Here is a 70,843-nt window from a genome sequence, read left to right on the forward strand (position 1 = left end):
TATCCAATGACTTGGCCTCCACAGCCTTCTGTGGCAATGAATTCCACCCTCTGACTAACCTTTAAATTCAATTCAATTCAATTCAACTTTAATGTCATCGCACAAATACAAGTATCAGTACAACGAAATGCAGTTTTGCGTCAGTCCGTAGTAGTTGTACATAAAGAGAAAAAAAACAAGAAAAAAATAGAAAGAGAGAAGATACAGAATAATCAGGAAATACAGAATGATTAAACAAAGGGGGACGGAGGGACCAGAGAAATCTATCGTCGGGACTCCGAGTTCAGCAGTGTGATTGTGTTGTTATAGAAGCTTTTCCTCATCCTGCTGGTACGTGACCTGAGGCTCCTGTACCGCCTCCCTGATGGGAGGAGGGCAAACAGTCCATGGTTGGGGTGTGAGGGGTCTTTGATGATCTTCCCAGCCCGTCTCAGACACCGTTTTCGGTGGAGGGCATCCATGGCAGGGAGCGGGGCACCGCTGATGTGCTGCGCGGTTTTCACCACCCGTTGTAGTGCTTTCCTGTCCGCAGCAGTGCAGCTGCTGTACCATACCGTGAAGCAAGTGGTCAGGATACTCTCTATGGTACAGCGGTAAAAGTTGGTCCGTAAAACGGTAAATATTCATTCACAGGGTTCATGTACAAGGGATACACAGAAGAGCTAAATACCATATAGTTAGGAGCAGCAGGGGGGGCTGTATATTGGAAAAATACATGACCTTAGAGTCAGTCAGTCATGCTGGGATCCAATCAAAGGTTTATGTGCAGAATATGAAAGTTACAGACTAAAATCTAAGTGTCTAGGGAGAAGGTTCATACACAGACCGAGTACGTTAAAGATTAGAATGGAGGAAGGAGTTTTTAGAAATGGGTTAATAGATTATAATACCACTTTTAAGACATTTGGACAGATAAATGGATGGGTACAGTTTATGGGCCAAATGCAGGCAAATAGGATTTGGTGCATATGAATAATTACATTTGAATCTTGAAGACTAGCCCAGTATGCCACTTGGTTGACATGGATGGAGTGTCCCAGTCTCAGAGATGCAGCATGGAAACAGGCCCTTCAGCCCACACCGACCAGCAATCACCCATACAATAGTTCTATCCTACACACTAGGAACAATTTACAGAAGCCAATTAACCTAAAAAGCAGCACATCTTTGGAAAGTGAGAGGAAACCGGAGCACACGGAGACTGTGCAAACTCCGTACAGACAACACCGTGGTCAGGATCGAACCTGGGTCTCTGGCACTGTAAGGCAGCAACTCTACCATTGCGCCACCCTCAGAGCTCACCGACTCGATGATAGATACCGGGGAATGAGCATCTCATCAAGCGGTCGTATACAGAATGGCAGACACCCAAGAGAGTGCAACGAATTACAACCTAATTACGGAGTTTGGTGAGATAGAGAATTTAATAATAGGCTTTATTTCAGACTCAAGGTCCAGACAAGGGACAACATTACATAAAAGATATATTGCATATAAAAAACACCATAAAATACATATAAAATCTTGGTTTATTCACATGATACCATATAAAAGAAATAGCATTGGAAGACCTGAAACATCGCCCATTCCTTTTCTCCAGAGATGCTGTCTGACCCGCTGAGTAACTCGAGCTATTTGTGTCTATCTTCGGTTTAAACCAGCATCTGCAGTTCCTTCATACACATTTAGTACATGAGAGGTCCATTCAAGTCTGGTAACGGCGAGAAATAAGCTGTTCCTGAATCTGACCATACATGCTTTCAGGCTTCTTTATTTTCTACCGATGGGAGAGGGGATTAGAGGAAATTAGTTTTTTCCCCCCAAATCCCTTCTCGTCTCCCCACGCTTGCGAAGTGGGGCGGGTATCCACGCGTGCGGGCGGCAGTCGCACGTGCGTAGTTGGGGAAGGCTTACCGGCCCGGGAAATTTCCCCAAATTATTTAATTTTCCTAAAATTACCCAAAGACAACCAGAATTTCCCGAATTTCGGGTAATTTCCTTCAAAGTGGAAACGCCGCAGGTCGAGACCCTTCTTCAGACTGGTTAGGGATAAGGGAAACGAGAGATTTATAGACGGTGATGTGGAAAGATAAAGAACAATGAATGAAAGATATGCAAAAAAGTAACGATGATAAAGGAAACAGCCCATTGTTAGCTGTTTGTAGTTTAGATAGGACTAGTTTAAATGGGACTAGTTTAGATGGGACTAGTTTAAATGGGACTAGTTTAAATGGGATTAGTTTAGATGGGACTAGTTTAGATGGGACTAGTTTAAACTGAACTAGTTTAGATAGAACTTGGTTAAATTGAACTATTTTAGATGGGATTAGTTTAGATGTGACTAGTTTACATGGGGCTAGTTGAAATTGGACTAGTTTAGATGGGACTAGTTTAAATTGGACTAGTTTAGATGGGATTAGTTTAGATGTGACTAGTTTACATGGGGCTAATTTAAATGGGATTAGTTGAAATTGGACTAGTTTAGATGGGACTAGTTTAAATTAAACTAGTTTAGATGGGACTAGTTTAGATGGGATTGGTTAAATTGAACTAGTTTAGATGGCACTAGTTTAAATGGATCTAGTTTAGATGGGACTAGTTTAAATGGAACTAGTTTAAATGGGATTAGTTTAGATGGGACTAGTTTAAATTGAACTAGTTTAGATGGCACTAGTTTAAAAGGGATTAGTTTAGATGGGGGACTAGTTTAGATGGGATTGGTTAAATTGAACTAGTTTAGATGGCACTAGTTTAAATGGATCTAGTTTAGATAGGACTAGTTTAAATGGAACTAGTTTAGATGGAACTAGTTTAAATGGGACTAGTTTAGATGGGACTAGTTTAAACTGAACTAGTTTAGATGGAACTTGGTTAATTTGAACTATTTTAGATGGGATTAGTTTAGATGTGACTAGTTTACATGGGGCTAGTTGAAATTGGACTAGTTTAGATGGGCCTAGTTTAAATTGGACTAGTTTAGATGTGACTAGTTTACATGGGGCTAGTTTAAATGGGATTAGTTGAAATTGGACTAGTTTAGATGGGACTAGTTTAAATTAAACAAGTTTAGATGGGACTAGTTTAGATGGGATTGGTTAAATTGAACTAGTTTAGATGGCACTAGTTTAAATGGAACTAGTTTAGATGGAACTAGTTTAAATGGGATTAGTTTAGATGGGACTAGTTTAAATTAAAAACTAGTTTAGATGGGATTAGTTTTAATTGAACTAGTTTAGATGGGAGTAGTTTAGATGGGACTAGTTTAAATGGAACTAGTTTAGATGGCACTAGTTTAAATGGATCTAGTTTAGATGGGACTAGTTTAAATGGAACTAGTTTAAATGGGATTAGTTTAGATGGGGCTAGTTTAAATGGATCTAGTTTAGATGGGACTAGTTTAAATGGAACTAGTTTAAATGGGATTAGTTTAGATGGGACTAGTTTAAATGGATCTAGTTTAGATGGGACTAGTTTAAATTGAACTAGTTTAAATGGAACTAGTTTAGATGGGACTAGTTTAAATGGAACTAGTTTAGATGGAACTAGTTTAAATTAAACTAGTTTAGATGGGACTCGGTTAAATGGAACTAGTTTAGATGGGACTAGTTTAAATGGAACTAGTTTAGATGGAACTAGTTTAAATGGGATTAGTTTAGATGGAACTAGTTTAAATTAAACTAGTTTAGATGGGACTCGGTTAAATGGGATTAGTTTAGATGGGACTAATTTAAATTAAACTAGTTTAGATGGGACTCGGTTAAATGGGATTAGTTTAGATGGGACTAGTTTAAATGGAATTAGTTTAGACTGGACTAGTTTAAATGGGATTAGTTTAGATGGAACTAGTTTAAATTAAACTAGTTTAGATGGAACTAGTTTAAATGGGATTAGTTTAGATGGACTAGTTTAAATTAAACTAGTTTAGATGGGATTAGTTTTAATTGAACTAGTTTCGATGGAACTAGTTTAAATGGGATTAGTTTTAATTGAACTAGTTTAGATGGGATTAGTTTAGATGGGAGTAGCTTCGATGGGAGTAGTTTAGATGGGAGTAGTTTAGATGGAGTAGCTTCGATGGGAGTAGTTTAGATGGGGACAAGCTTAGATGGGGCATCTGGCCACCCTGCTGCATGATCTAAACCTGCAAGAGATTTGCTGACCTACACGTGTCCACTCCCAACGTCGAATGACATTGATTGAATGAACGAATGAATGAATGAACGACTGTCCACACCCGTTTGAAGTTGAATCCAACTTTTGTCAGCCATGGAAAGAAACAGTTAAACACGAGGAGAGAGGTCTCCACTGCGACAGTAACTTCCACTGAAAGGCAATAAGACTGGTTGAGGCCAGCAGCCGCCATGTTGTCCTCACCTCCACCTCCACCTCCGCCCTCCATCAGACCACGTGCTCCCGGCCGGAAGTCCCCCTCTGCCCCCTTATTATCACGTGACCGAGGTTAATCCATTTTCCCCTCTTCTCTCCGCTCTGACCGCTCTTCAGCGGCCGTGAGGCAGAAGGGAAGCAACATATTCAACCGGCAGGCCGTCGTGGGGTGGCGTTTGGCGTGTTAATCGGTTATTTAGGGCAGCTGGACGGTCACTTCCGCCCCGCAGTGTTGGCGAGAGGGGCGGATGGAGAGAGCAGCCCGGCCGCCATTTTGTGCATCGACGACCACTTCAGACAGAGGTAGCACCTTCCAACAACAAGGTAATTCAAAGTGCTTTACATCAAACATCAAAAGCATTGGAAAGAAACATATATAAAATGACATTTAGATGTAAAACGATTATTAGATTATTCAGATAAAATAATTACAAAATTAAAAGCAATCAAATAAAATATTTAAAATAGAATTAAACCAGGAATAGAAGTTACAGTGCAGTATAGGTAATTAATAAATTGTATGGTTTACTGAAAGACAGCAAACAGAAAATCAACACGGTTTTTTTTGCATTCTACATTTTCCCTGCAGATATATTAACCACAGTTACATAGAAACATAGACAATAGGTGCAGGAGTAGAGGCCATTCGGCCCTTCGAACCATGATCATGGCTGATCATCCAACTCAGTATCCTGTACCTGCCTTCTCTCCAAACCCCCTGATCCCTTTAGCCACACTGGGCCACATCTATGTCCCTCTTAAATATAGTGGATGAACTGTGGCCTCAACTACCTTGTTGTGGATGAGAATTCCACCGATTTCACCACTCTAAAAAACAAAAAACGGCGAGGTTGTGAGCTGCAATTTTTCTCATCGGGGTCCTAAAACAGCTACCTTCAGGGGAAAAAAAAGATAGCTAAGGTCCCCCTTATCCTGAAGGTAAACGGCGGAAATGAACAGCCCATTTGTTCTGGACTTACCCAAAACATCGGGAATTATCTGCTCGCTGCATCTAGCCTGTCATTATTAACCCCTTGTGAGAAATTCGAAAAATCACAAATCCCGCTCTTGAGAAAAATTCAGACAAAGAAGTGGCTTTTATTTAATTTCACCTATTCTGCAGAATTTACCTTACTTCCAAATCTTTCTTTTCCCCACACCAGGGAAGGAGCCCCCGACTGGGTCAGGCAGGAAAACAACCTCTCCAGTCATTAATAAACTGGGAAAATGCGTTTTTTTTCAGAAAGACCGAACACAGTGTCTTCACTTGAAAACCAGCATACACGCTCCAGTGAACTTTAACAACAACACACTAAAGGTAATTAAAAAAGGTGTTTGTGAAAAGCAGCAAAAAACAGAAAAAGGTCCGTTTTTTTGCCTATTTTCTCTGCAGTGGGTATTAACCACAGGGGCATAAAAATGAAAACAGGTGCAAACTAGATGTAAAATTGATCCGAATCTATTCAAAATCAGATTCAGATTCGGATTCAACTTTAATTGTCATTGTCAGTGTACAGTACAGAGACAACGAACAGCAGTTAGCATCTCCCTGGAAGAGCGACATAGAATATGAATTTAATAAATAAATCTATTTACATGTATACAGACATAGTGTTTTTCCTGTGGGAGGAGTGTCCGGGGGGGGGGTGGTGATTGGCAGTCACCGAGGTACATTGTTGAGTAGTGTGACACCCCGTGAGTTTACAAAATCCAGCTTTGAGACAGGGTCTGGCAACAGACAGTGTTTTTTGCAGTGTCATAGTCCATGAGTGTACAGATGGAATTATACAGGTATAGCCCCCAGGGTTTTTATTTTATAGTGAGTATATGATCCAAGAGTCCGATTGAAGCCCATCCGTCTCACAGGGGAAGAGGCAGCTACTGATAAAATGGAGTTGTTTTTTCCCCAACTGGTGCAGCTTAATTGGTCCTGAAGCACACACAGGGCAGCTGGCCGGGTTAACCATCCTCCTTGGGCGGGGTATACCAACCTGCGGGCACAAAGAAATCAAACGTCAATAATGTCTGCCTTGGTTCTTGGTTTCTTGGTCCTCCAAAATATTCCAAATGGAATTTAAACTGGAGGTGCAGAAGTTATTGTTAAACTGGAGGTGCAGAAGTATAGTGTTTTTCTCTGGAGGAGGAGCAGAAGGGGGGGGGGGGACTTGATAGAGGTCATTTTAAAATGATGAGAGCCGGATAGACAGAGTTGATGTGTACAAAGTGGATTTTCCCTTTGAGAATAGGGAAGATTCAAACAAGAGGACATGACTTCAGAATTAAGGGACAGAAGTTTAGGGGTAATATGAGGGGGAACCTCTTTACTCAGAGAGTGGTAGCGGTGTGGAATGAGCTTCCAGTGGAAGTGGTGGAGGCAGGTTCATTGGTATCATTTAAAAATAAATTGGATAGACATATGGATGAGAAGGGAATGGAGGGTTATGGTATGAGTGCAGGCAGGTGGGACTAAGGGAAAAAAAGTTGTTCGGCACGGACTTGTAGGGCCGAGATGGCCTGTTTCCGTGCTGTAATTGTTATCCAAATGGAATTTAAACTGGAGGTGGTGAAGGGAGGGCTTAAGCCAGAAAGGGTTATTGGGAAGAAAGAGCTACTTTAAATGTAGTTGCGTCTGGTTGGGTAACTATAGTAGGGTGAAGATTATTCCATGCTTTAATTGTGCGGGGGAAGAACGAATTGCTGTACCAACACATCTGTCTTTGTAGCTGGGATCACAAATTGCATCGAATGCCCTCGTCTGCTCCTAATTGGTTTGGGTTTGGTGTAGGTCTTGTAATCTATGTCGAGCTGACCCATTTAACATGTTGTAAAAACAGGTCAAACGGTGAGCTTCATGTGTGTCTGTCTTGGAGAGGGTTCCACCCCAGAGAATTCAGAAGTTTGGTGACACTCGCTTCTCTCTCATAGGTGTTAGTAACAAATCGAGCTGCCTGTCTTTGGACACGTTGGATGGAAGAAATGTTTTTATTTGTGTATGGGTCCCATGCTGCAACTGCGTAGTCCAAATGAGGTCTAACGAGGGTGAAGTATAGGGGGGTTGCACGTAAGGTCACTGGGTCATAGGGCTCGACGCACGGAGCTGCTAAATCCAACTGGAAGACATCCGTCACTTCCGGTATATGTTATTAATGCTGGAAACGCGTACTTTCCTACCTGTTAAAAACCGCCAAAATGTTGAATTTTTGCGCTGAAAAAAATTGTGGGAGTCGGGGTAAGTGTGAGAGACATGTACCCAACTTCAGAATTCCAAACGTGAAGCGAAATGAAGGTATAGAGAAGCGAGAGCTGAAGGGACAACAGCAGCTAAAGTGCTTGGTAAACATTGTCCGTGCAGATATCGGAATTGAAAATATTGGGAATTATCGCGTTTGCTCACTGCATTTCATCAAGTAAGGCATTATTTGTGTCTTTTCTTGATTCCTTTGGTATCTAAAAATTCTCAGAAGTGATAAAGTTTTCATCTTGTATGTAAATACCCACGAGAACCTTGTGCGATTTAAAAAAATTACAGCCAGATTTATCACTTCTGAAACTTTTTAGATGCCAAAGGAATCAAGAAAAAACACCCTACTTGATGAAATGCAGTGAGCAAACGGCCAATGTTCGCTAAGCATTCTGTCTGTTGTTGTCCCTTCAGCTCTCGCTTCTATCTGCCGTCATTTCTCCTCACATTTGGAATTCTGAAGTAGGCTAAATGTCTCACACGCTTATCCCGATTTCCATCATTATTTACAGCGCAAAAATTGACAATTTCAGCGGGTTTTAACGGGCCCGCTACGCTGGAAACATTGGTAAGTGCCTACCTGCAGTTCATCGCGTGTACTCCATTTGGAGTAGCCTAGCAACAGTACGGGTCATGGGTCGTGACCCAACTGCTGTGAAACCTCCCTATACAATCAGTTTTATTTCGTCACATTGCACATAAAGTGCAAGTGAAATTAATTTGTCAGCAGCGATACAATGATGAAGAACACGCAATACACAATAAAAATTTAACACAAACATCCACCACAGCATTCATCACTATGGTGGAAGGCACAAAATTTGGCCAGTCCTCCTCCGTTTCCCCCCGTGGTCAGGACCAGAGTCCAGAGTCAGTCCAGGATCGCCTCTTCCCCACCGGAGACCACGGCTTTAGGTTGGTGTAGGCCCAGTGGTGTAGGGTGGGTTTTGAGCGCCCGGGGCAGTTTAAAAGTTTTGCGCCTCCTCATTAGGGGGGGGGGGGGGGGGGGGGGGGGGGCGGGGCGGGCGGGAGGGGAGGCGGGGGGCAGGGGGGGGGGGCAGAGGCAGCGGCGGCTGGGACAGCGGCAGCGGCGACCAGAACTCGGAGCTGGGGCGGCGGCCTGGCCCGCGCTGTTTTTATACTCACAGCTCCAGGTAACCCCGCCTCGCTCCAACGGCTCCCCGGGCCTCTTAATTTTATTTTAAAAATGTATTCAACAATTTTTTTGCGCCCCTAAATATTTAGCGCCCGAGGCAACCGCCCCACTGGCCCCACCACGCTACGCCACTGTGTAGGCCGCAGGCTGGCGGTCGAAGATTTAAAGTTCCCGCCGCAGCCAGAAGCACCGCAGACCACAGGGCCGGCGGTCGAAGCTGCCCTCCAGGGGTGATGGTAAGTCCGGGTCCGCGGTAGAAGTTGGCCAGCGGTGGAAGCTCCTTCTTCTCCCGGGTCCCCCACGAGGGATCCCGGGCTGTGGAAGCCACGCCAGCTGGAGCTCTGCAGACCGCGGGCCAGTGAAACGGAGCGCTCCCCTCCGGCTAGCCCCAGCTAGGGCTCGCCCGATCCACGCTGAGAATCCGCGCTGCGCCCGCCGCTGCTAGCCCAGGCACGTCTCCGGTAAAGGCCGCCCGATTTTCCCGCTCCACCCCCCCCCCCCCCCCCCCCACCACCCCTGCACCGACGCGCAAAAAAACACAAAAAAACATACTATAAAACATACTAAAAAAACAAAAAAAGTTGGAAAAAACGGACACGCTGCTGACAGGGCGCCGGCTTGCAGGCTTCACGGCAGTCAGGTCACGACCCATGCCCGTACTGTTGCTAGGCTACTCCAAATGGAGTATACGCGATGAACTGCAGGTAGGCATTTACCATTGTTTCCAGCGTAGCGGGCCCATTAACCCGCTGAAATTGTCAATTTTTGCACTGCAAATAATGATGGAAATCGGGATAAGCGTGTGAGACATTTAGCCTACTTCAGAATTCCAAAAGTGAGGAGAAATGACGGTAGATAGAAACGAGAGCTGAAGAGACAACAACAGCCAGAGTGCTTGGCGAACATTGGCCGTTTGCTCACTGCATTTCATCAACAGTAAGGCATTATTTGCGTTTTTTCTTGATTCCTTTGGCATCTAAAAAATTTCAGAAGTGATAAATCTGGCTGTAATCGCCCATGGTTCTCGTGGGTTTTTACATACAAAATGAAAACGCATCTGAAGAAAAATTTACAGCCAGATTTATCACTTCTGAGAATTTTTAGATACCAAAAGGAACCAAGAAAAAACACAAATAATGCCTTACTTGATGAAATGCAGTGAGCAAACGCGATCATTCCCAATATTTTCAATGTTTACCAAGCACTTTAGCTGCTGTAGTCTCTTCAGTTCTCGCTTCTCTATACCTTCATTTCGCTTCACGTTTGGAATTCTAAAGTTGGGTACATGTCTCTCACACTTACCCCAACTCCCACAATTTTTTTCAGCGCAAGAAATCAACATTTTGGCGGTTTTTAACAGGTAGGAAAGTACGCGTTTCTAGCATTAATAACATATACCGGAAGTGACGGATGTCTTCCAGTTGGATTGAGTGGCTCCGTGCGTCGAGCCCTATGACCCAGTGACCTTTCGTGCAACCCCCCTATTCCATGCTTTAATTGTGCGGGGGAAGAACGAATTGCTGTACACATCTGTCTTTGTAGCTGGGATCACAAATTGCATCCGATGCCCTCATCTGCTCCTAATTGGTTTGGGTTTGGTGTAGGTCTTGTAATCTATGTCGAGCTGACCCATTTAACATGTTGAAAAAACAGGTCAAACGGTGAGCTTCACATCTGTCTTGGAGAGGGTTCCACCCCAGAGAATTCAGAAGTTTGGTGACACTCGCTTCTCTCTCATAGGTGTTAGTAACAAATCGAGCTGCCTGTCTTTGGACACGTTGGATGGAAGAAATGTTTTTATTTGTGTATGGGTCCCATGCTGCAACTGCGTAGTCCAAATGAGGTCTAACCAGGGTGAAGTATAGCTTCTCCTTCACAGAAGTTGAACAATGATGAAAGTTGCGCCTCAGAAAGTTTAGGACACCTGTTGCCTTCACCGTTGCATTATGTTTCTGACCATTCCAACGCAGATCATTCTGCAATTTGATGCCAAGATACTTGGTTTGTTTGGATTCTTCAAGGATGGCACCAAGTATATTGTAAGGTGTTGTAAGTATATTGTAAGACAAGGTGGTGGCAGCAACTCTGCTGCTGTTTGTGACTCCTTCGTCGACCCATCGGCACGTTCTTGGCACTCTGCACTTTACGAGGATGTTGCCAGGACTCGAGGGGTGGCGGCTGAGCGACAGGGAGAGGTTGAGCGGGGCCAGCGAGAGGAGAAGGCAGGCCGCCATTTTGTGCATCGACGACCTCAGGCAGAGGCAAGGGCTGTCGGGGAAAAGGTGCTGGTGATGAGTCTGCTTTTCTTCATCATCATCCCTTCATCAGCACGGTTTTTTTTGCATTCTACATTTTCTCTGCAGATATATTAACCACAGTTACATAGAAACATAAAAAATAGGTGCAGGAGTAGGCCATTCGGCCCTTCATGCCTGCACCGCTATTCGATATGATCATGGCTGATCATCCAACTCAGTATCCTGTACCTGCCTTCTCTCCATACCCCCTCATCCCTTTAGCCACAAGGGCCACATCTAACTCCCTCTTAAATATGGCCAATGAACTGTGGCCTCAACTACCTTCTGTGGCAGAGAATTCCACAGATTCACCACTCTCTGTGTAAAAAATGATTTTCTCATCTCGGTCCTAAAAGACTTCCCTCTTATCCTTAAACTGTGACCCCCAGTTCTGGACTTCCCCAACATCGGGAACAATCTAAGGGCCGAATGGCCTACTCCTGCACCTATTTTCTATGTTTCTAAAACATTTGTTTAAAAAGGAACTGCAGATGCTGGAAAATCGAAGGTAGACATAAATGCTGGAGAAACTCAGCCGGTGAGGCAGCATCTATGGAGCGAAGGAAATAGGCAACGTTTCAGGGCGAGACCCTTCTTCAGGACAATAAAACAGATGTTTTTTTGGCTAATAGCATTTTGTGGAAGTTACAAGGAACTGCAGATGAATAGAATAGAATAGAATAGTTTCTTTATTGTCATTGTAACATGAACCATGTACAACGAAATTTAAAAATGTCAGCCAGTCAGTGCACCATTCAAACATTTCTAAAAGCTAACGATACATACAAGGTAAAATATTAAAAGATAAACAACTAAATAAATATCACGAAAATAGCACGCATAAACACCCAACCCTCCATCCTTCTGTCGATTTCACAGTGTACCACAGTCCCTTAGTATGTATCGCCCCTGCGTTCCTTGGCGGCTACATTTAGTGCTTTTATAGCAGTGGGGTAAAAACTGTTTTTTAGTCTGTTCGTCCTTGTCCTTGTAGATCTGTACCGTCTGCCTGACGGCAACGGTTCAAACAGGGAGTGCTGGAATATTGAGGGAAGTGGTGAATCTCTGGAACTCTCTGCCACAGAGGGTAGTCGAGGCCAGTTCATTGGCTATATTTAAGAGGTAGTTAGATGTGGCCCTTGTGGCTAAGGGGATCAGAGGGTATGGAGAGAAGGCAGGTATGGGATACTGAGTTGGATGATCAGCCGTGATCATATTGAATGGCGGTGCAGACTCGAAGGGCCGAATGGCCTACACCTGCACCTAATTTCTATGTTTCTATGAAAACACTGGAGGTACTCAGCGGGTCAGTCAGCATCCCTAGAGGAAATGTGTGCAGGCGATCTTTTTCAGTCGGGACTCTACCCCAGTCGGGACACTTCTGCAGAGTGTTTTGAGAGCTTGTCCTGCATACCTTGGCTGACCCCACAGCAGTGACCATAAAAATGACCCCTTTGCATTCACTCATCACCTGATTAAGAAGTTATTTGTTGATAATTCGAAGGGAAGTGGGTTGCAGGTGTCAGTCAGGGACAATTGCTTTATGTTGATATATAGATCGTAAAATCAGGAGCAAAGTTCCCACAGCACAATGAGAACTACTGCACTTACAGTTAATTAAGGGAGGTGGCTGTAGAAAATGAGGGTCAGTTCACTCGTACCATAAATGCTCCTATTGGGACTGATTGTGTTACAGTTAAACAGGAATGAGTACAATGGCTGTGGATGGAAAATGTGTGTATTTATCTTTTCGGCTTTGGTGGAATTATCAGATGCCTGTGGAAGTGGAAGTTGCTGTGCTTTTCATCGCACGAGCTCACAATGGCAGGAAGGTGGAGTCTGAAGGCTAACGAGAGGAGCAGGCAGAGTGGAATAGCCCACGTCTTCAACAGGCGGGGGTCTAGGGAGGGAGGGCCCTTTTCTGACTGAAATCACAAAGTTAAAGGAAAATGTAACTGTTGGATTGCTGGCGTCTCTGCACCCTGGGCGTCCGCACAGATTGAGTTTTATTTTCCATTGGATGGTTGGCATTTTGTGAAGTTGAAGACCAGTAGTCGTCTCTGTGTTTGACTCGTGACCGGGCATCGCTGCGCTTGCATCGGAACACAAGCCTGTTGGGCGATCGCTCGCCATGGCAAAATGGTTCAAAGACTTCCAGCTGAGCTTGAAGACTCGACCGAAGCCAGAGGGCACTGGGGTAGCCCAGAGCGGGGCAGAGGGCGAGGGGGCGAACAGGAGTCGGCGAGCCACCCAGGGTGAGGTGACCCCGCGGGGAGTCGGCAGAGAGGTCAAAAGCGCAACGGAGAGAGGGCGCGGAGAATCGGGGCTGGGGAAGCTCGGCAAGGCGGTAAGTGCCGGCATACAGGGAAAATCTACCGGCCTTCAGGGAAAGACTGTTGGCACCGCCGTTTTACGAGGCAAAACCGAAACAAACAAAAGCCTGATTCACGGGAAGAATCCCACAGGACTGATTAAGAATGGTTTAACCATAAAGAAGGATAATGGGAAACTGATCAAGGGGTCTGGGGAGAATGGAAACAGTATCCCTGGAAAAAGCATCAAAAATTCCCTCGCTGATCCCGGGAGTGGGGACGAAATTGGAAAGTCGGTCGGAAAACCGTTGTTAAAACGGGGACAAAATCTCAGCAAATCGGGACAAAGTTTATCCGGGAAGCTCGGCTTGAATCCAGGGAAAATTACAGGCAAGAGCCCGGCCAAAACAGAATTGAAAACTGATCCGATAACTGGCAAGCCAGACCCAAAATCTGGGAAGGCCGACCTGAAAGTGGGGAAGATGGACATGAAAAGTGGGAAACCTGATCTGAAACTGAAGAAGGCGGATCTGAAGACGGGAAAACCGGACACTAAAACGCCCAAGTCCCCCGATTTGAAACCTGGAAAGACTGACCTGAAACCGAGCAAGCCAGCAGCTCAAACCCCTGGGAAAACTGCATTAAATCTCGGGAAAATAACCGGGACCAATCCTGGGAAAAATGTATTGAAATCTGGGAAGTCGGGACAAAGTCTGGGGAAAACAGGATTGAATCTTGGAAAAATAACGGGGGCAAAACCCGGAAAATCAGTACAGAACCCAGGGAAGCTCTCGGGGTCAAACTATATCTCGTCCAAACACCGACTGATCAAAGTGGAAAACCAGGAGAAAAATGGGAAAAATCTTCTGAACAGGATTCAGAGTGTGAAAAAGGAGGAAGAAACTGGGAAAGCCAAGCAGGACACGGTAAGCCTAATGTTGTGCTTCAGCACGGTTGAATAAAATACTCTCAGGGCAATGTGAAGAGAGGAACTGCAGATGCTGGTTTAAGGATAAGGGGGAAATCTTTTAGGACCGAGATGAGAAAAACATTTTTCACACACGGAGAGTGGTGAATCTCTGGAACTATCTGCCACAGAATGTAGTTGAGGCCACAGTTCATTGGCTATATTTAAGAGGGTGTTAGATGTGGCCCTTGTGGCTAAAGGGATCAGGGGGTCTGGAGAGAAGGCAGGTACGGGATACTGAGTTGGATGATCAGGCATGATCATATTGAATGGCGGTGCAGGCTCGAAGGGCCGAATGGCCTACTCCTGCACCTATTTTCTATATAAACCAAAGACAGACGCAAAAAGCTGGACTGACTACTTTTGTGCCCACCACCACAGTGAAGAATGCTGTGGTGGATGTTTGTGTTAAATTTTTATTGAGTATTATATTCTTTTTTGATTGTAGTGCTGCTGGCAAGTTCATTTCACTGCACTTTATTGTGTATGTGATGAATAAATCTGATTGATTGATTGATTAACTCTGAAGAAGGATTGAAACGTCACCAATTCCTTTTCTCCAAAGATGCTGCCTGACCTGCTTTCAATGCAATAGCCAGTTTATGAAAAAATGACACAGAGTGCTGGAGTAACTCAGCGGGTCAGGCAGCATCTGTGGAGAACATGGATAGGTGACGTTTCACAGAGTGCTGGAGTAACTCAGCGGGTCAGGCAGCATCTGTGGAGAACATGGATAGGTGACGTTTCACAGAGTGCTGGAGTAACTCAGCCGGTCAGGCAGCATCTGTGGAGAACATGGATAGGTGACGTTTCACAGTGCTGGAGTAACTCAGCGGGTCAGGCAGCATCTGTGGAGAACATGGATAGGTGACGTTTCACAGAGTGCTGGAGTAACTCAGCGGGTCAGGCAGCATCTGTGGAGAACATGGATAGGTGACGTTTCACAGAGTGCTGGAGTAACTCAGCGGGCCAGGCAGCATCTGTGGAGAACATGGATAGGTGACGTTTCACAGAGTGCTGGAGTAACTCAGCGGGTCAGGCAGCATCTGTGGAGAACATGGATAGGTGACATTTCACAGAGTGCTGGAGTAACTCAGCGGGCCAGGCAGCATCTGTGGAGAACATGGATAGGTGACGTTTTGGGTCGGGATTCTTCTTCAGATTCTGAGAGTATGAACTGCGAAAGTAGTTCATTCTCAGTATCCAATTGATATTTCCTCAGCTTAATGAGCGAGCAATTAATCAGGCGACTTGCAGAAGTGAAATGTTTTTCTGACCACAGGATATTACTGTAACTTTGATCTTGCGATGTTGGGAAAGCAGCAGCCCATTTACATGGTTCCACTCACAAAAATGCCTCCTCATTCATCCCTAACTTATGCAGTGGAACTAGGGTTGTGCTAGGCTGCTCTCCACAGCAGCTGATGTTATTTCGATCATTAAACCTATACCTAATAACCTGTAGTCTCGACCCGAAACTTCACCAATTCCTTCGCTCCATAGATGCTGCCTCACCCGCTGAGTTCTCCAGCTTTTTTGTAGGGTCTCGACCCGAAACGGCACCCATTCCTTCGCTCCATAGATGCTGCCTCACCCGCTGAGTTTCTCCAGCTTTTTTGTGAAGAAGGGTCTCAACCCGAAACGTCACCAATTCCTTCGCTCCATAGATGCTGCCTCACCTGCTGAGTTTCTCCAGCTGTTTTTGTCCACCGTCGATATTTCCAGCATCTGCAGTTCTTTCTTAAACATGTACCTGTCTGAATGCTTTTTTGAAACATTGTGATAGTACCTGCCTCAACGATCACCCTGTACAGCTCATTCCGTACACCTATCACACTTGGTGTAAAAAACAAGTTGCCCCTCAGGTTTCTATTATGAGATTGGACACGCTAGAGGCAGGAAACGATGTTGGGGGAGTCCAGAACCAGGGGCCACACACAGTTTAAGAATAAGGGTTAAGCCATTTAGAACGGAGACGAGGAAACACTTTTTCTCAAAGAGAGTCGTGAGTCTGTGGAATTCTCTGCCTCAGAGGGCGGTGGAGGCCGGTTCTCTGGATATTTTCAAGAGAGAGCTAGATAGGGCTCTTAAAGATAGCGGAGTCAGGGGATATGGGGAGAAACATAGAAATTAGGTGCAGGAGTAGGCCATTCGGCCCTTCGAGCCTGCACCGCCATTCAATATGATCATGGCTAATCATCCAACTCAGTATCCCGTACCTGCCTTCTCTCCATACCCTCTGATCCCCTTAGCCACAAGGGCCACATCTAACTCCCTCTTAAATATAGCCAATGAACTGGCCTCGACTACCCTCTGCGGCAGAGAGTTCCAGAGATTCACCACTCTCTGTGTGAAGGCAGGAACGGGGTACTGATTGGGGATGATCAGCCATGATCACATTGAATGGCGGTGCTGGCTCGAAGGGGTCGAATGGCCTACTCCTGGTGTGGTCTCACTAGGGCCCTGTACAACTGCAGAAGGACCTCTTTGCTCCTATATTCAATTCCTCTTGTTATAAAGGCCAACATGCCATTCGGTTTCTTCACTGCCTGCTGTACCTGCATGCTTACTTTCATAGACTGATGTCCAAGGACCCCCAGATCCCATTGTACTTCCCCCTTTCCCCACCACATTGAATGGCGGTGCTGGCTCGAAGGGCCGCATGGCCTACTCCCGCACCTGTTGTCTATTGTGTATTGACCTTGTGACCCGACTCTTCCCCTCGCAGATCATCATTATGGAGGATTATGCGGACCCCTACGATGCCAAGAAACGCGAGACGGGACAGAACGAGGCCGAGAGGGTGGGGGAAAACGATGGCTACATGGAACCATACGACGCACAGCAAATGATAACAGGTATGGTGCCTCCAGCTATGGGGCAGACAAGAGAGATACAAGATACATTTAATTGTCATTTGGACCCCTTGAGGTCCAAACGAAATGCCGTTTCTGCAGCCGTACATTACAAACACATAGACCCAAGACACAACATAATTTACATAAACATCCATCACATTGCTGTGATGGAAGGCCAAAAAACTTATCTCTCCACTGCACTCTCCCCCCCCCCCGATGTCAGAGTCAAAGTCAAAGCCCCCGGCTGGCGATGGCGATTGTCCCGCGGCCATTAAAGTCACGCCGGGTGGTGCGAGGTCGCACACCGGGTTCTTGATGTTAGAGCCCCCGGCGTGCGCTCGCAGAGTCCCGCGGCCATTCCAAGCCGCGCGGGGCAGTGGTGTCAGGCCCCGCTCCAGGAGCTCTTCAACTCCGCAACTCGGGCGGGGGAAGTCGCCGTTGCGAGAGCCCTGAAAAACGGTCTCCCTCCAGGGACCCGCGGGCTCCCGGTGCCACCGTCCACAGACCTGCCGTTGAAGCCTCTGACTCTCCGGTCGGGCCCCAGCAGCAGCAGCAGCAGCAGCAGCGCTCCTCCACCGCTCCACCCGCTCCGGACTCGGCCAGCTCCGCGACGGCGACGGTGAGTCATCGGCACCAGAGTCCCCTGGTCTCTTCCCGTTGGAGGCCGCTCCTCGTTGCAGCCCCAACGATAACGGAAACCCAATGAGAAAAGGTTGGGTCTCTCGTGCAGGGAGGGATTTAAAAAGTTTCCACCCCCCCACTCCCACCCCCCCCCCCCCCCCCCACACACACACACCCCAACAAAAAAATAACAAAAACTACATAAAAACATTGACAGAAAATAATAAAACGCGGACAGACTGCAGAGGCCGCTGCTGACGAGAGTCGCGCCGCCCACCGCCCACAAGCTCGACTCCACTGGGCGAGGGGCGAGGGCCAAGATCTGTTTAACTTACAGTCAAGTTTTATATTATTTACTACCGTGACCCAGCTATTCAACATTTGAGTTAGAGTCATAGAGCGATACAGCGTGGAAACAGGCCCTTCGGCCCAATCGGCCAACATGTCCCAGCTACACCAATCCCACCTGCCCGTGTTTGGTCCTTATCCCTCACACAATACACAATACATTTTATTTGTCACTTGAACCTCATAGAGGCTCAAATGAAATGTTGTTTCTGCAGTCATACACACATGAAAAAAAAGACCCAAGACACAACACAATTTACACAGACATCCATCACAGCGCATCTCCTCCTCGCTGTGATGGAAGGCAAAAAAACTTATCTCTCCCCTGCACTCCCCATTCCTCTCCCGATGTCAGAGTCAAAGCCCCCGGCGGGCGATGGCAATTGTCCCGCGGCCATTAAAGCCACGCCGGGTGATGCAAGGCCACGCTCCGGGTCTTGTTGTTGGAGCCCCCGGCGGGCGCTAGCAAAGTCCCGCAGCCGCTGAAGCCGCGCCGGGCGATGATGTAAGGCCCTGCTCCATGTCATCCTCGACCCTGCGACTCGGGCGGGTGAAGTCGCCGTTGCAGAAGTCTCGAAAAGCGGTCTCCCACCAGGGACCCGCGGGCTCCCGATATCACTGTCTGCCAGACCTGCGGTAAGCCTCCGAATCTCCGGGGGTCGGGTCACAGCAGAGCGCCACCACCGCTCCACCCGCTCCGGGACTCGGCCAGCTCCATGATGGTGAGTAGGTCCGCAGCTCCGTGACTGGAGCCCCAGGACGTTCCTGCTGGAGGCCGCTCCACGTTGCAGCCCCAACGGCAACGGAGACCCGACAGGGAAAAGGTCGGGTTCTCCGTGCAGGGGAAAGATTTTAAAAGTTTGCCCCCCCCACACACACACACACACACACACACACACACACACACACACACACACACACACACACACACACACACACACACACACACACACACACACACACACACACACACACACACACACACACACACATACCCCATCAAAAAATAAATAAAAACTACATTAAAACGGGACAAAAAAATAACAAAAAGACAAACGGACTGCAGAGGCCGCTGCGATGCGAGGCGCGCCGCCAACCGGATCGTTCCAAACCTGTCCTATCCATGTACCTGTCTAATGTTATGATAGTCCCGGCCTCAACTACTGCCTCTGGCAGTTTGTTCCGTGCATCCAGATGAAAAAGTCACCCCTCAGATTCCTATTAAATCTTTCCCCCCCTCACCTTAAACCTAAATCCTCTGCTTCATTGATCATCACAGGGAGAAATTAAGAAATTGAGTAAACATTATTTAGCTATTTATCTATTTATGCATTTATCTATTTATGCATTTATAATTTATTCATTTATACATTTATTTATTTATTTGTTTATTGTTTATTTCGAGCAGTATAAAAGAATAAAAAGCAAGTGTGAAACCGCATACAAAAAACAAAACAAGAATATTTATAAAGTGTCATAAACGATATCTATAAATAAATGAGATCGTATGTGTCCGAAAAGGAGTAAACTTTGATTTGCTCTTCGATGCACTTCTCTTAATTTAACAAAAAAAGTTCCAGCTTTGTGCTTGTAATCTGCCCGTGATCTTCAGACTGGCAGCAGGGAGGTTCTACTGCAGTTGTACAGGGTCTTGGTGAGACCACACCTGGAGTATTTTGTAAGTTTTGGTCTCCTAATCTGAGGAAGGACATTCTTGCCATAGAGGGAGTACAGAGAAGGTTCGCCAGACTGATTCCTGGGATGTCAGGACTTTCATATGAAGAAAGACTGGATAGACTCGGCTTGTACTAGCTAGAATTTAGACGATTGAGGGGGGATCTTATAGAAACTTACAAAATTCTTAAGGGGTTGGACAGGCTAGATGCAGGAAGATTGTTCCCGATGTTGGGGAAGTCCAGAACAAGGGGTCACAGTTTAAGGATAAGGGGGAAGTCTTTTCGGACCGAGATGAGAAAATCATTTTTTACATAGAGAGTGGTGAATCTGTGGAACTCTCTGCCACAGAAGGTAGTTGAGGCCACAGTTCATTGACTATATTTAAGAGGGAGTTAGATGTGGTCCTTGTGGCTAAAGGGATCAGGGGGTATGGAGAGAAGGCAGGTACAGGATACTGAGTTGGATGATCAGCCATGATCATATTGAATGGCGGTGCAGGTTCGAAGGGCCGAATGGCCTACTCCTGCACCTATTTTCTACGTTTCTATGTAACTGTGGTTAATATATCTGCAGAGAAAATGTAGAATGCAAAAGAAAACCGTGCTGATGAAGGGATGATGATGAAGAAAAGCAGACTCATCACCAGCACCTTGTCCCCCACAGTCCTTGCCTCTGCCTGAGGTCGTCGATGCATAAAATGGCGGCCTGCCTTCTCCTCTCGCTGGCCCCGCTCAACCTCTCCCTGTCGCTCAGCCGCCACCCCTCGAGTCCCGGTAACATCCTCGTAAAGTGCAGAGTGCCAAGAACATGCCAATGGGTCGACGAAGGAGTCACAAACAGCAGCAGAGTTGCTGCCACCACCTTGTCTTACAATATACTTGGTGCCAAGTGGAATTTTAGTGGTGTGAAACAGTTTAAAGAGGCACTAATGCAATGAATTGTTGGACTAGCTGCACTGTGCAGCAATGCTTCTCAACCATCTGACTCACCAGGCTTGGGGTTCAGAGGCCGTGAGCCCAGAGGTCATCGCCAACCTTGTCACTCCCACCTCTCCCGGCGTCCCTTATCTCTCCTTCACATGAAGGCAGGAAAAAAACTCGCTGCCTTCCCGCCAGCTAGGCGTCACTTTGTGAAAGCTGCTCCTGACCCGGTCACAGGAAGTGGGCCACAAGGAAGGGACTGTGTTAAAGCTTGTAACCGATGCCAGCTCTCTGTGTTATGTCTCATCGACTAGAGTCTCTCTTATTTGGGGGGGAGTTAGATAGAACTCTAGGGGCTGGTGGAATCAAGGGATATGGGGAGAAGGCAGGCACGGGTTATTGATTGGGGACGATCAGCCGTGATTGCAATGCATGGCGGTGCTGTATCAAAGGGCCGAATGGCCTCCTCCTGCACCTATTTTCTATGTTTGCCCATACCATGGGCTTGGTTCCAGACTATGGATCCACAGGGGTGATTAGTTTGGTTTAGAGATAAGGGCCCTTTGGCCCGAGTCCGCATCGACCAGCGATCCCCGCACACTAAAGGGCCTGTCCCACTGGCCGATTTTTTTCGGCGACTGTTGGCAACGTATCAGGTCACCGAAAAAGTTTTTTGTTCAATGTTCAAAATCTTTCAGCGACCCTGATACGTCAGTCAGTCAATGACGCCAGCAGTCGCCGAGAAAAATCTGGCCTGGTATAATTGTAAATTGTCCCGAGTGTGTGTAGGATAGTGTTAGTGTGCGGGGATCGCTGGTCGGTGTGGACTCTGTGGGCCGAAGGGCCTGTTTCCGCGCTGTACCTCTAAAATTAAGTTAAACTAAACAGAGAGATAACAGGTGTCCTTCTGCGGCAGAGAATTCCAGAGATATTCAGCCAAAGAGAATTCCAGAGAATTGCATGAAGATGTTGATTGAGCAAGGAGTCTTTAGATGCTAAAGATAAACACGGATATGAGCGTTTGACGGCACTGGGCCTGTACTCGCTGCAGTTTAGAAGATTGATGGGGGGGGAGTGGAGAAACCTCATTGAAACTTACCGAATAGTGAAAGGCCCGGATAGAGTGGATGTGGAGTGGATGTTTCCACTAGCGGGAGAGTCTAGGACCAGAGGGCACAGCCTCAGAATAAAAGGACGTTCCTTTAGAAAGGAGATGAGGAGGAATTTCTTTAGCCAGAGGATGGTGAATCTGTGGGATTCTTTGCCACAGACGGCGGTGGAGGCCACAAGTCAGTGGATATTTTTAAGCCAGAGATAGATAGATTCTTGATTTGTACGGGTGTCAGAGAAGGCAGGAGAATGTGGTTAGGAGGGAGAAAGATAGATCAGCCGTGATTGAATGGCGGAGCGGACTTGATGGGCCGAATGGCCTCATTCTGCTGTAGAATTGTTGGAGTAAGACCGCAAGGGGACTTGACTTGAGAATTAAGGGACTGAAGTTCAGGGGTAACATGAGGGGGAACTTCTTTACTCGGAGAGTGGTGGCTGTGTGGAATGAGCTTCCAGTGAAGGTGGTGGAGGCAGGTTCGTTTTTATCATTTAAAAATAAATTGGATAGTTATATGGATGGGAAAGGAATGGAGGGTTATGGTCTGAGCGCAGGTGTATGGGACTAGGGGAGATTATGTGTTCGGCACGGACTAGAAGGGTCGAGATGGCCTGTTTCCGTGCTGTAATTGTTATATGGTTATTATATGGTTATATGGTGATGGGCCGAATGGGCTGAATCTCTGGAGAACGAGGCTTTGCGACGTTCCGGGTCGGGACCCTTCCTCTTGCCGTGCGGGGTAACCTGAACAAGATCCACAGGGAGTAAGTAGGGGGAGGGGGAATACAACTCACTCTAGATGCAGCTCAGTCAGGACAATATGACTTGTAAGAGCTCAATAACGCCCCAGCTGCATAGAATGGCAGGAAGCAAGCAGGCAGGCAACGGAAGGCCAGAATAAAAGAACTTGTTCTCTTTATTAATATAATTTATGCTGAGTTCCTGATCTCTGATATTTATGGAACATTAATTCTTAAATTTACATTTATCCATGTTAACCCCATATGGACTACCTTGAACTATGACTATGTACATTGATGCAAGTAACACTGAACTCGTTAATTTAGTTTCTTGTCACGCGTACCGACACACAGCAAACACCTTTTGCTGCCTTCTAAGAAGTGCCAAACTATAGGCAATAGACAATAGGTGCAGGAGTAGGCCATTCGACCCTTCGAGCCAGCATCGCCGTGCAATGTGATCATGGCTGATCATCCCCAATCAGTACCCCGTTCCTGCCTTCTCCCCATATCCCCTATCTTTAAGAGCCCGATCTAGCTCTCTCTTGAAAGCATCCACAGAACCTTCCTCCACCTGAGGCAGAGAATTCCACAGACTCGCCACTCTCTGTGAGAAAAAGTGTTTCCTCGTCTCCGTTCTAAATGGCCTTACCCCTTATTCTTAAATTGTGTGTGTGGCCCCTGCTTCTGGACTCCCCCAACATCGGGAACATTTTTCCTGCCTCTAGCGTGTCCAAGCCCTTAACAATCTTAACAATGGAGGCCAAATCACTGGGTGGATTTAAGAGAGAGTTAGAGCTCTAGGGGCTAGTGAAATCAAGGGATATGGGGAGAAGGCAGGCACGGGTTATTGATTGGGGACGATCAGCCATGATCGCAATGAATGGCGGTGCTGGCTGGAAGGGCCTCCTCCTGCACCTGTTTTTTACGTTTCTATGATTCCTATTGTAAAACCGTTCACGACATGGTGGGATACTGTCCAGTGTTCGTGTGAGTGGTGTTAATCTTGGACCGTGCCATGTGGACACTGCAGTGGTAGATACAGCTACGACGTCACAATGGGATCTCATTTACATAAACTGCCCCATCAACAGTGCTCCACCCAGTGCAATGGGAGATTTGTTACGTTGTTGTAAGGAGGCAGAAGGATCACAATGAATGGCGATGCTGGCTAGAAGGGCCGAATGGCTTGTACACGCTAGAATTTAGAAGATGGCTTGTACACGCTTGAATTTAGAAGATGGCTTGCACACGCTAGAATTTAGAAGATGGCTTGTACACGCTGGAATTTAGAAGATTGAGGGGGGATCTTATAGAAAGGTACAAAATTCTTAAGGGTTGGACAGGCTAGATGCAGGAAGATTATTCCCGATGTTGGGGAAGTCCGGAACTAGGGGTCACAGTTTAAGGATAAGAGGGGAAGCCTTTTAGGACCGAGATGAGAAAATCATTTTTTACACAGAGAGTGGTGAATCTGTGGAATTCTCTGCCACAGAAGGTAGTTAGAAACATAGAAATTAGGTGCAGGAGTAGGCCATTCGGCCCTTCGAGCCTGCACCGCCATTCAATATGATCATGGCTGATCAGTTGAGGCCACACAGTTCATTGGCTATATTTAAGAGGGAGTTAGAAGTGGCCCTTGTGGCTAAAGGGATCAGGGGTATGGAGAGAAGGCAGGGATGGGATACTGAGTTGGATGATCAGCCATGATCATATCGAATGGCGGTGCAGGCTCGAAGGGCCGAATGGCCTCTACTCCTGCACCTAATTTCTATGTTTCTATTTTCTATATTTAAGAGGGAGTTAGATGTGGCCCTTGTGGCTAAAGGGATCAGGGGGTATGGAGAGAAGGCAGGTACAGGATACTGAGTTGGATGATCAGCCATGATCATATTGAATGGCGGTGCAGGCTCGAAGGGCCGATTGGCCTCTACTCCTGCACCTATTTTCTATGTTTCTATGGTTGCGGCGTGCTGTAGTCGGGACTGTGGGATTATTTTGTGGCTTCCTGAGCCTGGGAGCGCGCTGTCGCCCCGGTGATGGGCGACGTCGGGCAAACACTAACAATCCCACCGCTGCGGCCGAGACTTCCTCTCCGCGGCTGGAGGAGGAAGCGAGTGAGAGAGGGAGGAAGCAGCCTGAGGAAGCTGCACCCTGGGAACAATACAACACATCCACGTTAGGAAAATCATCTGGCTGGGAGACGGCATTCTGAGAACATGGACTTAACCGTTCCGTTGCCGAACAGCACTCGTGGAAATTCCCGACGGGCACTGGCTGCCGCGGCGTGCTGGCTCCACTGGGGAGTGACCTATTTGCATCTTTAGTTTAGCTTAGAGATACAGCGCAGAAACAGGCCCTTTGGCCCACTGAGTCCGCGCCGACCAGCGCGACTGATCCCCTCACATTAACAGGGTGGCGGTAGAGTTGCTGCCTTACAGCGCCGGAGACCCACGTTCGATCCCGACTACGGGTGCTGTCTGTACGGAGTTTGTACGTTCTCCCCGTGACCTGCGTGCGTTTTCTCCCAGATATTAGGTTCCCTCCCACACTGCTCAGTTACTCCAGCACTCTGTGAAACATCCCCTATCCATGTTCTCCACAGATGCTGCCTGACCCGCTGAGTTACTCCAGCACTCTGTGAAACGTCACCTATCCATGTGCCCCACAGATGCTGCCTGACCCGCTGAGTTACTCCAGCACTCTGTGAAACGTCACCTATCCATGTTCCCCACAGATGCTGCCTGACCCGCTGAGTTACTCCAGCACTCTGTGAAACGTCACCTATCCATGTTCTCCACAGATGCTGCCTGACCCGCTGAGTTACTCCAGCACTCTGTGAAACGTCACCTATCCATGTTCTCCACAGATGCTGCCTGACCCGCTGAGTTACTCCAGAACTCTGTGAAAGGCCACCTATCCATGTTCTCCACAGATGCTGCCTGACCTGCTGAGTTACTCCAGCACTCTGTGAAACGTCACCTATCCATGTTCTCCACAGATGCTGCCTGACCCGCTGAGTTACTCCAGCACTCTGTGAAAAACGTCACCTATCCATGTTCTCCACAGATGCTGCCTGACCCGCTGAGTTACTCCAGCACTCTGTGAAACGTCACCTATCCATGTTCTCTCCACAGATGCTGCCTGACCCGCTGAGTTACTCCAGCACTCTGTGAAACGCCACCTATCCATGTTCTCCACAGGTGCTGCCTGACCCGCTGAGCTACTCCAGCATCTGTTTACATCTAAGATAGACACAAAATGCTGAAGTAACTCAGCAGGACAGGCAGCATCTCTGGAGAGAAGGAGAAGGTGACATTTCGGTTTGAGACCTTCCTTCAGATGGAAGAAGAATACATTCTGAAGTGGGGTCTCTTTGACCTGAAACATCATCTATTCCTTTTCCCCAGAGATGCTGCCTGTACTGTTCGATGCTCTGTTGAAATATCCTCCACTGCAACTTGGTTACAGAATGATGGCTGGTGAATCCGGAATTATTTGACACTGTGGAGGCCACAAGTCAGTGGATATATTTAAGGCAGAGATAGATAGATTCTTGATTAGTGTGGGTGTCAGAGGTTATGGGGAGTAGGCAGGAGAATGGGGTTAGGAGGGAGAGATAGATCAGCCATGATTAAATGGTGGAGTGGACCTGATGGGCCGAATGGCCTAATTCTGCTCTAGAAGTGTTGGAGTAAGACCGCATCTCTGGAGAACAAGGATGTGCGACGTTCCGGGTCGGGATCCTTCCTCTTGCCGTGCGGGGTAACCTGAACAAGATCCACAGGCAGGGGGAGGAATATATCTGTGGGAATTCTCTGCCTCAGAGGGCGGTGGAGGCGGGCTCTCTGGATGCTTTCAAGAGAGAGCTAGATAGGGCTCTTAAAAATAGCGGAGTCGGGGGATATGGGGAAAAGGCAGGAACGGGGTACTGATTGGGGATGATCAGCCATGATCACATTGAATGGCGGTGCTGGCTGGAAGGGCCGAATGGCCTACTCCTGTACCTATTGTCTATTGTCTATTAGAAATATAGAAACAGAAAATATGTGCAGTAGTAGGCCATTCGGCCCTTCGAGCCTGCACCGCCATTCAATATGATCATGGCTGATCATTCAACTCAGTATCCTGTACCTGCCTTCTCTCCATACCCCCTGATCCCTTTAGCCACGAGGGCCACATCTAACTCCCTCTTAAATATAGCCAATGAACTGTGGCCTCAACTACCTTCTGTGGCAGAGAATTCCACAGATTCACCACTCTCTGTGTGTGAAAAAAAATGTTTTCCTCAACTCGGTCCTAAAGGAATTCCCCCTTATCCTTAAACTGTGACCCCTTGTTCTGGACTTCCCCAACATCGGGAACAATCTTCCTACATCTAGCCTGTCCAACCCCTTAAGAATTTTGTACGTTTCTATAAGATCCCCCCTCAATCTTCTAAATTCTAGCGAGTACAAGCCGAGTTGTATACAACTCACTTTAGATGTAACTCAGCTCGACTTGGACTTGATGTTACAGAGAAAGGTTGAACAAGTTAGGGCTTTATTCTTTGGAGCACAGAAGGTCAAGGGGGGACTTGATTGAGGTTTTTAAAATGATGAGAGGGATAGACAGAGTTGACATGGAAAAGCTTTTCCCACTGAGAGCAGGGAAGATTCAAACAAGGGGACATGACTTGAGAATTAAGGGACTGAAGTTTAAGGGTAACATGAGGGGGAACTTCTTTACTCAGAGAGTGGTAGCTGTGTGGAATGAGCTTCCAGTGAAGGTGGTGGAGGCAGGTTCGTTTTTATCATTTAAAAATAAATTGGATAGTTATATGGACGGGAAGGGAATGGAGGGTTATGGTCTGAGCGCAGGTAGATGGGACTAGGGGAGAATATGTGTTCGGCACGGACTAGAAGGGTCGAGATGGCCTGTTTCCGTGCTGTAATTGTTATATGGATATTATATGGTTATATGGTGATGGGCCGAATGGCCTAATTCTGCTCCTATTCCTTGTGATCCCCGAGCCGGTCCTAATCTTTTTATCCAATACAGAAATCCGAAGGCGGGGGTCAAAGGATCCACTTGGGAAACAATCCCTGTTGTACGACAGTCCCTATGAGCCGGGGGAGATGGGAGCCAAGACGGAGGGCGTGGGGAACGCCGCGATGGAGAGGACGGGGACCCCGTGGCCTATCGACGGCTGCCTGCCGGAGAACGACGGGCGGCCAGCCGCAGAGTACGAGCAGCCCTGGGAGTGGAAGACGGAGCACATCGCCAAAGCACTGGCAGGTATGCCCGCCCGCCCGGGACAACTCACGGGACTGACAGTGTCTGTGGATAGAGGGAATGGGGGACACTCTAGCCCGAGACCGTGTGTGTAGCAATGAAAAAAAACACAGATCGGCAACAGCAGTGCAAAGTCACAAACGTCCTGCACTGTGAGGCTGCGCTACTGTGCCACCCTTGAACAGAGTTAGAGTTAAACATAGAAACATAGAAACATAGAAATTAGGTGCAGGAGTAGGCCATTCGGCCCTTCGAGCCTGCACCGCCATTCAATATGATCATGGCTGATCATCCAACTCAGTATCCCGTACCTGCCTTCTCTCCATACCCCCTGATCCCCTTAGCCACAAGGGCCACATCTAACTCCCTCTTAAATATAGCCAATGAACTGGCCTCAACTACCCTCTGTGGCAGAGAGTTCCAGAGATTCACCACTCTCTGCGTGAAACCTCGCAGGAGCTGTTAAAAATGCACTCGCTGATCCTTGGAGGCCCAGACTGGTTCACCAGACTGATTCCTGGGATGTCAGGACTTTCATATGAAGAAAGACTGGATAGACTCGGCTTGTACTCACTGGAATTTAGAAGATTGAAGGAGGATCCTATAGAAACTTACAAAATTCTTAAGGGGTTGGACAGGCTAGATGCAGGAAGATTGTTCCCGATGTTGGGGAAGTCCAGAACAAGGGGCCACACACACGCAGATTAAGGATAAAGGGGAAGTCTTTTAGGAACCGAGATGAGAAAAACTTTTTTTTTCACACACAGAGAGTGGTGAATCTGTGGAATTCTCTGCCATAGAAGGTAGTTGAAGCCAGTTCATTGGCTATATTTAAGAGGGAGTTAGATGTGGCCCTTGTGGCTAAAGGGATCAGGGGGTATGGAGAGAAGGCAGGGACAGGATACTGAGTTGGATGATCAGCCATGATCACATTGAATGGCGGTGCAGGCTCGAAGGTCCGAATGGCCTCTACCCCTGCACCTATTTTCTATGTTTCTATGAGGGGGTGATCATATAGAGGTATTTAAAATCACCAGAGGAATGGATCGGGTAGATGCACAGACTCTCTTGTCCAGAGCAGGCTGGCACTCTATTCCCTGGAGCGCAGGAGGATGAGGGGTGATCTTATAGAGGCGTATAGAATCACCAGAGGAATAGATCGGGCAGACGCACAGATTCTCTTGCCCAGAGCACGAGAATCGAGGACCAGAGGACATAGGTTTAAGGTGAAGGGGAAAAGATTTAATAGGAATCTGAGGGGTAACGTTTCCACACAGAGGGTGGTGGCTGTATGGAACGAGCTGCCAGAGGAGGTAGTTGAGGCTGGGACTATCCCAACGTTTAAGAAACAGTTAGACAGGCACATGGATAGTACAGGTTTGGAGGATATGGATCAAACGCGGGCAGGTGGGACTAGTGTAGAAGGGGTATGTTTGCCGGTGTGGGCAAGTTCCTATTAAATTTTTTCGCCTTCACCTTAAGCCTATGCCCTCTGGTCCTCGATTCCCCTACTCTGGGCAAGAGACTCTTATAGGATCTTATAGAAACAGATTGGACAGGCTAGATGCAGTAAATGTTTTCCCGATGTTGGGGGAGTCCAGAATCAGGGGTCACTGTTTAAGAATCAGGGGTCGGCCATTTAGGGCTGAGATGAGGATAAACCTTTTCACCCAGGGCGTTGTGAATCTGTGGAATTCTCTGCCACAGAAGGCAGTGGAGGCCGATTCACTGGATGTTTTCAAGAGAGAGTTAAGGGCCTGTCCCACTGTACGAGCTAATTCAAGAGTTCTCCCGAGTTTACCCTGATTCGAACTCGGAGAATTACGGTAATGGCCGCTCGTCGGTACTCGGGGCTCTCGTGGACATTTTTCAACATGTTGAAAAATCTTCACAAGTCTTCACGAGATTACCGCGTTTCCCGAGGACCTGCCGTTAGCGTTACGAGCCGCTAAGAGACGTCCCGTACGCTCCGACGTACGCGCTACGTACATTCTACGTACTTACCACGAGTTAGATTTTTTTAAAACTTGGGAGAGCTCTTGGGTGGACTTGTACAGTGGGACAGGCCCTTTAGATTTAGCTCTGGGTGCTAAAGGAATCAAGGGATATGGGGAGAAAGCAGGAACATAGAAACATAGAAAATAGGTGCAGGAGTAGAGGCCATTCGGACCTTCGAACCCGCACCGCCATTCAATATGATCATGGCTGATCATCCAACTCAGTATCCCGTACCTGCCTTCTCTCCATACCCTCTGATCCCCTTAGCCACAAGGGCCACATCTAACTCCCTCTTAAATATAGCCAATGAACTGTGGCCTCAACTGGCAGAGAATTCCACAGATTCACCACTCACTGTGTGTGAAAAAAAATGTTTTTCTCATCTCGGTCCTAAAAGACTTCCCCCTTATCCTTAAACTGTGTGTGTGGCCCCTTGTTCTGGACTTCCCCAACATCGGGAACAATCTTCCTGCATCTAGCCTGTCCAACCCCTTAAGAATTTTGCAAGTTTCCATAAGATCCCCCCCTCAATCTTCTAAATTCTAGCGAGTACAAGCTGAACGGGGAACTATCTTCTCTGTCTGGCAGCTTGTTCCGTACACCCACCGCCCTCTGTCGTGCCTGCATTTGTGTTGGAGGGGCGGGAACAAAACTGAAATATTATTCTCAGTGGAGATGTGCGTTGTTTATACGAGTGAGTAAATGAACGGGCTAAATAAAGCTGACCCTCGATTAATCATGGTCCCTCTTTCTGTGTTCTCTTCCCCCCCCCCCCCCCCCCCTCCCCCCCCCCCCCCCCCCCCCCCCCCAGTTTGACTCTGCGGAAAGAGCGTCCCCACCGAAAGAGGAGAAAGTCAGGCACCACGCCAGGCACCCGAGCTGGACTCAGAAGGCCCCAAAGCAACAGATCTCTGAGAGCTGCGAATCTGGAGAGAAGGTGGATCCAACCATTCCATTAGAAAAACAACTGTAAGTCCCTCCGAGGGGATTTCTTTAAGGGGAAGATTCAAAGGAGGGTAAGGACCAGGCATTGGGGGTTCAGTATTGATGTGGATAGAGAACTGGCTGGCAAACAGGAAGCAAAGAGTAGGAGTAAACGGGTCCTTTTCACAATGGCAGGCAGTGACTAGTGGGGTACCGCAAGGCTCAGTACTGGGACCCCAGCTATTTACAATATATATTAATGATCTGGACGAGGGAATTGAAGGCAACATCTCCAAGTTTGCGGATGACACTAAGCTGGGGGGCAGTGTTAGCTGTGAGGAGGATGCTAGGAGACTGCAAGGTGACTTGGATAGGCAGGGTGAGTGGGCAAATGTTTGGCAGATGCAGTATAATGTGGATAAATGTGAGGTTATCCATTTTGGTGGCAAAAACGGGAAAGCAGACTATTATCTAAATGGTGGCCGATTGGGAAAGGCCGAAACGTCGCCTATTTTCTTCGCTCCATAGATGCTGCTGCACCCGCTGAGTTTCTCCAGCAATTTTGTGTACCTTCGATCTTCCAGCATCTGCAGTTCCTTCTTGAATACTGATTGGGGATGATCAGCCATGATCACATTGAATGGCTCAAAACGCAAAACTGCACACAATACTCCAGGTGTGGTCTCACTAGGGCCCTGTACAACAAAGATCGGACTTTACCTTGCACAAAAGCTTTTCACTGTACCTCGGTACACGTGACAATAAACTAGACTGAAACTGAAACTTCAACTGCCTCCTGGAAGTACAGTGAAAAGCCTTTGTGCCAGGTAAAGACAGCAAAGTCGTCCAATCTTATCGAAACAAATTAAATTCTTAAGGGATTGCTACTTCTCCCTCTCACTCACCCCTTCTCTCTCAGGTGAAAGAAACGTTCTTCCTCGAAGATTAAGGGCTGGGTTGGGTTGGAAGGGTTTTGAGCAGAATTTATGAATAGGTGAGTTTTTAAACTTGGTTTGATTTATTGGTTACACGGTGTACCAGGTCATTCTAAAACAAAAGCGTGTTCAAGGCGTGTCAGTTGACGGGACCTGAATACTGGATCGAGCAGACGGCTCAACCTCTGGGTACATGGTCTGGGTGCCACCGTTAGTTTTTAGTGAGGAGAACTGTCCTGTCCACCACGATACCATTATCCATTTTGGTGGCAAAAACAGGAAAGCAGACTATTATCTAAATGGTGGCCGATTGGGAAAGGGGGAGATGCAGCGAGACCTGGGTGTCATGGTACACCAGTCATTGAAGGTAGGCATGCAGGTGCAGCAGGCAGTAAAGAAAGCGAATGGTATGTTAGCTTTCATAGCAAAAGGATTTGAGTATAGGAGCAGGGAGGTTCTACTGCAGTTGTACAGGGTCTTGGTGAGACCACACCTGGAGTATTGCGTACAGTTTTGGTCTCCAAATCTGAGGAAGGATATTATTGCCATAGAGGGAGTGCAGAGACGGTTCACCAGACTGATTCCTGAGATGTCAGGACTGTCTTATGAAGAAAGACTGGATAGACTTGGTTTATACTCTCTAGAATTTAGAAGATTGAGAGGGGATCTTATAGAAACTTACAAAATTCTTAAGGGGTTGGACAGGCTAGATGCAGGAAGATTGTTCCCGATGTTGGGGGAAGTCCAGGACAAGGGGTCACAGCTTAAGGATAAGGGGGAAATCCTTTAAAACCGAGATGAGAAGAACTTTTTTCACACAGAGAGTGGTGAATCTCTGGAACTCTCTGCCACAGAGGGTAGTTGAGGCCAGTTCATTGGCTATATTTAAGAGGGAGTTAGATGTGGCTAAGGGGATCAGGGGGCATGGAGAGAAGGCAGGTACGGGATACTGAGTTGGATGATCAGCCATGATCATATTGAATGGCGGTGCAGGCTCAAAGGGCCGAATGGCCTCTACTCCTGCACCTAATTTCTATGTTTCTATGTTTTTATGACCAGCTCCGCTAGGCGGTGGAAAGCATTAGTAGACAGACCTCCGTCTGGTTGGTTCCGCAGATGAGGAAGAAAAAACGCAGGGCTTTGAGACCCTCCTGGTGGGGGATGGTGGTGTAGAGTGACTGGGCGCCCATGGTGCAGAACCAGGGGCCACACACGTAGTCGTAGAATAAAGGGGAGGCCATTTCAGACTGAGGTGAGAAAAAACACTTTGTGAATTTGTGGAATTCCCTGCCACAGAGGGCAGTGGAGGCCAAGTCACTGGATGGATTTAGGAGAGAGTTAGATAGAGCTCTAGGGGCTAGAGGATTCAGGGGATATGGGGAGAAGGCAGGCACGGGTTGGAAGGAACTGCAGACCCTGATTTACAACAAAGGTAGACACAAAATGTTGGGAGTAACTCAGCGGGTCAGGCAGCATCTCTGGAGCAAGATTGTTAAGGGCTTGGACATGCTAGAGGCAGGAAACATGTTCCCGATGTTGGGGGAGTCCAGAACCAGGGGCCACAGTTTAAGAATAAGGAGTAAGCCATTTAGAACGGAGTCGAGGAAACACTTTTTCCTCACAGAGAGTGGTGAGTCTGTGGAATTCTCTGCCTCAGAGGGCGGTGGTGGCAGGTTCTCTGGATGCTTTCAAGAGAGAGCTAGACAGGGCTCTTAAAAATAGCGCAGTCGGGGATTATGGGGAGAAGGCAGGAACGGGGTACTGATTGGGGATGATCAGCCATGATCACAATGAATGGCGGTACTGGTGCTGGCTCGAAGGGCCGAATGGCTTCCTCCTGCACCTATTTTCTATGTTTCTATGAATGGCGGTGCTGGCTCGAGGGGCCGAATGGTCTACTCCCGCACCTATTGTCTATCGAAATACTCTTGAGTGTATGAGCCAAATTTAAGTGGAGCCTCCCATTCGAGCGCCGCAGGCTGGAAGGGCCGAATGGTCTACTCCCGCACCTATTGTCTATTGCCTATTGGAACGCCCTTGAGTGTATGAGCCATATTTAAATGGAGTTTCCCATCTGGTCCACACAGCTGGTATCATGGATCTGTCACACGGCAGGGGGCTGAGTCACGCCTGCAGGCCTGCAAGGAAGCGAGTTACCTGGTACGCAACAGTGAGTCAGGGAACTGCAAGTACTCACTCGCCCTCAAGTAAGTATCTAGTTGTTGTGTTTGATAAATCACCCCAGCCACACAACAGAGTTTGATTCTCTCAGTAGAGACAAAAATGCTGGAGAAACTCAGCGGGTGAGACAGCATCTATGGAGCGAAGGAATAGGCGACGTCTCGGGTCGAGACCCATCTTCCTGTCGGAAGAAGGGTCTCGACCCGAAACCTCCCCTATTCCTTCGCTCCATAGATGCTGCCTCACCCGCTGAGCTTCTCCAGCATTTTTGCTCAGAGATCCGACAGCGAGCAAGATAGATCACTCGTCGAAAAGGACGCAGTGCGGTCATGGGCAGATTCATGGGGTAATTTTCGGCCCCATTTCCGTAACCGGCTTCCGTCTCCGCACCGTAGGAGGCCACAGTTCATTGGCTATATTTAAGAGATTGAAGGAGGATCCTATAGAAACTTACAAAATTCTTAAGGGGTTGGACAGGCTAGATGCAGGAAGATTGTTCCCGATGTTGGGGAAGTCCAGAACAAGGGGCCACACACACAGTTTAAGGATAAGGGGGAAATCTTTTAGGACCGAGATGAGAAAAACATTTTTCACACAGAGAGTGGTGAATCTGTGGAATTCTCTGCCACAGAAGGTAGTTGAAGCCAGTTCATTGGCTATATTTAAGAGGGGGTTAGATGTGGCCCTTGTGGCTAAAGGTGTCAGGGGGTATGGAGAGAAGGCAGGTACGGGATACTGAGTTGGATGATCAGCCATGATCATATTGAATGGCGGTGCAGGGCCGAATGGCCTCTCCTCCTGCACCTATTTTCTATGTCTATGTTTCTATGATACTAGTGCGGAGACGGAAGCCGGTTACGGAAACATCCTCGTAAAAATAAAAGTTCTTTGATAAAAACCTTCTCTAATTTTCAGAAATTTAATTTATTAACACAAACTGTTCCCCCGCCACGTTGATTACACTGCGAGTCGGTCGGGTCGGGTTACTGAAATGGATGCAAAAAAGGCCCACGTTCCGCTCCGTTGCTCCGTCAGCCCATTGCGTACTACACGTCATCTTCCCCATAGGATCTTTGTTTTTGCACTTGGATTTTAGCAGGAGTGGTTAAACTTGATTCACTCAGTAATTTATCCTCCTTGCGTGTGGCTACAGCCTAGGTTCTATTTGATCTTTTTTTTTTGCTTATTTTTTTATTGGAGATAGGGATTTTCATCATTACTGTCTTACATTTCTGCATTGCTCCTTGTTAAACATTGTCTCCAATACTTTTTTGCCTTTTTTTTTCTTCTCAGTAATTTATGACACTTGCGTACGGCGTGCACAGCCTAAAGTTGTAGGACAACTTGTTCTATTTGATCTTAATTGATTGTGCACGCCGGGTTGATTGCATTCGTCGAAACAGGGCGGACCACGTGAAGGTTGCAATCTCCCACCCCATTACACCACTAAATAAGCACGACAAAATATTTCTCTGGTGCTTTTCAAGGGAGAGTAAAGGGCCGGTCCCACCTGCATGCGGCAAGCGCGACCTAAAAGCCGTACGGTTCCGCTTCGATCGCCGGAGCCGTATGGAGTTGTGCGGGGCTCGTCCCGACATCGCGCGGGGCTCCGAAAAACTGACACTGTCCAAAAATTCCGCGCGGCAACGGCCTGTCGGCCCGCATCCTCATTGAGGCCGTATGCAGCGCCTCGATGGGCGTACGGAGCGTCTCAATGGCGTACGCACCGTCTCAACGGCGTACGCCTATAGCGCGTGGCGTTGCGTGATGATGTCACTGCGTGCCGTTGCATGATGACGTAACCACCCGACGCCATGCGACGTCCAAATTCATTCGGCCCGCCTCCTGCCCAGCTGATTGGTGAGAATGATGTCGGGACCAGCCCCGCACAACTCCACACAGCTCCGCGGTTGGAAGTGGGACCAGCCCCGCGAGGCCGTACGCCTCAAGCCACCACGTTTAGTCGCGCTCCACGCATGCTGGTGGGACAGGCCCTTTAGATTTAGCTCTTGGGACTAAAGCAATCAAGGGATTTGGGGGAAAAAAGCAGGAACGAGGTACTGATTTTAGATGATCAGCCATGATCATATTGAATGGCGGTGCTGGCTCGAAGGGCCGAATGGCCCACACCTGCACCTATATTTTTCCTAAAAATGTGGGCGGTCACGGTGGCGCAACGGTAGAGCTGCTGCCTTACAGCGAATGCAGAGCCAGAGATCCGGGTTCCATCCCGACTACGGGTGCTGCCTGTACGGGGAGAACATGCAAACTCCGTGCAGACTGCACCCGTAGTCGGGGTGGTAGTTCAAGTTCAAGTGAGTTTATTGTCATGTGTCCCTGATAGGACATGAAATTCTTGCTTTGCTTCAGCACACAGAACATAGTAGGCATTTACTACAAAACAGATCAGTGTGTCCATATACCGTAATATAAATATATACACACATGAATAAATAAACTGATAAAGTGCAAATAACAGATAATGGGTTATTAATAATCAGAGTTTTGTCCGAGCCAGGTTTAATAGCCTGATGGCTGTGGGGAAGTAGCTATTCCTGAACCTGGTTGTTGCAGTCTTCAGGCTCCTGTACCTTCTACCTGAAGGTAGCAGGGAGATGAGTGTGTGGCCAGGATGATGTGGGTCCTTGATGATGCTGCCAACCTTTTTGAGGCAGCGACTGCGATAGATCCCCTCGATGGTGGGAAGGTCAGAGCCGATGATGGACTGGGCAGTGCTTACTACTTTTTGTAGCCTTTCCCTCTCCAGGGCGCTCAAATTGCCGAACCAAGCCACGATGCAACCGGTCAGCATGCTCTCTACTGTGCACCTGTAGAAGTTAGAGAGAGTCTTCCTCGACAAACCGACTCTCCGTAATCTTCTCAGGAAGTAGAGGCGCTGATGAGCTTTCTTGATAATTGCATTAGTGTTCTCGGACCAGGAAAGATATTCAGAGATGTGCACGCCCAGGAATTTGAAGCTCTTGACCCTTTCAACCCTATAAACGGGGGGGTGTGTGTGTCCATCCTACTCCTTCCAAAGTCCACAATCAGTTCCTTGGTTTTGCTGGTGTTGAGGGCCAGGTTATTGTGCTGGCGCCATTTGGTCAGTCGGTCGATCTCCCTTCTATACTCTGACTCGTCCCCATCAGTGATACGTCCCACAACAGTGGTGTCCAGGACAAGGGGTCACAGCTTAAGGATAAGGGGGAAATCCTTTAAAACCGAGATGAGAAGAACTTTTTTCACACAGAGAGTGGTGAATCTCTGGAACTCTCTGCCACAGAGGGTAGTTGAGGCCAGTTCATTGGCTATATTTAAGAGGGTTAGATGTGGCCCTTGTGGCTAAGGGGATCAGGGGGTATGGAGAGAAGGCAGGTACGGGATACTGAGTTGGATGATCAGCCATGATCATATTGAATGGCGGTGCAGGCTCGAAGGGCCGAATGGCCTACTCCTGCACCTAATTTCTATGTTTCTATGTTTCCACAATCAGTTCCTTGGTTTTGCTGGTGTTGAGGGCCAGGTTATTGTGCTGGCGTCATTTGGTCAGTCGGTCGATCTCCCTTCTATACTCTGACTCATCCCCATCAGTGATACGTCCCACAACAGTGTTGTCGTCAGCGAACTTGATGATGAATCCGGGTCTCTGGCGCTGTGAGGCAGCAACTCTATCGACGTGCCGCTGTCTCCTGACGATACTGACCTCCTGTTATCTTCTCCCCTTTGCAGAACCAGCCAGGGATGCGTCCACATCATCCTGGCCCAGACCAAGGATAATAAGTACACGTTGAATCAGAACAGCGCCCTGTTCACCAGCATCCCGGAGGTGGTGCAGTACTACTGCACCGAGAAGCTACCCTTCAAGGACGCAGAGCACATGAACCTCCTGTATCCCGTGCCCAACAGACAGCAGTGAACGGGGAAGAGACAATGCATCACCGTGGCCTCCTGACCAACTCTACCTGACACAGAGAGAGAGAGAGAGAGAGAGAGAGAGGGGAGCAGATGTTGCACAATGCTGCCTCTACACAGGACAAACAGCTTCCAAACTGACTTAACAGGTACCAGCAGAGAAATGCCGTCATGCGTTACACACCTACAGCGTTGCAGTGGAAGCCAGCGGCTCAAAAGGAAGCCATCTTACAACAGGGAGATTGAACGTAAGCTGAGAGCGGCTGCTATTCTACCCCAGGAAAATAGGGGAGAGGGGAATTGGCAAAGAGAAATGAAAGAAGGATCCTGAAGGGTCTCGATCCAAAACGTCACCCGTTCCTTCTCTCCAGAGAAGCTGCCTTTCGCCGACGTGTGTTGGCTAACATGGCCTGTTTGACCCTTGCAATACATGGTCGAAGATAGACGCAAAACAGCTGGGACAGGCAGCATCTCAGGAGAGAAGGAATGGGTGACGTTTCGAATCGAGACCCTTCTTCAGACTTCAGCATCTGCAGTTCCTCGACAGACACAGAGTGCTGGAGTAACTCAGCGGGACAGGCAGCGTCTCTGGAGAGAAGGAATGGGTGACGTTTCGAATCGAGACCCTTCTTCAGACTTCAGCATCTGCAGTTCCTCGACAGACACAGAGTGCTGGAGTAACTCAGCGGGACAGCCAGCGTCTCTGGAGAGAAGGAATGGGTGATGTTTCGGGTCGAGACCCTTCTTCAGACTGAGAGTCGGGAAAGGGTCTCGACCCGAAAAGTCACTATTTCTTATATATAATACCTGTCCCGCTGAGTTACTCCAGCTTTTTGTGTCTGTCTTTGATTTAAACCAGCATCTGCATTTCTTTGGTAGACAAAAATGCTGGAGAAACTCAGCAGGTGCAGCAGCATCTATGGAACGAAGGAAATAGGCAACGTTTCGTCCCGAAACGTTGCCTATTTCCTTCGCTCCATAGATGCTGCTGCACCCGCTGAGTTTCTCCAGCATTTTTGTCTACCTTTGATTTTCCAGCATCTGCAGTCCCTTCTTAAACATCTGCAGTTCCTTGTTGGACACAAAATGCTGGAGTAACTCAGCGGGACAGGCAGCATCTCTGGAGAGAAGGAACGGGCGATGTTTTAGTTCCATCCTACACAATACATTGTCGAACCTGTGTTTTAATTGGGAATAGTGTAAAACCCCTTCTACACTCTCTCACCCCGTGCTAACTGGTGCTGGGACCCTTCGAAGATTTCATACGGAACGATTCTCCATTCATGACACTAGAAGTGACGAATTACCACTGTTTCTGCAAATAATTTTGAAGAGATTCTCAGCGCAAGATGGCAAGATTAACACTTGCAGTGTCTTATTCCTGATGTGTCGAACTCCCACTTGGGAAGCAGAGCTTGTGTTATTTTCAGCGATGAGTACAGTCACCCGATCACAGCTCGCGCCTCTTGTCGATGGGACATGTCAGTGGGCAGCAACAGATGGTGAGGAACTCTATTGAAGTGTATTATGTGACAAGCAGTGGTTAGGGGATTTGTTTCACCGCTTGAGAAAACTATTATAGCCTGTTCCTGTGATATGTATGAATTAAAACACTTGACAAAATGGGAAGCTTTCATCCATTTGTTCAGTTTCCACAGAGGGGTGGGTGTTCTTGGCCATGTTGGTGAGCTGGAATCTCTTGCCTTCATCTCCGCCCAGTGGCGACCTCTGAAGCAAGAATTTCATTGCCCTATCCGGGACACATGACAATCAAACTCTCTCGACTCTTAAATATGCCAACCTTTCAAAGTAACCTTTCCTATCACTGATTAAAAAATGTTCAAAGACTTCTTCCATCATCCCCAGAAGATGAGAGTTCCAAAGACTCGTGACCTTTGGTCCTCAAAGGTCACGAGTCTCCTGCTGTTGGTGGGCACAGAAACATAGAAAATAGGCGCAGGAGTAGGCCATTCGGCCCTTCAATATAGAAACATAGAAATTAGGTGCAGGAGTAGGCCATTCGGCCCTTCGAGCCTGCACCGCCATTCAATATGATCATGGCTGATCATCCAACTCAGTATCCTGCACCTGCCTTCTCTCCATACCCTCTGGCCCCTTTACCCACAAGGGCCACATCTAACTCCCTCTTAAATATAGCCAATTAACTGGCCTCAACTACCCTCTGTGGCAGAGAGTTCCAGAGATTCACCACTCTCTGTGTGAAAAAAGTTCTTCTCATCCCGGTTTTAAAGGATTTCCCCCTTTATCCTTAAGCTGTGACCCCTTGTCCTGGACTTCCCTAACATCGGGAACAACCTTCCTGCATCCAGCCTGTCCAACCCCTTAAGAATTTTGTAAGTTTCTATAAGATCTCCCCTCAATTCTAGCGAGTACAAGCCGAGTCTATCCAGTCTTTCTTCATATCAAAGTCCTGACATCCCAGGAATCAGTCTGGTGAACCTTCTCTGTACTCCCTCTATGGCAAGAATGTCTTTCCTCAGATTAGGAGACCAAAACTGTACGCAATACTCCAGGTGTGGTCTCACCAAGACCCTGTACAACTGCAGTAGAACCTCCCTGCTCCTATACTCAAATGCTTTTGCTGTGAACAGAATACTGGAGTAACTCAGTGGGGCAGACGCCATCTCCGGAGAAAAGGAATAGGTGACGTTTTAGGTCAAGACCCGGGTCCATAGAAGGGTCTCGACCCAAAACATCACCTATTCCTTTTCTCCAGGGATGCTGCCTGTTGATAGTCGAAACTGGTCTTCTACATAGTCGAAGGATGCCAACTTTTCAGCGATTCAACAAGACCAGGACAGTCTCCTAAACTCGCCAATAAGGTCGCCATAGTGGGACAGGCCCTTAAGAATTTAATTGCTCTATAAGCTATTATAGAACTAGGACCAGGGGAGACTGACGTCCGGAACAACCAATCAATGGGACTAGAGGGCGGGACTAAAGGAGAAAGACATCCGGGTCGACCAATCAATCGTCTGTGTGGCGATTGACACCTGGAACAGCCAATCAGCAGGGATGGGAGGGCGGGGACTAGAGAGTAATTGACGTCTGGGTCAACCAATCACCAGGACCGAAAGGCGGGACCAGCATTGATGCAACCAATCAAATTATATGGGGCGGGACTGGGGGAGACGGACGGCTGGAACTACCAATCAGTATCGTGTTGGAGGGGTGGAACTAGTTGAGACTGACATCTGGAATAACCAATCAGCACCGCCAGAAGGCGGGACAAGCATCAATTCGGCCAATCAGACTGCACGGGGCGGGACTTGTGGCGAATGACAGCTGGAACAGCCAATCAGTGTATTGTGTGGGCGGGACCTGGGCAGACTGACGTCGGTTTCGCCCAATCAACATGTTAGGAGGGCGGGACTAGCGTGGGAGGATTACATCATTGTCAGCCAGTCACTCAGTCAATGGGGGGGGGGGGGGTTACAGAACTTCCCTTTTTATTTAAAGATCTAAAATACTTGGAAAATAAACGCGCTGAATTGTCTTATTAAATACTAGACCAAGGGCAGGAACGGGGTACTGATTGGGGATGATCAGCCATGATCACATTGAATGGTGGTGCTGGCTCGAAGGGCCGAATGGCCTCCACCTGCACCTATTGTCTAAGGGGGACCCGTTGGGTCCCGTCCTCTCAACGCGGTGCGGGGGGGGGGGGGGGGGGGGTTTGCAGCGTCACCCACACACTAACCCCCCCCACACACACACACAAACCACCCCACACACACACAGGGGGGGAGGAGGAGGGGAGTGGGTATGGGGGGAGGGGGAGAGAGAGGAGGGGGGGGGAGAGGAGGGAGTGGAGGGGAGTCGAGTCGAGTCAAGTCAAGAGAGTTTTATTGTCATGCGTCCCAGATAAGACAATAAACCGTCGCCTATTTCCTTCGCTCAATAGATGCTGCCTCGCCCGCTGAGTTTCTCCAGCATTTTTGTCTACCTTCGATTTTCCAGTGACTGCAGTTCCTTCTTAAGCAGTGAAATTCTTGCTAGCTGCAGCACAACAGAATATGTAAAAATAATACAGAACAGGAGATAAAAGTTCAGTGTGTCTATATACCATAGACCATATATATACACAATAAATAAACAGATAAAATGCAATAGGCTGTTATAGTTCAGAGTTTGTTTGATGGCAAGTTTAATAGCCTGATGGTTGTGGAGAAGAAGCTGTACCTGAACCTGGATGTACCAGATTTCAGGCTCCGGTACCTTCTACCCGATGGAAGCGAAGAGATGAGTGAGTGGTCAGGATGGTGTGGGTCCTTGATGATGCTGACAGCCTTTTTGAGGCAGGGGGGTGGATGTGGCTGATTGTGAGGTGAGGGAGGGAGAGAAGGAGTGAGAGAGGGGGAGAGAGGGAGGGAGGGAGGGAGAGAGGGGAGAGATAGAGGGAGGGAGAGAGTTCAAGTTCAATTGAGTTTATTGTCATGTGTCCCTGTATAGGATATTGACATTCTTGCTTTGCTTAAGCACACAGAACACAGTAGGCATTTACTGCAAAACAGATAAGTGTGTCCATATACCTTAATATAAATATATACACACATGAATAAATAAACTGATAAAGTGCAAGTAACAGATAATGGGTTCATAATAATCAGAGTTTTGTCCGAGCCAGGTTTAATAGCCTGATGGCTGTGGGGAAGTAGCTGTTCCTGAACCTGGTTGTTGCAGTCTTCAGGCTCCTGTACCTTCTACCTAAAGGTAGCAGGGAGATGAGTGTGTGGCCAGGATGGTGTGTGTCTTTGATGATACTGCCAGCCTTTTTGAGGCAGCGACTGTGATAAATCCCCTCGATGGAAGGAAGGTCAGAGCCGATGATATACTGGGCAGTGTTTACTATTTTTTGTAGTCTTTTCCTCTCCAGTGCGCTCAAATTGCCGAACCAAGCCACGATGCAACCGGTCAGCATGCGCTCTACTGTGCACATGTAGAAGTTAGAGAGAGTCCTCCTTGACAAACCGACTCTCTGAGAGAGGGGGGGGGAGAGAGAGGGAAAGGGGGAGAGAGGAAGGAGTGAGAGAGGGAGGAGGGAGGGATGGAGAGAGGGGGGGATGGAAAGAGGAAAGAGAGGAGGAGATGAGAGGGAGAGGGAGGGGAGAGAGAGGGAGAGAGGGAGAGAGGAAGAGAGAGATGAGAGAGGAGGGAGAGGAGGAGAGGGCGAGAGAGGAGAGAGAGGGGGAGAGAGAGGGAAGGAGAGAGGGAAGGGAGAGAGAGGGGAGAGAGAGAGGGAGGGGGAGAGAGAGAGAGAGGGAGAGAGAGAGAGAGAGAGGGGAGGGGGAGGGAGAGAGAGAGGGGAGGGAGAGAGAGAGAGAGAGGAGAGGAGAGAGAGGAGGAGAGAGAGGGAAGAGATGGAGGAGAGGAATACAGAGGAGAGGAGGGAGTGGGGAGAGAGAGAGGAGAGAGAGGAGAGAGGAAGGAGAGGGAGAGGAAGAGAGAGGGAGGGAGGGAGGGAGAGAGGGAGAGGGAGGGAGGGGGAGAGGGGGAGAGAGAAAGAGAGAGGGGGGAGGGAAGAGGAGAGAGAGATAGAATGAGAGAGAAAGAAAGAGAGAGAGTGTGTATGGAGAAAGAGAGAGAGGGAGGGAGAGAGAGGGTGAGAAAGAGAGAGAGAGGGAGAGAGAGAGGAAGAGAGAGGAGAGAGGGGGAGAGAGAAGAAAGGGAGAGAGAGAGAGAGAAGGGAGGAGAGAAGGAGAGAGAGAGGGAGGGAGAGAGAGGAGAGAGGGGGAGAGAGAGGGGAGGAGAGAGGAGAGAGGGAAGGAGAGGAGAGAGAGGAAGGAAGAGAGAGGAGAGAGGAGAGAGAGGAGGGAGAGGAGAGAGGGAGGAGAGGAGGGAGGAGAGAGGGAGGAGAGAGTAGGAGAGAGGGAGGGTGGTGGGGGGGAGGGAGGAGAGGAGGGAGGAGAGGAGGGAAGGAGAGAGGGGAGAGAGAGAGAAGGAGAGAGAGAGGGAAGGAGAGGAGATTTTGTATTATAAACATATATATATATATATTATGAAACATATATAGAGAGAGAGAGAGAAATATGTGAGGGAGGGAAGGAGAGAGAGAGAGAGAGGAGAGAAGCCTGCGGGGCGGAAGTCGGGGACTTCCTTGACGACGGGTGCGGGGCATGGGCGGGACCTCCGGCCGCCGGTGGCTTCCGGTGTGCGTTGGGCCAATCAGGGGGCGGCGGCCGGGTGACGGGCGGGCGGCGGGGCCAATGGGCGGCGGGACGGCGCGGCCTAGAGGCGGGCTGGAGCCTGGAGCCTGGCGTCGCTCCGGGACCGGGGACCGGGGGCGAAGACACCTCACGCTCCCCTCACTCCCCTCACCCTCACCAGCGGCCGGCAGGGAGGACGACACAGAGAGAGAGAGAAGGGCCGCCCGCCCGCCCGTGGGACCAGGAGGACGAGGTGGAAAAGATGCGGAAAATCGGTTGAAGAGAAAATATCCTCCCAGGTTAAAGTCTAATTTATTAATATATCTGATAAATTAATCTGCTTTTTAATTGTGAGGGTGAGGTGGAGAGGGAAGGAGAGAGAGGGAAGAGAGAGAGGGGAAGGAGAACGGAGAGGAGAGAGGGAGGGGAGAGAGAGGGAAGGGAAGGGAAGGAGAGGGAAGGAGAGAGAGAGAGGGAAGGAGAGAGAGGTGAGGAGAGAGGGAAGGAGAGAGAGGAGAGGAGGAGGGGAGAGAGGGGAAGGATGTTGTGTTGTTTGTTTTGTGGTGTGTTTTGTGTTTGTTTGCTGGGTGTTTTTTGTTGGTTGGTGGTTGTTTGTGTTGTGTGTTTTGTTTTGGGGTTTTGGTTTGGTGGTGTGTTGTTTGTTTTGTTTGGGGGGTGTTGTCGGTGGGTGGTTGTGGTTGGGTTGAGAGAGAGGAGGAGAGAGAGAGGTGAGGAGAGAGGAGAGAGAGGAAGAGAGAGAGGGAAGGAGAGAGAGAGAGAGGAGAGGAGAGGAGAGAGGGGCGGGGCGTGGGGGGGGTGAGGGGTGAGGGTGAGGGGTTTGTAAGGGAGAGAGGGTGGGGGTGTAAGGGTGAGGGTGGGGGTGGAGGCTGTAAGGGTGGGGGTTGTAAGGGTGGGGGTGGGGGTGTAAGGGTGAGGGTGGGGGGTGAGGGGGTGGTGGGTGTAAGGGTGAGGGGGTGTAAGGGGGGGGGTGTAAGGTGGGGGTGTGGGGTGAGGGTGGGGGGTAAGGGTGGGGGGTGGCGGGTGGGGGGGGTAAGGGTGGGGGGGGGGTGGGGGGGTGGGGGTGTGAGGGTGGGGGGGTGAGGGTGTGAGGGGGGGGGGTGGTGGGTGGGGGTGTAAGGGTGTGGGGTGTGTAAGGGTGGGGGTGGGGGGTGGGGGTGAGTGGGTGGGGGGGTAAGGGTGAGGGTGGGGGGGTGTGGGGGGGGGGTGGGGGGGTATAAGGGGGGTGTGTAGTGGGGTGAGGGTGGGGTGAGGGTGGGGGTGGGGGTGGGGGTGAGGGTGGGGGTGTAAGGGTGGGGGGGGGGTGTAAGGGTGGGGGTGGGGGTGTGGGGGGTGGGGGTTGTAAGGGGGGGGTGTGGGGTGGGGGTTGTAAGGGTGAGGGGTGGGGGTGTGAGGGTGGGGGGTGTAAGTATGAGGGTGAGGGTGGGGGTGTGTGAGTGTGGGGGTGTTGGGGTGGGGGGGGTGGGGTGTGGTGGGGGGGGTGGGGTAGGGGGTGGGGGGTGTAAGGGTGGGGGTGTTTGGGTGTGTGGGTGTGGGGGGGGGGGTGTGTAGGGGGGGGGGGTGGGGTGGGGGTGGGGGGGTGGGGTTGGGGGTGGGGGTGTAAGGGTGGGGGGGGGGGGGGTGTGGGTTGGGGGGGTGGGGGGGGGGGTGGGGGTGGGGGTGTAGGGTGGGGGGTGAGGGTGGGGGGTGTAAGGGCTGGTATATATGTGGTGTGGGTGGGGTGTGAGGGTGGGGTGGAGGGGGTGGGGGTGGGTGGGGGGGGTGGGGGTGTAAGGTGGGGGTGGGGGTGGTAAGGGTGGGGGGGGGGGGGGGTGGGGGGGGGGGCTCAGGGGGGGTGGGGCGGGGGGGGTGGGGGGGTGGGGGTGGGAGGGTGGGGGTTGGGGTGTGGTGTGGGGGTGTAAGGGTGGTGTGGGGGTGGGGGGGGGGTTGTAAGGGGGGGGGTGGGGTGGGGGGTGGGGGGTGTAGTTTTGGTGGGGGGGGTTGGGGGGTGGGAGTTTAATTGGGGTGGGGGTAAGGTGGTGGGGGGGGGGGGGGGGGGGGGGGGTGGTGGGGGGGGGGTGTGGGGGTTGGTGGCGAGGAGGGGAGGGGGTGTGGAGGGGGGTTTGGGGTGGGGGGGTGTTGGGGTTACCTTGGGAAAAGAAGGGGGTGGGGAAGGCCCCGGGGGAAAATTATTGGGGGTCCCCCGGGGGGGTGGGGGGGGGGGGGGTGGGTGGGGGTGTAAGGGTGGGGGGGGGGGTGGGGTGAGGGTGGGGGGGGGGTTGGGGGGTGTGGGGTGGGGGGTGGGGTGAGGGTGGGGGTGGTGGGGGGTGGGGGTGGGGGGTTGGGGGTGGGGGTGTAAGGGTGGGGGTTTGTGAGGGTGGGGGTGTAAGGGGTGGGGGTGTAAGGGGGTGAGGGTGGGGGGTGTGGGGTGGGGGGTTGTGGGGGGGGGTGTGGGGGGGGGGGTGTGGGGTGGGGGGGGTGGGGGGGTGGGGGTGGGGGGGGGGGGGGGGGGGGGGGGGGTGGGGGGGGGGGGGGGGGGGGGTGGGGGTAAGGGGGTGTGGGGGTAAAGGGGGGGGGTGGGGGGGTGGGGGGGGGGGAGGGTGGGGTGTAAGGGTGAGGGGGGGGTGTGGGGGTGGGGGTGGGGGTGGGGAGGGGTGGAGGGGGGTGGGGGGGTGGGGTGGGGGTGTAAGGGTGGGGGTGTAAGTGTGGGGGTGGGGGTGTATGGGTGGGGGTGTGTGTAAGGGGTGTGGGGGTGGGGGGAGGGTGGGTGGATAAGGTGGGGGTGGGGGTGGGGGTGGGGGGTGGGGGTGGGTGGGTGTGTAGGGTGGGGGTGGGGGGTGTAAGGGTGAGGGTGTGGGGGTGTAAGGGTGGGGGTGTAAGGGTGGGGGTGGGGTGTAAGGGTGGGGGTGTAAGGGTGAAGGTGGGGGGTGGGGGTGTGTAAGGGTGGGGGGGGGTGTAAGAGTGAGGGTGGGGGGTGTAAGGGTGGGGGCGGGGGTGTATGTAAGGGTGAGGGTGGGGGGTAAGGGTGGGGGGGTGTAAGGGTGGGGGGGGGGGGGTGTAAAGGGTGGGGGTGTAAGGGTGGGGGTGGGGGTGGGGGTAAGGGGGGGTGGGGGTGTGAGGGGGGGGGTGTAAGTGAGGGTGGGGTGAGGGTGGGGGGTGTAAGGGTGGGGGGGGTGAGGGTGGGGGTGTAAGGGTGAGGGTGGGGGTGGAAGGAGAGGGGGAGGGGGTGGGGTTGTGAGGGTGGGATTGGGATGGGGGGGGGGGGGGAGGGTGGGGGGGAGGGGGGGGTGGGGGGGAAGGGGGAGGTGAGTGTGGGGGGGACGGTGGGTGAGGGTGGGGGCTGAGGGGGAGGGGGTGAGTGGGGTGGGATTAGGGGTGGTGGTGAGGGGGTGGGATTAGGGGTAAGGATGTGAGGATTGGGTGGGGGGGGGCTGTGAGGTGGGGGGGATGGGGGGGGTGGGGGGGGGTGAGGGTGGGGGGTGAGGGTGAAGGAACTGCAGATCCTGGTTTAAATCAAAAATACACATGAAATGCTGGAGTAACTCAGCGGGACAGGCATCATCTCTGGAGAGAAGGAATGGGTGAAGTTTCAGGTCAAGACCCTTCCTTCAGACTGGTTTCACTGTCATGCTGTTGTGTTTTGCTGGCTATGTAACTCGTTATCACCTTTCCCACAGCCAACAATGGACCATTGTGGGCTCCAACTTTCCTTTTATCACTTGTTTTTTGCATATCTTTCATTAATTCTATATTGGCGTCTATATCTCTTGTTTCTCTTTCCTCTGACTCCTAGTCTGACGAAGGGTCTCGACCCGAAACTTCATCTATTCATTTTCCTTTTAGACAATAGACAACAGGTGCGGGAGTAGGCCATTTGGCCCTTCGAGCCAGCACCGCCATTCAATGTGATCATGGCTGATCATCCACAATCAGTACCCCGTTCCTGCCTTCTCCCCATATCCCCTGACTCAGCTATTTTTAAGAGCCCTGTCTAGCTCTCTCTTGAAAGCATCCAGAGAACCTGCCACCACCGCCCTCTGAGGCAGAGAATTCCACAGACTCACCACTCTCTGTGAGGAAAAAGTGTTTCCTCGTCTCCGTTCTAAATGGCTTACTCCTTATTCTTAAACTGTGGCCCCTGGTTCTGGACTACCCCAACATCGGGAACATGTTTCCTGCCTCTAGCGTGTCCAAGCCCTTAACAATCTTGCTCCAGAGATGCTGCCTGACCCTCTGAGTTATTCCCAACATTTTGTGTCTACCTTTGTTGTAAATCAGGGTCTGCAGTTCCTTCCAACACATCTTGACCCGAATTGTCCGCATCTTCCTTTTTCTCCAGAGGTACTGTCTGATCTGCTGAGTTACTCCAGTTCTCATTAACCAACCCGATCTCCCGGTGGCTCAGCACTTCATCTCCCCCTCCCATTCCCAATCTGACCTTTCTGTCCTGGGCCTCCTCCATGGCCAGAGTGAGTCCCACCGCAAATTGGAGGAGCAGCATCTCATATTTTGCTTGAGTAGTTTACACCCCAGCGGTATGAACATTGACTTCTCCAATTTCAGGTAGTCCCTGCTTTCTCCCTCTTTCCCCTCCCCATCCCAGCTCTCCCACAGCCCACTGTCTCCGCCTCCTCCTTTCTTCTTCCCGCCCATCCCCGCATCAGTCTGAAGAAGGTTCTCCACCCGAAACGTCACCTATTACTTCGCTCCATAGATGCTGCCTCACCCGCTGAGTTTCTCCAGCATTTTTTGTCTACCTTCGATCGTTCCAGCATCTGCAGTTCCTTCTTAAACGCTGAGTTACTCTGGCATTTTGCGTCTGTCTTTAGGAGCAAGTGGGACTAGACTGGATAGACTCGGCTTGTACTCGCTAGAATTTAGAAGATTTTCGGGGGGGATCTTACAGAAACTTACAACATTCTTGAAAGCATCCAGAGAACCTGCCACCACCGCCCTCTGAGGCAGAGAATTCCACAGACTCACCACTCTCTGTGAGGAAAAAGTGTTTCCTCGTCTCCGTTCTAAATGGCTACTCCTTATTCTTAAACTGTGGCCCCTGGTTCTGGTTGGACAGGCTAGATCCAAGAAGATTGTTCCTGATGTTGGGGAAGTCCATTAACAAGGGGTCACAGTTCAAGGATAAGGGGGAAGTCTTTTAGGCCCGAGATGAGAATTTTTTTTTTTCACACAGAGAGTGGTGAATCTGTGGAATTCTCTGCCACAGAAAGTAGTTGAGGCCAGTTCATTGGCTATATTTAAGAGGGAGTTAGATGTGGCCCTTGTGGCTAAAGGGATCTGGGGGGTATGGAGAGAAGGCAGGTACAGGATACTGAGTTGGATGATCAGCCATGATCATATTGAATGGCAGCGCAGGCTCGAATGGCCTACTCCTGCACCTATTTTCTAAGTTTCTATGAAAGGGTATATTGGCCAGCTTGGATGAATTGGGACGAATGGCCTGTTAGTGTGCTGCATATGAATCTATTTCTAGTGTCTAGTAGATTTGTGTGTGTGTACCTTTCTGTCCACCACTGTCAGAGTGAGGAACAACACAAATTGGAGGATCAGCACCTCCTATTTCACTTGGGCAGCTTGCAATATTCTTCTTCTTCTTGCGTTTGAGACAGCAGAGGCAATGTGACGGCCTCCAGGCGCTGTAGCCAGTTCGTGAGGTCTACCCCTCCATCAGGGGGGCGGAAGACAGACAGCGCAGTTGGAAATGACGTGCTGCGCTGTTTGCAGTTGTACAGGGCTCTGGTGAGACCACATCTGGAGTATTGTGTACAGTTTTGGTCTCCTAATTTGAGGAAGGACATCCTTGTGATTGAGGCAGTGCAGCGTAGGTTCACGAGATTGATCCCTGGGATGGTGGGACTGTCATATGAGGAAAGATTGAAATGACTAGGCTTGTATTCACTGGAGTTTAGAAGGATGAGGGGGAGATCTTATAAAAACATATAAAATTATAAAAGGACTGGACGAGCTAAATGCAGGAAAAATGTTCCCTATGTTGGGTGAGTCCAGAACCAGGGGCCACAGTCTTAGAATAAAGGGGAGATCATTTAAGACTGAGGTGGGAAAAAATGTTTTCTCCCAGAGAGTTGTGAATTTATGGAATTCCCTGCCACAGAGGGCAATGGAGGCCAAATTACTGGATGGATTTAAGAGAGAGTTAGATAGAGCTCTAGGGGGCTAGTGGAATCAAGGGATATGGGGAGAAGGCAGGCACGGGTTATTGATTGGGGACAATCTGCCATGATCACAATGAATGGCGATGCTGGTTTGAAGGGCCGAATGGCCTCCTCCTGCACCAATTTTCTATGCTTCTATGCTGGTCTGCTCCACACGAGCAGGCTGCTCCAGTGATGCATGTTGGCGTTGAACTGGCCGACCCAGTTAACGAAGGAACTGCATCGAAGGTTGACAAAAATGCTGGAGAAACTCAGCGGTGTGGCGGCATCTATGGAGCGGAGGAAATAGGCGACGTTTCGGGTCGAGACCCTTCTTCAGACTGCGTCTAAGTCTGAAGAAGGGCCTCGACCCGAAACGTCGCCTATTTAATCCAGCATTTTTGTCTACCTGTACGGAGCCTGTTCAGGGCGAGCCACTCTTTGGACATTGACATAACTGCGACATGAACATTGCTTTCTCTAACTTCAAGTAGACAACAGATGCAGGAATAGAGGCCATTCAGCCCTTCGAGCCAGCACCGCCATTCAATGTGATCATGGCTGATCATCCCCAATCAATATCCCGTTCCTGCCTTCTCCTCATATCCCCTGACTCTCTCTCGCTATCTTTAAGAGCCCTATCTAGCTCTCTCTTGAAAGAATTCTCTCCAGAGAACCGGCCTCCACCGCCCTCAGAGACAGAGAATTCCACAGACTCACAACTCTCTGGGTGAAAAAGTGTTTCCTCGCCTCCGTTCTAAATGGTTAACCCCTTATTCTTAAACTGTGGCCCCTGGTTCTGGACTCCCCCAACATCGGGAACATGTTTCCTGCCTCTAGCGGGTCCAAACCCTTAACAATCTTATATGTTTCAATAAGGTCCCCTCTCATCCTTTTAAACTCCGGAGTGTACAAGCCCAGCCCAGCTGTTCCATTCTCTCAGTATATGACAGTCCCGCCATCCCGGGAATTAATCTTGTAAATCTACGCTGCACTCCCTCAATTGCAAGAATGTCCTTCCTCAAATTAGGAGACAAAAACTGCACACAATACTCCAGGTGTGGTCTCACTAGGGCCCTGTAACCCTTGCTTTCCCTCCTCTCTCTCTCTCTCTCTCTCTCTCTCTCTCTCTCTCTCTCTCTCTCTCATCCACGTCCTCCAACTAGTTTCACTTTCGTCCCGATTAATGTTCCTGTTTGTTTGCCTCGGTGTCACCTTCCCCTCAGACGACAATGAACCGTTCTACATTTCCTCGATCAGCATCTGCTTTGATCTATGTAAGAAGGAACTGCAGATGCTGGTTTACACCGATGATACAGACAAAATGCCGGATTTCTGGAGAGGCACCATTTCTGGAGGGCGGGAACAGGTCTGAAGAAGAGTCTTGACCTGAAACGTCACCCGTTGCTTCTCTCTGGAGATGCTGTCTGTCTTCTTTGATCTGTCGTTTTCACACCTCACCCTTCCATATCTCTAGTCTCCCTCTCCACTGACTCTCAGTCAGAAGGGTCTCCACCCGAAACGTCATGCATTCCTTCTCTCCAGAGATGCTGCCTGACCCGCTGAGTTACTCCAGCATTTTGTGTCCTTTTAAGGAACTGCAGATAGTGGTTACGAAAAAGACACAACGTGCTGGAGTAACTCAGCGGGTCAGGCAGCATCTCTATGCTTCTATCATGTCTCCTCTTGTAGGAGGGAATTTTGTACTTTACCACTCTCTAGTTGGTGAGAGGACGGTTCAGTTGCCTGATAACAGCCGGCAAGAAACTGTCCCTGAATCTGGAGGTGTGTGTGCGTTCGTTTTCACACTTCTGTACCTCTTGCCCGAATGGGAGAGGGGAGAAGAGGGAGTGACCGTGGGTGAGACTGGTCCTCGATTGTGCTGCTCGCCTTGCCGAGGCAGCGTGAGGTGTAGATGGAGGCGATGGGAGGGAGGTCGGTTTGTGTGTGTGATGGTCTGGGGTGTGTGATGGTTTGGAGAGACTGGGTGGGGGGGACTAGAGATGGCGTGACGGCTCCGTCCACAATATGCTGCGATTTCTTAAAGAGAAGATTAACTGGAGTAGACAAAATGCTGGAGGAACTCAGCGGGTGAGGCAGCATCTATGGAGCGAAGGAATAGGCGACGTTTCGGGCCGAGACCCTTCTTCACAAAAATGCTGGAGAAACTCAGCGGGTGAGGCAGCATCCATGGAGCGAAGGAATAGGTGACGTCTCGGGTCGAGACCCTTCTTCCTGTCGGAAGAAGGGTCTCAGCCCGAAACCTCACCTATTCCTTCGCTCCATAGATGCTGCCTCACCCGCTGAGTTTCTCCAGCATTTTTTTTGTCTACCTTCGATTTTCCAGCATCTGCAGTTCCTTCTTTCTTAAGTCAAGTCAAGTCAAGTTTATTTGTCACATACACATACAAGATGTGCAGTGAAATGAAAGTGGCAATGCTCGCGGACTTTTGTGCAAAAGACAAACAACAAAACAACCAAACAAATTATAAACACAGTCATAACACACATATTCTTTTACATAATAAATAATGGAAGGAAAAACGTTCTGTAGAGTTAGTCCCTGGTGAGATAGGTGTTTACAGTCCGAATTGCCTCTGGAAAGAAACTCCTTCTCAACCTCTCCGTTCTCACCGCATGGCAACGGAGGCGTTTGCCTGACCGTAGCAGCTGGAACAGTCTGTTGCAGGGGTGGAAGGGGTCTCCCATGATTTTATTTGCTCTGGAGTTGCACCTCCTGTTGTATAGTTCCTGCAGGGGGGGTGAGTGAAGTTCCCATAGTGCGTTCGGCCGAACGCACTACTCTCTGCAGAGACTAAACATTAACTGGAGTCAGTCAGGTGCAGACTTTTCTTCCCTGATTTGGCTCCAGTGCATCTTTCGGTGCGTTGAGCTGCATGTTCCTGACTGTTTAAGCCGGAGAGACTCCACACTGACCCTGGCGTCAAGTCTTGGCCCTCGGAGCTCGGAGCTGATGAGCCGTGAGATCAGCTGGCCCTGCTCCCACACCTCCTGGTCTGCACGCAGGGCGGAATGAGCCGTCTCCGTGCCTCGGCTGGTTAGATCGTTAACAGTGTGTTGACTCAGGTGGAACTTAGCGCAGTAAGGTTGCCGTCCGAATGAGTAATGCATGTTAGTCAATAGACAATAGGTGCGGGAGTAGGCCATTTGGCCCTTCGAGCCAGCACCGCCATTCAATGTGATCATGGCTGATCATCCCCAATCAGTACCTCGTTCCTGCCTTCTCCCCGTATCCTACGACTCCGCTATCTTTAAGTCGAGTCAAGTCAAGTTTATTTGTCACATACACATACGAGATGTGCAGTGAAATGAAAGTGGCAATGCTCGCGGACTTTTGTGCAAAAGACAAACAACAAAACAACCAAACAAATTATAAACACAATCATAACACACATATTCTTTTACACAATAAATAATGGAAGGAAAAAAACATTCAGTAGAGTTAGTCCCTGGTGAGATAGGCGTTTACAGTCCGAATGGCCTCTGGGAAGAAACTCCTTCTCAACCTCTCCGTTCTCACCGCATGGCAACGGAGGCGTTTGCCTGACCGTAGCAGCTGGAACAGTCCGTTGCAGGGGTGGAAGGGGTCTCCCATGATTTTATTTGCTCTGGAGTTGCACCTCCTGTTGTATAGTTCCTGCAGGGGGGTGAGTGAAGTTCCCATAGTGCGTTCGGCCGAACGCACTACTCTCTGCAGAGTCTTCTTGTCCTTGGCAGAGCAATTCCCAAACCAGATGGTAATGTTCCCGGACAAGATGCTTTCCACCGCCGCTGCGTAGAAGCACTGGAGGATCCTCGGAGACACTCTGAATTTCCTCAATTGCCTGAGGTGGTAAAGGCGCTGCCTTGCCTTACTCACGAGTGCTGCGGCGTGTGATGCCCATGTCATATCCTCGGAGATGTGGACTCCCAGATATTTAAAACAGTTCACCCTATCCACAGGAGCCCTAAGAGCCCTATCGCGCGCTCTCTCTTGAAAGCATCCAGAGAGCCGGCCTCAATTCCACAGACTCACCACTCTCTGTGAGAAAAAGCGTTTCCTCTGTGAGAAAAAGTGTTGCCTATTTCCTTCGCTCCATAGATGCTGCCTCACCCGCTGAGTTTCTCCAGCATTTTTGTCTACCTTCGATTTTCCAGCATCTGCAGTTCCTTCTTAAACATCTCTGGAGAAGGAATGGGCGATGTTTTGGGTCGAGACCCTTCTTCAGACCAGAGATGAGGAAGTGTAAGGTGTGAAAATGAGAGATTAATGGGGATGAGGTTGAAGGATAATGTACAATAGATTATTGTTAGCTCAGAAAAAATGACCCCCTGATTACATTTTATTTCTGTTTCCTTTGTGATAAGAAGCAAAGCATTGAATCCGGGGGACAGTCAGACTGGTCGCAGAACTGGGAAGGGGAGGGGTGGAGAGAGAGAAAGAAAGCAAGGGATAGTAGGCGGCTCGATGGCGGGTTCGATCCCGACCACGGGCGCTGTCTGCACGGAGTTTGTACGTTCACCCGTGTGTGGGTTTTCTCCGAGATCTTCGGTTTCTTCCCACACTCCAAAGACGTGCAGGTTTGTAGGTAAATTGGCTTGGTAAATGTAAGAATTGTCCCTAGCGTGTGCAGGATAGTGTTGGTGTGCGGGGATCGCTGGTCGGCGCGGACTCGGTGGGCCGAAGGGCCTGTTTCTGCGCTGTATCTCCAAACTAAACTACACTTGAAGTTCGAGATGTTATCCGATCTGCAGGCTGCTGCATAATCTCACAAGCCACACGTTCTCTGCCATAGATTTTGTCTCGTTGGGCAATCATTGTATAACCGCTGTTCATTCCACTGGATGCCTTTCATTCATTGGCAGCGGGTGTTGTGTGCGGAGGTGTACAAGATCAAGAGGGGAATAGATAGGGCCACCCACAGTCTTTTACCCAGAGTAGGGCAATCGGGAACCTGAGGACATGGGTGAGAGGGGAAGGATTTAATGGGAACATGAGGGGTAACGCTTTCACACCGAGGGCTGTTGTGCAGGGCCCTAGTGAGACCACACCTGGAGTATTATGTGCAGTCTTGGTCCCCTAATTTGAGGAAGAACATTCTTGCTATTGAGGGAGCCCAGTGTAGGTTCACCAGGTTAATTCCCGGGATGGCGGGACTGTCATATGCTGAGAGAATGGAGCGGCTGGGCTTGTATTCTCTGCAGTTTAGAAGGATGAGAGGGATTCTTATTGAAACGTACGAGATAGTTAAGGGTTTGGACACGCTAGAGGCAGGAAACATGTTCCCGATGTTGGGGGAGTCCTGAACCAGGGGCCACAAACAGTTTAAGAATAAGGGGGTAAGCCATTTAGAACGGAGATGAGGAAACACTTTTTCTCACAGAGAGTTGTGAGTCTGTGGAATTCTCTGCCTCAGAGGGCGGTGGAGGCCGGTTCTCTGGATACTTTCAAGAGAGAGCTAGATAGGGCTCTTAAAGATAGCGGAGTCAGGGGATATGGGGAGAAGGCAGGAACGGGGTACTGATTGGGGATGATCAGCCATGATCACATTGAATGGTGGTGCTGGCTCGAAGGGCCGAATGGCCTACTCCTGCACCTGTTGTCTATTGTGGGTGTGTGGAACGAGCTGCCGGAGGAGGTAGTTGAGGCCGGGACTCCCACAACGTTTAAGAAACAGTTAGACAGGTTTGTAGTTGAGTTTATTGTCACAAAACCGAGGTACAGTGAAAAGCCTTTGTTTTGTGCTAACCAGTCAGCCAGAAGACAATACAGAGATTACCCAATTGTCACCCAGAGAGTGGTGAATCTGTGAAGTATTGCGTACAGTTTTGGTCTCCAAATCTGAGGAAGGACATTATTGCCATAGAGGGAGTGCAGAGACGGTTCACCAGACTGATTCCTGGGATGTCAGGACTGTCTTATGAAGAAAGACTGGATAGACTTGGTTTATACTCTCTAGAATTTAGAAGATTGAGAGGGGATCTTATAGAAAACTTACAAAATTCTTAAGGGGTTGGACAGGCTAGATGCAGGAAGATTGTTCCCGATGTTAGGGAAGTCCAGGACAAAGGGTCACAGCTTAAGGATAAAGGGGCAATCCTTTAAAACCGAGATGAGAAGAACTTTTTTCACGCAGAGAGTGGTGAATCTCTGGAACTCTCTGCCACAGAGGGTAGTTGAGGCCAGTTCATTGGCTATATTTAAGAGGGAGTTAGATGTGGCCCTTGTGGCTAAGGGGATCAAGGGGTATGGAGAGAAGGCAGGTACGGGATACTGAGTTGGATGATCAGCCATGATCATATTGAATGGCGGTGCAGGCTTGAAGGGCCGAATGGCCTACTCCTGCACCTAATTTCTATGTTTCTATGTTTCTATGAATTCTCTGCCACAGAAGGCAGTGGAGGCCAATTCACTGGATGTTTTCAAGAGAGAGTTAGATTTAGCTCTTGGGGCTAACGGAATCACGGGATATGGGGAGAAAGCAGGAATGAAGTACTGAGTTAGGATAATCAGCCATGCTGGCTGGCTATAAGGGCTGAATGGCCTAATCCTGCACCTATTTTCTATGTTTCTGTGATTATAATCGAGCCATTTACATGATAAAGGGAATAACGTTTAGTGCAAGGCAAAGGCAGCAAAGTCCGATCAAGGATAGTCCGAAGGTCACCAAAGAAGTAGATAGTATAGAAACATAGACAATAGGTGCAGGAGTAGAGGCCATTCGGCCCTTCGAGCCCGCACCGCCATTCGATATGATCATGGCTGATCATCCAACTCAGTATCCCATCCCTGCCTTCTCTCCATACCCCCTGATCCCTTTAGCCACAAGGGCCACATCTAACTCCCTCTTAAATATAGCCAATGAACTGTAGCCTCAACTACCTTCTGTATGCTCTCCAGAGATGCTGCCTGTCCCGCTGAGTTACTCCAGCTTTCAGTGTCTATTGTCAGGTTTGTAGTATAATTTTGTTTAAGAGGGAACTGCAGATGCTGGAGAATCGAAGGTTACACAAAAAAAAAGCTGGAGAAACTCAGCGGGTTCAGCAGCATCTATGGAGCGAAGGAAATAGGCAACGTTTCGGGCCGCCCTGAAGAAGGGATTCGGAAACGTTGCCTATTTCCTTCGCTCCATAGATGCTGCTGCACCCGCTGAGTTTCTCCAGCTTTTTTTTTTGTGTAACCTTGTAGTATAATTGGCTTGGTATGGTTATAATTGTCGTGTGTGTGTGTGTGTGTGTGTGTGTGTGTGTGTGTGTGTGTGTGTGTGTGTAGTGTGTGTGTGTGTGTGTGTGTGTGTGTGTGTGTGTGTGTGTGTGTGTGTGTGTGTGTGTGAGTGTGTGTGTGTGTGTGGGTGTGTGAGTGTGTGTGTGTGGGTGTATGTGAGTGTGTGTGTGTGTGTGTGATAATGTTAGTGGGGGGGGGGAATCGCTGCTTGGTGGGCCGAAGGACCTGTCTCCGTGCTGTTATCTCTAACGTGTGTAGGATAGTGCTAGTGATCGCTGGTCGGCGCGGGCTCGGAACGGCCGGGAGACTTTGTAAACATTGCCGAGCCTGGAGACTTGTCAACGTTACAACGCCAGGCTGGAAACTGAATTAGTGCCGTGCTCTCCAGGTAATACTCTCCCACATTTGTGGCCACGTTGACAAATAAGATTGGTCGTACGGCAACAGGCGGGAACTTGGTGACCTTGAGTAATGCAGTGCAGTGGGGTTTAAATCTTAAATTTCTCCTCACCATTGTATTAAAGCAGCAGCCCCTGCAGCTAATGAGAGCTATTGACCTGCTCCTGATGTTTGCCACAGGTAATTTTGACTATACCGTCGCAACGGTTAAATTGTGCGCAGTTTTGGTCCCCTAATTTGAGGAAGGACATTCTTGCTATTGAGGGAGTGCAGCGTAGGTTCACCAGGTTAATTCCCGGGATGGCGGGACTGTCATATGCTGATGAATGGAGCGGCTGGGCTTGTACACTCTGTAGTTTAGAAGGATGAGAGGGGATCTTATTGAAACATATAAGATTATTAAGGGTTTAAGAGGGAACTGCAGATGCTGGAGAATCGAAGGTTACACAAAAAAGCTGGAGAAACTCAGCGGGTGCAGCAGCATCTATGGAGCGAAGGAAATAGGCAACGTTTCGGGCCGAAACCCTTCTTCAATAATCAAAGATTATTAAGGGTTTGGATACGCTAGAGGCAGGAAACATTTTCCCGATGTTTTGGGAGTCCAGAACCAGGGGCCACAACAGTTTAAGAATAAGGGGTTGGACATTTAGGACTGAGATGAGGAGAGAGAGAGTTAGATACGATTATTAAGGGATTGGACATGCTAGAAGCAGAAAACATGTTCCCCATGTTTGGGGAGTCCAGAACCAGGGGCCACACACACACAGTTTAAGAATAAGGGGTACGCCATTTAGAACGGAGACGAAGAAACACTTTTTCACACAGAGAGTGGTGAGTCTGTGGAATTCTCTGCCTCAGAGGGCGATGGAGGCCGGTTCTCTGGATACTTTCAAGAGAGAGATAGATAGGGCTCTTAAAGATAGCGGGGTCAGGGGATATGGGGAGAAGGCAGGAACGGGGTACTGATTGTGGATGATCAGCCATGATCGCATTGAATGGCGGTGCTGGCTCGAAGGGCCGAATGGCCTCCTCCTGCACCTATTGTATATTGTCTATTGTTCTGTGAATGCTGCTTATTTGTAGATGTTAATGAGGATGTTTGTGCATTTTTTTTTGTCCCAGCTGATGTGTCTTGGGAAATCAGTATTAGTTTGTTGTCATCACGTGAACCGAGATACAGTATTTAGTAGCTGGTGATACTGCGTGGAAATACGGCCCTTCAGCCCATCTAGTCCATCAACATGATGATAGAATGGGTCGACTGGGCTTGTATTCACTAGAATTTAGAAGGATGGGAGGGGATCTTACAGAAATATATACAATTCTTAAGGGATCGGACAGGTTGGGGGGAATCCAGAACTAGGGGTCACACGCAGTTTGAGAAAAAGGGGTCGGCCATTTAGGACTGAGATGAGGAAAAACTTTCACCCAGAGAGTTGTGAATCTGTGGAATTCTCTGCCACTGAAGGCAGTGGAGGCCGATTCTCTGGATGTTTTTAAGAGAGAGTTAGATTTAGCTCTTGGGGTTAACGGGATATGGGGAGAAAGCAGGAACGGGGTACTGATTGTGGATGATCAGCCATGATCATTTTGAATGGCGGTGCTGGCTCGGAGGGCTGAATGGCCTACTCCTGTACCTATTGTCTATGTTTCTAAGAGTCCACACTGACCAGAAACGTCAGCTATTTGTTTTTTCAGTTTGATTGCCTGACCCGCTGAGTTAAAACATCTATCACCCGTTCTCACTATCTCTCTACATCACTGTCTGTATCTCTCGTTTCCCTCTCCCCAGACTAGTCTGAAGAAGGGTCTACTCCTGCACCTATTGTCTATTGTCATAACAGCATACGTCGGCAGTGTAAAGAAGGGTCTCGACCCGAAACGTCACCCATTCCTTCTCTCTAGAGATGCTGCCTCTCCCGCTGAGTTACTCCAGCATTTTGCGTCTACCTGTAAATTGTCCCCAGTGTGTATAGGGTAGCGTTAATGTGTGGGGATCGCTGGTCGGCGCGGGCTCGGTGGGCCAAAGGGCCTGTTGCCGCGCTGTATCTCTAAAGCTAAAAACGAAAGGAGACCATTTTAGAGTTGATCCATTCCTTGACTCATCTCGAGCCGTTACTTTGTGGGTGGCAACGGTGGCGCAGTGTTAGAGCTACCACCTCACGCAGCCCGGGTTCCACCCTGACTGCGGGTGCTGCCTGTGCGGAGTTTGCACGTTCTCCCCGTCACCTGCGTGGGTTTTCTCCAGATTTCTCCCACACTCCAAAGGTGCGTAGTGGTATTGGTTAGTGTCAAGTCAAGAGAGTTTTATTGTCATGTGTCCCAGATAGGACGTTGAAACTCTTGCTTGCTGCAGCACAACATAATATAGTAAGCATAAATACAGAACATATCAGTGTGTCCATATAATATAAAATAATAATATATAAGGACATTATTGCCATAGAGGGAGTGCAGAGAAGGTTCACCAGACTGATTCCTGGGATGTCAGGACTGTCTTATGAAGAAAGACTGGATAGACTTGGTTTATACTCTCTAGAATTTAGGAGGATGAGAGGGGATCTTATAGAAACTGACAGGCTAGACAGAAGATTGTGTTGAGGCCACAGGATATATTGGGGGGTTAAGGGGGAGGATAATTCCTTTGGGGAAGATGAGAAGAACTTTTTTCACACAGAGAGTGGTGAGAAATCTCTGGAACTCTCTGCCAGGGGTTGGTGGGGTAGGGCACAGATTTTAGATGTGGCCCGGGGCTATGGATTGTGGAGAGAAGCAGGACGGGATACTGAGGGGTTTTGGATGATCAGCCAGGCTCGAAAGGGGGGGGGCCTACTAAACCGATGGCGGAAGAACTTTTTTCACAACAGAGAGTGGTGAATCTCTGGAACTCTCTGACACAGAGGGTAGTTGAGGCCACAGTTCATTGGCTATATTTAAGAGGGAGTTGGATGTGGCCCTTGTGGCTAAGGGATCAGGGGGTATGGAGAGAAGGCAGGTACAGGATACTGAGTTGGATGATCAGCCATGATCATATTGAATGGCGGTGCAGGCTCGAAGGGCCGAATGGCCTACTCCTGCACCTAATTTCTATGTTTCTATATATATATACACACATAAATAAACAGATAAAGTGCAATAAGCTGTTATAGTTCAGATACACAACAAGATACATGGAATTAAAGTGGCCAGTGGAAAGGATTTGTGGTGGGGGGGGGTAAGGAAGGGAGGGTCACGGCATAAACTCCACCACTGTTCCACTATGCATTATTTTGTTGAGTAATGGGTGCCAGAAATTAAGTTACATTTATCAAATTCCCGGGATGGCGGGACTGTCATATGCTGAGAGAATGGAGCAGCTGGGCTTGTACACTCTGGAGTTTAGAAGGATGAGAGGGGATCTTATTGAAACATATAAGATTATTAAGGGATTGGACACGCTAGAGGCAGGAAACATGTTCCCGATGTTGGGGGAGTCCAGAACCAGGGGCCACACACACACAGTTTAAGAATAAGGGGTCGGCCATTTAGAACGGTGACGAGGAAACACTTTTTCTCACATTCTTGCTATTGAGGGAGCCCAGCGCAGGTTCACCAAGTTAATTCCCGGGATGGCGGGACTGTCATATGCTGAGAGAATGGAGCGGCTGGGCTTGTACACTCTGTAGTTTAGAAGGATGAGAGGGAATCTTTTTGAAACGTACAAGATAGTTACGGGTTTGGACATGCTAGAGGCAGGAAACATGTTCCCGATGTTGGGGGAGTCCTGAACCAGGGGCCACAAACAGTTTAAGAATAAGGGGTAAGCCGTTTAGAACGGAGATGAGGAAACACTTTTTCTCACAGAGAGTTGTGAGTCTGTGGAATTCTCTGCCTCAGAGGCCGGTGGAGGCAGGTTGTCTGGATGCTTTCAAGAGAGAGCTAGATAGGGCTCTTAAAGATAGCGGAGTCAGGGGATGTGGGGAGAAGGCAGGAACGGGGTACTGATTGGGGATGATCAGCCGTGATCACATTGAATGGTGGTGCTGGCTCGAAGGGCCAAATGGCCTCTACTCCTGCGCCTATTGTCTATTGTCATAACAGCATACGTCAGCAGTGTGAAGAAGGGTCTCGACCCGAAACGTCACCCATCACATCTCCCCAGAGACGCTGCCTCTCCCGCTGAGTTACTCCAGCGTTTTGTGTCTATCTTCTGGGAACAATGATGTCAGAGGCGATGTGTTCACAACACAGCAGCCTGGGGATGTGGAGGGAAGCTGCCGTGTGGCAGTCAACAATGAGCAAGTGTGTTGTAAAGACTCTGCAGCCTTGAATGTCTACGTGCCTGCTGGTTAACACAGAACCAAACCTCCTTGCTGGAATGTTTAAACCAATGGGTGTCATGTTGTTAAGCTGCAGAGAGAGCAGAGAAGATTTAACGTGTAGGGAAAGAACTGCAGATGCTGGTCTACATCCAAGATAGATCTTTTATGATATCTCTAACTTCCAGTAGCCCTTGCTTTCCCTCTCTCTCCATCCCCTCCCCCTTCCAACTTCTCCGACAGATCTTGCTGTCTCAGACTACTTTTTATCTCTGTGCTGCCTACTCCCCAGTCATCAAGGACATTCTTGCTATTGAGGGAGTGCAGCGTAGATTCACAAGGTTAATTCCCGGGATGGCGGGACTGTCATATGCTGAGAGAATGGAGCAGCTGGGCTTGTACACTCTGGTGTTTAGAAGGATGAGAGGGAATCTTATTGAAACATATAAGATTATTAAGGGTTTGGACACGCTGGAGGCAGGAAACATGTTCCCGATGTTGGGGGAGCCCAGAACCAGGGGTCACAAAGTTTAAGAATAAGGGGTTGGACATTTAGGACTAAGATGAGGAGAGAGAGTTAGATAAGATTATTAGGGGATTGGACACGCTAGAGGCAGGAAACATGTTCCCGATGTTGGGGGAGTCCAGAACCAGGGGCCACACACACACACACAGTTTAAGAATAAGGGGTAAGGCCATTTAGAACGGAGACGAGGAAACACTTTTTCTCACTGAGAGTGGTGAGTCTGTGGAATTGTCTGCCTCAGAGGGCGGTGGAGGCCGGTTCTCTGGATACTGTCAACAGAGAGTTAGATAGGGCTCTTAAAGATAGCGGGGTCAGGGGATATGGGGAGAAGGCAGGAACGGGGTACTGATTGGGAATGGTACACAAAATTGCTGGAGAAACTCAGCGGGTGCAGCAGCATCTATGGAGCGAAGAAAATAGGCGACGTTTCGGCCCGAAACGTCGCCTATTTTCTTCGCTCCATAGATGATGCTGCACCCGCTGAGTTTCTCCAGCAATTTTGTGTACCTTCGATCTTCCAGCATCTGCAGTTCCTTCTTGAATACTGATTGGGGATGATCAGCCATGATCACATTGAATGGCTCAAAACGCAAAACTGCACACAATACTCCAGGTGTGGTCTCACTAGGGCCCTGTACAACAAAGATCGGACTTTACCTTGCACAAAAGCTTTTCACTGTACCTCGGTACACGTGACAATAAACTAGACTGAAACTGAAACTTCAACTGCCTCCTGGAAGTACAGTGAAAAGCCTTTGTGCAAGTTAAAGACAGCAAAGTCGTCCAATCTTATCGAAACAAATTAAATTCTTAAGGGATTGCTACTTCTCCCTCTCACTCACCCCTTCTCTCTCAGGTGAAAGAAACGTTCTTCCTTGAAGATTAAGGGCTGGGTTGGGTTGGAAGGGTTTTGAGCAGAATTTATGAATAGGTGAGTTTTTAAACTTGGTTTGATTTATTGGTTACACGGTGTACCAGGTCATTCTAAAACAAAAGCGTGCTCAAGGCGTGTCAGTTGACGGGACCTGAATACTGGATTGAGCAGACTGCTCAACCTCTGGGTACATGGTCTGGGTGCCACAGTTAGTTTTTAGTGAGGAGAACTGTCCTGTCCACCACGATACACAAAACGCTGGAGGAACTCCGCGGGTCAAGCAGCATCTGTCGTTCTGTTTCTTTAGAGATACAGTGCGCAAACAAGCCCTTTGGCGCACCGAGTCCACGCCGACCAGCGATCACCCCATACACTAGTTGTACATAGAAACATAGAAACATAGAAATTAGGTGCAGGAGCAGGCCATTCGGCCCTTCGAGCCTGCACTGCCATTCAATATGATCATCGGTGATCATCCAACTCAGTATCCCGAACCAGCCTTCTCTCCATACCCCCTGATCCCCTTAGCCACAAGGGCCACATCTACGGTCCCTCTTAAATATTCCAATGACTGGCCTCAACTACCCTCTGTGGCAGAGAGTTCCAGAGATTCACCACTCTCTGTGTGAAGAAAAGGGTTCTTATCTCATCTCGGTTTTAAAGGATTTTCCCCTTATCCTTAAGCTGTGACCCCTTGTCCTGGACTTCCCTAACATCGGGAACAATCTTCCTGCATCTAGCCTGTCCAACCCCTTAAGAATTTTGTAAGTTTCTATAAGATCCCCTCTCAATTTTCTAAATTCTAGAGAGTATAAACCAAGTCTATCCAGTCTTTACCTTCATAAGACAGTCCTGACATCCCAGGAATCAGTCTGGTGAACCTTCTCTGCACTCCCTCTATGGCAATAATGTCCTTCCTCAGATTTGGAGAGAAAACTGTACGCAATACTCCAGTTGGTGGTCTCACCAAGACCCTGTACAACTGCAGTAGAAACCTCCCTGCTCCTATACTCAAATCCTTTTGCAATGAAAGCTAACATACCATTCGCTTTCTTTACTGCCTGCTGCACCTGCATGCCTACCTTCAATGACTGGTGTACCATGACACCCAGCCCTTTGGCGCTGCATCTCCCCCCCGACCAATCGGCCACCATTTAGATAATAAACTACCTAACACACCAGGGCCCCGACCACTGGGAAGATCGGCGGGGAGGCTGGCTGGACTATGGCACCTTCCTCAACTTTGGTGCCACTGTGGGGTTATGTTGTGTCATGGCCTTCTGTGTTTGTGGGGTTTTTTAAAATATATTTTATTTATTTATTATTTATTTTTATGTTACTTGATTGTAAGGAAAATCCATTTTGTTGTCTCTTATGAGATGAATCCAATACAATCCAATCCAACAATTTACAGAAGAGAATCGATATCCAAACCTGTTTAAGAAGGAACTGCAGATGCTGGAAAATCAAAGAATGCTGGAGAAACTCAGCGGGTGAGGCAGCATCTATGGAGCGAAGGAAATAGGCAACGTTTCGGGTCGAGACCCTTCTTCAGACTGATGTGAGGGTAGGGTGGGGGGGGGAAGAAGAAAGGAAGAGGCGGAGTCAGAGGGCTGAGGGAGAGCTGGGAAGGGTAGGGAAAAGCAGGGACTACCTGAAATTGGGGAAGTCAATGTTCAAACCGCAGGGGTGTAATCTGTCCAAGCGAACTATGAGGTGCTGCTCCTCCAATTTATGGTGGGACTCACTCTGGCCATGGAGGAGGCCCGGGACAGAGAGGTACACAAACCTGCATGTCTTTGGAGTGTGGGAGGAAACGGGAACACCCGGAGAAAGCCCACGTGGTCACAGGGAGAGCGCGCAAACTCCACACAGATGGCACCCATATTTGGCCCTATCTTCCGGCAGTTCATTCCATATACCTACCTATCCTTTGTGTTAACAAACGTTGCCCCTCAGGTTCACAGTAAATCTTTCCCCTCTCATTGTAAACCTATGTCCTCTGGTCCTCGATTCCCCAGTTACCTGATCTATTCCTCTCATGATTTTATACACCTCTATAAGATTACTATTGAGGGAGTGCAGCGTAGGTTTACAAGGTTAATTCCCGGGATGGCGGGACTGCCATATGCTGAGAGAATGGAGCAGCTGGGCTTGAACACTCTGGAGTTTAGAAGGATGATCACATTGAATGGCGGTGATGGCTCGAAGGGCCGAATGGCCTACTCCTGCACCTATTGTCTATTGTCACCCCTCATCCTCCTGTGCTCCAAGGAATAGAGACCCAGCCTGCTCACCTATTCATGTTCTCCATAGATGCTGCCTGACCCACTGAGTTACTCCAGCACTCTGTGAAACGTCACCTATCCATGTTCTCCACAGATGCTGCCTGACCCGCTGAGTTACTCCAGCACACTGTGAAACGTCACCTATCCATGTTGTCCACAGATGCTGCCTGACCCGCTGAGTTACTCCAGCACTCTGTGAAACGTCACCTATCCATGTTCTCCACAGATGCTGCCAGACCCACTGAGTTACTCCAGCACTCTGTGAAACGTCACCTATCCATGTTCTCCACAGATGCTGCCTGACCCGCTGAGTTACTCCAGCACTCTGTGAAACGTCACCTATCCATGTTGTCCACAGATGCTGCCTGACCCGCTGAGTTATGGTGCAGCAGCATCTATGGAGCTAAGGAAATAGGCAACGTTTCGGGCCGAAATCCTTCTGGAAATAGGCAACGTTTCGGGCCGAAACCCTTACGGGTTTCGGCCCAAAACGTTGCCTATTTCCTTAGCGCCACAGATGCTGCCTGACCCGCTGAGTTACTCCAGCACTCTGTGAAACGTCACCTATCCATGTTCTCCACAGATGCTGCCTGACCCGCTGAGTTACTCCAGCACTCTGTGAAAAGTCACCTATCCATGTTCTCCACAGATGCTGCCTGACCCGCTGAGTTACTCCAGCACTCTGTGAAACGTCACCTATCCATGTTCTCCACAGAAGCTGCCTGACCCGCTGAGTTACTCTGTACATCACTGTCCATTTCTTTGCCGCCAGGTTTATCGAGTCTACCTACCATGGGCGACATGACCACTCCTGACTTTGATGACCTGTTGGCAGCCTTTGACATCCCAGACCTCGACCCAAAGGACTCCATGGACTCGGGGCAGGAGGAGGCGACTGCGAAGCCGGCCGCGAAGGCAGCGGGCGGAGACGAGCCGGAGGTGGCCGCCGACGAGCCGGCGGTCAGCGTGATCGTCAAGAACAGCCTGAGCCCCAGGAGCTGCGACGCTGCCGCTGCTTCCGCCCCCCCCGTGTCGGCGCCAGGGCCGCTCCCCGTCCCTTCCCGCGGCAAGGAGGCCCCCCACTACCAACCCAACCCCCTGCCCAACGGCTTCGAGACGGCCGCCGGACCGAGATCCCCGCGCCCGGCGTCTCCGGCCTCCGACTCCGAGGGCTGGACGGAGACGCGGGACGGGGACGGGGACGGTGCGGAGGTTCCGAGCCCCCCACGCGCCGCTCCAAGCCCCCCCCTCCCCGATGCCAAGTCGGACGAAGAGCAGTCGGACGAAGAAGAGGAGGAGGAGGGGGAGGAGGAGGAGGAGGAGGAGGCGAGGGGTACCCCCAGCTCCCCCCTCTTCCCCGAGGGCGAAACGAAGGGCGAAGAACGGCCGCCCTCCCCCGCGGAACACTGCCGGGCGGCGGAGGACGGGGAGAGGGGGAAGGCCAGTTCTTCCGACGAGGAGGAGGAGGAGGAGGAAGACTTAATGGAGGTGTTGGCGGAGGATGAGGATGAGGATGAGGATGAAGATGGGAAGCCGCTGGACGTGGAGTCGGAGATGGAGGAGCAGAGCAGCGAGGAGCCGGGGGTAGTGGAGGCCGGGGACGAGAGCGGCAACGACCCTGCTCCAGCCGCCGACACGCCGGGTCCGGACCCCCCAGCTCCGGCGCACTCTCTCCCCGAAGGGACGAAGGCTCGGGGCCGATCCCGGTCCCAGTCCCGGCCGACTGCCCGGCGGCCAAGGCCACCCCCCGCCCCTTCCCCTCGCCCCCCCTCCTGGGCCGGCAGATCAAGAGGGAGCCCCAGAGCCCGGCGAGCGTCTCCAGCAACGAGTCGTCCTCTTCGGCCCCCTCCTCGGGGCCCCTCAAGGTGGGGATCAAGACCGTCAAGACGTCGGGGGGCGGCATCGTGCGAACGGTGAGGCGGGTGCCGTCCGCAGCGGCCCAGCGGCCCCCCGCCGACGGGGACACCGACTCCGGGGAGGTGAAGGAGGAGGGCCCGGGGGCCGCCAAGGGCCGGGAGGGGGCGGGGGTGGGGGCTGGGGCTGGGGGGGAGGTGATCAGCCTGCAGCTGCTCAACGGAGCGGTGGTCAAGGGCACGGTGCTGCCGGCCTCCGCCTTCCACACCGCCAGCACCGCCATGCTGATGGCGGCCAGCATCGCCCAGAAGGCCACCCGCTCCCCCGCCACCCCCGTCAAGACCGTGTCGAAGAGCGTGCACCTGGCCAGCCTGAACCTGGTGCCGCAGACGGTCCCGTCCAAGCCGGCGGCCCCCGGGAAGGTGTCAGCGGGCGCCGGCGCTCCACGCAACCAGACGCCGCTGGTGGAAGCCTTCCACAAGCTCCTCAACGGGAAGAACCCACTGCCCACGTACAGGCCCAACCTCAACCCGCCAGCCGACAGCTGCCTGGCGCTGCCGCCCAGCGGCTACCGATGCCTGGAGTGCGGCGACTCGTTTGCCCTGGAGCGCAGCCTGGCCCGGCACTACGACCGGCGCAGCATCCGCATCGACGTCACCTGCAACCACTGCGCCCGGCGCATGGCCTTCTTCAACCGTTGCAGCCTGATGCTGCACGCCCGCGAGCACAAGGACAAGGGGCTGGTCATGCAGTGCTCCAACCTGGTGATGAAGCCCATCGCCCTGGAGCAGATGGTGGGGCAGCCCGACGTGGCCGGCGGCCCCCTGCCCAGCGGCAACGCCAAGCGCCAACACTGGCGCCAACACCAGCGCCAGCGCCAGGGCCGAACAACCCTCCCCCGTCCTGCCCCCCTTCCCCGACCCGGCCCTGGTGGAGTGCGACACCTTCACCTGCAACGAGTGCAGTCTCCAGTTCCCCGACAGGATGGCCCTCGCCGCACACTTCCAGCTCAGCACCCCCAGCACTGCCCCACAGGTAACGGGCAGGGAGGAGAGGGAGGGAGAGGAGGGGAGGAGAGTGGGGGGAGTCGAGGGGTGGGGGAGAGAGAGGGACAGAGTGGGGGGGGAGAGAGAGGACAGGACAGAGTGGGGGAGAGAGGAGGAGGAGGGGGGAGAATGCATTTCGTTGTCTCTGTACTGTACACTGACAATGGACAATTAAAATTGAATCTGAAAAATGAGAGAGAACACAGAGTGGGGGAGAGAGAGAGGAGAGAGAGTGGGGAGGGAGGAGGAGGGAGAGAGGAGGGGGGAGGAGAGGAGGAGGGGGAGGAGAGTGGAGAGGGGAGAGGGGAGAGAGGAGAGAGGAGGGGGAGGGGGAGAGGACAGTGGGGGGGAGGAGAGAGAGGAGACGAGGGGAGGGATAAAGGAGGAGGAGAGAGGGGAGAGGAGGGGAGGAGGAGGAGGGGCAGAGTGGGGAGGAGGAGAGAGAGGACAGTGGGGGGAGAGAGGGACAGAGGGGGGCGGAGGGGAGGAGAGAGGTGGGGAGGGAGAGAGGACAGTGGGGGGGAGAGAGGAGGAGGGGGGAGAGAGGAGGGGGGGGGAGGAGAGAGGGCCAGAGAGGAGGGAGAGTGGAGAGAGAGGAGAGAGAGTTGGAGAGAGTGGGACAGAGTGGGGGAGAGGAGGAGAGGGGAGAGGAGGGGAGAGGGAGAGAGGGGAAAGCGTGGGGAAGGGAGAAGGGAGAAACAGAATGGAGAGGAGAGAGAAGGAGGAGGAAAAGAGGGAGAAAGGGGGAGAGAGAGGAGGACAGAGTGGGGGAGGAGAGAGGGAGGAAGGGGAGGGAGGAGGGGGGGAGGGAGGAGGGGACAGAGTGGGGGAGAGAAAGAGGAGGAGGTGGGGGGGAGAGGAAAACAGTGAAGGGAGGGAGAGAGAGTGAGGGGACAGAGAGAAAGGGAGGAGAGGGAGAGAAGGGAGAGGGAGAAAGAGGAGGGAGAGGGGGAGAGAAGAAGAGAGAGGGGGGGAGAGGGGGGAGAGAGAGGGAGGGAAGAGAGAGGGGGAGAGAGGAGGAGGGGAGGAGGGGGGAGGAGAAGAGGAGAGGAGGGGGAGAGAGAGAGAAGGGAGGGAAAAGAGGGGGGAGAGGAGAATAGGGAGGGAGAAGGAGGAGGGGGGGGAGAGGAGAGAGAGGGAGGAAAGTGGGAGGAGGGAGAGAGAGTGGGGGAGGGGAAGAGAGAGGGAGAGAGGGGGGGGGAGAGAGGAGAGAGGAGGGAGGGGCGGAGGGGGGGAGAGGGAGGAGACGAGTGGGGGAGGGGGATGGGAGAGGGGAGAAGAGGGGGGGAGAGGAGAGGAGAGGGTGGAGGGGAGGGAGAGATGGAGAGGACAGGGGGGGGGGAATCGAGAGGGGAGGGAGAGGGGGAGGAAAAGGGGAGAGAGAGAGGAGAGGGGAGAGGAGAGAGGAGAGAGAGAGAGGGGAGAGGAGAGGAGGAGAGAGGAAATCAAGAGGAGAGAGGGAAGTGGGGGAGGAGGAAGGAGGTGGAGAGGAGAGGAGAGAGGAGAGAGGGGGGAGAGAGAAGGGAGGAAAAGAGGGAGAGAGGGGAAGGGGGGAGGAGGGAGAGGAGAAGAAAGGAGAGAGAGGAGAGGGGCGAGGAGAGGGGAGGGGGGAAAGGGTAGGAGGGAGGCAAACTGAGGAGAGGGGGATGGGAGGGAGAAGGGGGAGGAGGGAGCAAAGAAGCCTGCGATTCTAAGAAGAAAGTGCGAGGAGGGGGAGAGAGAGAGGACACAGAGAGGGGAGAGAAGAGAGGGAGGATCAGGGTGTGGAGGGGAGAAAGGAGAGGAAGAGGGAAGAGGAGCGAGAAGAAAGAGGCGAGGAGAGAGGGAGAGAACAGACAAGAGAGAGAGATGGAGAACAGAGGATGTAGGGAGAGAGAAAGGGCGGAGGGGATGTGAGTGCCAGAGTGGGGGGAGAGGAGGAACAGTTAAGGGGAGGGGAGGACCTGTGGAGGAGTGAGAGGGGAGGTGGGACAGTGTGGGAGTATGGGAAATGGGTGACAGTGGGGGGGGGGAAAGAGAGTTGACAGAGTGGGGGTATGGATGCGGGAGAGAGGAACAGCTGGGGGGGGAGAGAAGGGGGAGGAGTGGGGTGGGGGAAAGAGGAGATGGGAGTGGGTGAGCGAGAGGGGAGGGAGAGACAACAA

General features: G+C 50.3%; 2 protein-coding genes across 2 annotated transcripts in view; both read left to right on the forward strand.

The window, feature by feature from the left end:
- Window positions 1–12,859: 12,859 nt before the first annotated feature.
- Window positions 12,860–39,472, forward strand: LOC129715304 (SH2 domain-containing adapter protein E-like). Its single transcript, XM_055665165.1, has 7 exons — window positions 12,860–14,318; window positions 17,088–17,217; window positions 27,672–27,908; window positions 29,278–29,282; window positions 30,715–30,872; window positions 33,850–33,969; window positions 37,673–39,472. Exons 1-7 carry the CDS (start codon window positions 13,212–13,214, stop codon window positions 37,857–37,859), a joined length of 1,944 nt encoding a protein of 647 aa, XP_055521140.1. The 5' UTR covers window positions 12,860–13,211; the 3' UTR covers window positions 37,860–39,472.
- Window positions 39,473–44,208: 4,736 nt separating this feature from the next.
- The window catches only part of LOC129715309 (zinc finger protein 687-like), a gene marked incomplete at its 3' end in the record, with an annotated part of 40,802 nt that continues 14,167 nt past the window's right edge, over window positions 44,209–70,843 (forward strand). The window contains 4 exon segments of the mRNA XM_055665177.1: window positions 44,209–44,321; window positions 66,572–67,461; window positions 67,464–68,464; window positions 68,466–68,688. Coding sequence (XP_055521152.1) covers window positions 66,592–67,461; window positions 67,464–68,464; window positions 68,466–68,688 — 2,094 coding nt within the window.

The sequence above is a fragment of the Leucoraja erinacea genome, unplaced genomic scaffold (assembly GCF_028641065.1).
Source record: "Leucoraja erinacea ecotype New England unplaced genomic scaffold, Leri_hhj_1 Leri_110S, whole genome shotgun sequence".
NCBI classification, from domain to species: Eukaryota; Metazoa; Chordata; class Chondrichthyes; order Rajiformes; family Rajidae; genus Leucoraja; species Leucoraja erinaceus.

Bases quoted from the DNA above. Each gene is read 5' to 3' on its own strand.
- LOC129715304 (XM_055665165.1), top strand. From the start codon at position 13,212: ATGGCAAAATGGTTCAAAGACTTCCAGCTGAGCTTGAAGACTCGACCG. The intron at 14,319-17,087 runs GTAAGCCTAATG...TTCCCCTCGCAG, and splicing joins GGAAAGCCAAGCAGGACACG to ATCATCATTATGGAGGATTA. The intron at 33,970-37,672 runs GTAAGTATCTAG...TCCCCTTTGCAG, and splicing joins AAGTACTCACTCGCCCTCAA to AACCAGCCAGGGATGCGTCC.